This window comes from Buteo buteo, chromosome 25, assembly GCF_964188355.1.
Source record: "Buteo buteo chromosome 25, bButBut1.hap1.1, whole genome shotgun sequence".
In the NCBI taxonomy this organism is placed as follows: domain Eukaryota; kingdom Metazoa; phylum Chordata; class Aves; order Accipitriformes; family Accipitridae; genus Buteo; species Buteo buteo.
Genome location: NC_134195.1, coordinates 13,098,635 through 13,168,534, shown reverse-complemented (window position 1 = coordinate 13,168,534; position 69,900 = coordinate 13,098,635). Strand labels below are relative to the sequence as shown.

The 69,900-nt window shown below is 42.1% G+C and overlaps 1 protein-coding gene across 1 annotated transcript; it reads left to right on the top strand.

The window, feature by feature from the left end:
* The first annotated feature begins 33,455 nt into the window (after positions 1–33,455).
* P2RY8 (P2Y receptor family member 8) lies at positions 33,456–69,691 on the top strand. The gene is made up of 3 exons (XM_075057424.1): positions 33,456–33,499; positions 37,015–37,101; positions 65,183–69,691. Exon 3 carries the CDS (start codon positions 65,251–65,253, stop codon positions 66,322–66,324), a length of 1,074 nt encoding a protein of 357 aa, XP_074913525.1. The 5' UTR covers positions 33,456–33,499; positions 37,015–37,101; positions 65,183–65,250; the 3' UTR covers positions 66,325–69,691.
* Positions 69,692–69,900: the final 209 nt, after the last annotated feature.

Below are 69,900 nucleotides of genomic sequence, written 5' to 3'. Positions count from 1 at the left end.
GGGCAATTTCAATTAACTGGAATTAATCATCACTTCTGTGGCTGGTTCTCCACGGGCCTAATTGTTGTATTGTTAAAAGCAATACCATATGACAATATACAGAGACAGTTTCAATCTCCCTAACTCATCCTTATAGCAGAGAACTGGTCTTGTTAGCACAGATTAGGAGCACACAGCGCAGAGCAGGCCCTTTCTCCTAATTTATCTCAGTGCACTGTGCCCACTGCCATCTATTTTACACTAAACATGTCACAAAATTTCTGCTTTTTGCTTTCAGCAAGGAGGATTTAGCACATCTGGTGGTACTGGTTTATGAACTGTCTGGTCAAACGATAGTGTGCTGTGACCTATAAAAAATAAAAATTAGATTTAAGTTGCAAACACACATTGTACCATGCTGGCTAGCAAGATGTATGTTTTAAATAGTTGTAGTAGCATGCTGTCAGATGCATTACTGATTATTTCAGTTTTTATAGAGGCATCCATGAGATGCTTTCACATACTGACAGATTTCAATAGCTATCACTTAAAATAAATCCAAATCTAAAAGATCAGGAGTTTTTCCTACTTTTTTCCCATTAACCATTTAGGGGGAAATATTTGAATGTGATTCAAATTAACACATGAAAATTAAATATTTCCTCCACAATATTACATGTTACAGATTGATACCAATCATAAAAGCATCTGATGTTTTTATGTACACTTTTTAAATCCAAAATTACTCTTAGCAATTTATGAAGTGAAATGCAAGAGCTGTTCGCCTATCTCTTCATCTATTTCTGAAGCAGAGAAGAGCAACAGGTTAATGCTGGTAACCTTCCTCAGTAATATATTTCTCTTTTGACAAAGGGAAGAATTCCACAAGATTAAGTACTAGTGCAAGTGTTGACACCCCAAAGACTTTTTTTAAAATAAGTGAAACTGCATTATTACAATTGTAGAACTATGAATTTCTGAAGAGCTTTCAAACAGACAAGATCCCCTCTGTAGGTTCAGCCTGCCTCCCCCACCTATGTTTCACCTAATCCAGAAAGACCAGAGATATTTTGGTAAATCTGGCATAAGTATAAGTGTCAATGGCATCAATTCCGTGTTTCAACAGCAATGCCTGTAGCCCAGCCTTGCTTCTCAACATACATATCGTGGACGTCAGGGGAATCAGTGGCAGAATGCCATGCTGAGTTTTCATTATTGCTTTTTGCTCCTGGCAATCCTTCTTCCTCATTTTCCAGGGTCTGACTTTGAAATTGGAAGAGCTAAACAAAGGGAGGATGACCAAGCCAGAACATATTTGATTTGCTCATAACACTGCTCTTTTCATGCTGACAGATACTGACAATATGTCTCAGAATGTGCTTCCAGGGCTCATTCATTTTGAGCTTTACATCTTAAAAAATGTCTTATAGTCATTTCTCTTGACCAGGTAGTGGGTTTATACTAAGATGCAGAATAAGACAGCTGAAATAGTCATCAAGTGGCCCAAACAAAGTTTGTTTCTGGCCCATAATATGTATACACTTCTGTATCTATCTCTATATAGCTATCTCTATACACACACACATATGTATATGAACTATACTATGCAAACTGATTGCCCCCTAAGCTCCCTCTGCAGCCAGCAGAGACACAGAATTTTGTGTAGGGAAAGGCCTCAGGTGTTCTGGTGATTCTGTGCTAGGGGATGACAAGCCACCCTAGGATTAATTTGTAAATACTCTCCTCCCTTCTCTCTCCAGATATGTCAGTATGTAGAGACACCACTTCTGAAGTGTTTAGGTATTAAAAAAGCCTTCGTAGTCAGAACAAAACTCTTAAGTTATGTAGGTACCACATATGGCTAATATTGGACAGCAGTCAACTTCCAGTCAGACACTGAAATCTCCCCAAAAGATTAGGCTGTTGAACTTGCCACAAACGAGCAGATATTCAGGTACAGTTGCTTGAACACATCTCAGTAGATATCAGGCAGCCTAGATTGCCTACACCTGAAAAGCCTCCATCACACTCCTGGATTGACTTAAGACCACGTGTTTCAGCAGCAGTGTTCTAATTGTGGGTTAATTCAGGACATTTATACTGTGATAGCTATTTGATACAGTTTTCTATCTCCACTTCCTTTGATTTAGCAACTGCCAGAGCAGGCTGCTAAATGTGATGCTGGAAGTGTGGATCTACGCTGGACCATGCTCAAAGTCACATGAAAGTTCAGTCTGCCACCAGGATATGAGAACTTGCAAAGATCCTCGTGCACCTTCCTGTTACAGGTCTTCCCATTAAATAAGTGATAACTGAGGCTACATGCACTGAGACTGTGCAGACTTTTGGGGAAGGCAGCTACAACATTCTCACCTACTCTGCAGGAGGAGAATCAGGACTTGTGACTGACAATACGTACAAGTGGCAGTCTCTGTGCAAGTTGTCTCTTTGTAAGGAATTTACAGGGGTTAGGATAAACTCAGTCAAGGGTTATAGGAGAACTGGGAGATTCAATTTAGGGCAAAGCTTCTTGCACATTTTTTGGTCTGTGTAATAGTTGTATTTTCTCATGAGAAGCCATCAGCAATGCCATCTATACAAAAGGCTGCAGTGAAGACTCTAAAGAAATGTGATGCAGCTTTGGCCATCAAGCAAAAAGCCTTACACAGGAATTTACAAAATTCAGATGGTCTTTTTCAAGGGCCTGGAGTGTGCCAGCAGGCCTTAACTGCCCTGACCAACATCACCAGGGTCCCCCACTGGTGGACCCTCTGCCCAAGGGTGCCCTCTGAGTCATGGTGTAGGTAGTCCTGACTTGCTGACTGGATTTCTGGATTGACGTTGGACTGGACTTGGCACCTTGCCCTGTATGATGATCACCAGGCAGTCAGAGGAGCCTGTCCCTGTCACGAGCCTGGCCCTGCTTGGGCACCGTGTGACAGTCCCCTGACTGGTGAAGATGCTGCCCCATCAGCGCTGCAGATACCTGTGGTTCCTCTTGCTTCATGGAGGAACCCTAATCTTGCTGTTCCTTGACAGCTGGCTCAAGCCTTGTGTTTGAGATAAATAAAGATTCTGGTAAGTGTCTGCAAAATAAGCTGTGACAGAAAAGGTGGGCATTGGGTAAATTTCACAACTGCTGATAATCTTCTATTCAAGCTCTGCAGAGAACTGGATGAAAATTGTGAGCTGAAGATGTCTTCTAAGCCTTCAATTTATTGAGAAGAGCATGAAGCAATCACTTCTGCTAAATGCTCATTTGTGATAACAAATTCATAGACTACTGTGTCTTCAGCTCTCATTAGGATCTTTGATATATTTCCCACATATAGGTGATTCCACATAAGAGGTAAGTTAAAACAGGATTCAGCAGTTTTCTGAAGTGCCAGTGTAACTATCTGGTGGTCAAAGCTGCTGATGAGGAGTGGTAGCGTCTTCTCAAAGAAGGAGAAGGATCCACAGTGGTGCTGACCATCTACCAGAACCTGAGATGCTGGGAAGGGGGGAAGTGCCTCTCCCTGCCTCCACCTTGCCTGCTGGGACTTCTCTTTTTCACACTTCACTTTCATATACAGAAAGGCAAGCTAAATGCCTTGTCATGAAGGACAACTTGGATTCAGAGGCACACCTCCTATGTGCAACACTTCTCTCTTTTCTGGGATGCTTGACTGCATTCAAGAGCAGAGGATGAGCTGACTGTAGAAGTTCACCAAGCTGTTGAGTAACCTGCTGCATCTGGCACAGCATTGTGCTGGCACAGCCTCCATCAGCCTGGAAGAACATCCCCATGGGACTACTGCAAGCATTGATACTGTGACCAACCTGCAGCTGGACATGGATGCTGCTGGAAGATGCAGCACCTAATTAGCCAGACCTGCTGGTGGCCCATAGTATGGACAGATGTGGCCAAGTTCATCTGGGCATGTGACTCCAGTGCTTGTACCAAACAGCCTCCTCAAATGCCGCAGTGTTTCTTGCAGCCCCTCCCCAGTCCCAACTGTCCTTGGTAGCTTGCGTGTTGACGGATCCCACAGCAGATCTGTACCTCTTGCAGGAAGTCATCCTGTCTCACCAAGGTGGGTCACTTCACCCTCCCACCCCACCCAAGAAGTCGCTGTGAACTGTCTGATTCTTCGTACAACACTTTTATCTGATGCTGTGGCCACTCAGGATCTTACAGAGCATTTCCCAGCCACATTTTAGAAGGATGTCATGGGCCTCCTTCGAGTGCAAAACCACTTTGAAACACCCAGAGATGAATAGACGGATGGAGAGAGGAATTGCTGGATTTATCTCAGATTTGGTTTGTCACTGTGTCTTGTCTGATGATCGCTCAACAGTTGAAGGAACCTGTCCCCAGCCTGGCCCTGCTCAAGTGCTACAGGACAGCGAGGGCTCTGCCTGTCTGTGAGCTCTGAGTTAACATTGGCCACCTCAACTTCAGAAAGAAAGAACTGCAGGCTCTTCATTCTGGGTCAGTTTGTGGCATTTTTGAAAGATTTCAAAGTAAGACACTGGCACCATGCATCATGTAAGTACATTTACAGAAAATGGCAAATGATTCTGAAAATTTTAGGTACTAATCTACCAAACGTCTGTACGTGAAATAGTTCTTATACATGCCACTAAATCCAATGACTAAAATATAGTTATCATCTGGGTTTGGGGTTGGTTTTTGTTATTTTTTATTTGATTTTTAACAGTAGTAGTATTCCTTCTGCAACATCAGGCAACGTAATTTTCTGCCAGAAGAAAAGATTATCTTCCTTTTCCTTTCCATGTTTTCAAATTTCACTCCTTTCTGTAGCCAATGTTCAATGAAGACTGTGGAAAAAAATAGCTCGTATTCCAGATCTAGTGTAAAAGCTATCGCTGATGTGCTTAAAAAGCATATTTGCGCTGGTTTTGGCTGGGATAGAGTTTGTTTTCTTCATAGTAGCTAGTATGGGGCCATGATTCGGATTTGTGCTGGAAACTGTGTTGATAACCCAGGGATGTTTTCGTTACTGCTGAGCAGTGCTTACACACAGTCAAGGTCTTCTGCTTCTCCCCCCACCCCACCAGCGAGCAGGCTGGGGGGGCACAAGGAGTTGGGAGGGGACACAGCCGGGACAGCTGACCCCAACTGACCCGAGGGATATCCCAGACCATAGGACGTCATGATCAGCAGGTAAAGCTGAAGGGGGAAGACAGAGGAAGGGGGGACGTTCGGAGTGATGGCGTTTGTCTTCCCAAGTCACCATTCCGCGTGCTGGAGCCCTGCTGTCCTGGAGATGGCTGAACACCTGCCTGCCCGTGGGAAGTGGGGAATGAATTCCTTGGTTTGCTTTGTTTGCGTGCGTGGCTTTTACTTTCCCTATTAAACTGTCTTTATCTCAGCCCAGGAGTTTTCTCACTTTTACCCTTCTGATTCTCTCCCCCACCCCACTGTGGGGGAATGAGCGAGTGGCTACGTGGGGCTGAGCTGCCAGTTGGGGTTAAACCACAGTATTATGGGATATATTGCATGTAAGTACAGTGGTCCTTGGTACCCTTTGTATGAGCTGTTTCTTTGTTGAGATCTTTTAAAGGCTCTCCCTTTCAATTTCTTCTGTACTACGGTTGCTGATTCAAATCTCTTCAGTTTCACTTACAGCTTTCTGTAACAAGTCCAAAGAACACAGAAACTGTAGCTGAGGTTTTTCTAAATTGCTTATTTCTATGGTTAAAGCAGCAGCTTTGATTTTGTTCCTTGTTTTGCAACTGATTCTCACATGACTTTGGGCAAAATACTTGCCCATCTGAGCACTGTTTCTTACTGACTTTATCAACCAGAGTAGACCTGAAAGATGCTAGGTAGAGGCATGTATTTTCATTTTGCAGCTTGCTTTGAAGTGTATAATCAATGTGAAAAATAAAATGGATATCTAACATTTTTTAAAAATGCTGGTCCCTGTGACAAATAAATGAAGGCATTTCTGCAGGATTTGTATGATAGAGCATGAGAAATCAGCCGTTGCAGGTCCTGCAGCAATTCCTGCAGCAGTCAGTAATATATTGAAGCCTATCAGTCACTAATTGCTAGCCATCTTTATCATGGGACACAACTATGAAGAAAGATATGAGTGCTGTAAAAACTAACCTGAGTAAGAAATGATGTATTATCAGGAAGTGGCAGAAAATGTAACAGTAAGGAGAAATAAGGCTAATAACTCCATTCTAGTGACATCAGCTTCAGGTTTATTGTAGTTTGTCTTGACTTGCACCACAGGAAAATCTGACACATCATCTCTGTGCCAGTAAATAAGGATTTACTTATTCTGCCAACGTCTAGATACTCACCTAAATCCTTGGAGTTTCCAGTATTCTGGCTGCAAGACTCACAACATCACTGCAGGTGAGCTATTTTTCTGAACTGGTGATTCGGCAACAACTGAATGGAATAAAACTTTTTTCGTTAGTTTTCTATTTAACCTGCACTTCCCTATTCTGTTTGCAGTAATATTATAGGCATGATGGGAAGAGGAGCCAGAAGAAGGAAGTTATTATATGTTGCCTTATATTTCATATCTTTGGGCAGTAATAATCTCTGATATAACGATAGCCCCATTTGAAGGATAAAGTGACAGTTTTCTGCAAGTGGGGAGAGAATAAAAGGATTCTTATGAAGTAATTTTAATTATAAAAGAAGTAATGAATTCTAACTTAACAGTGTATTTTCATCTACATATGCTACAGTCTAATCGTTGTCTCTCTTCTAATTTGGTATGAAATAACCACATGAAGCAAGCCTTGCACCAAAGAAAGAGAAAAGTTATTTAGGTTAGTGCAAGGGGACCTAATTATGAGTCATGGGACATGATTTTGAAAGGGAAAATGTCACGATTGTAAGATCCTTTGACCTTTAAAAAGGGGAAGTCATGATAACAGCCAGATTGTTTTGTTTAAAACATTTTGTAGGAAATAAATCTGCCTGGGCAAAGCTGCAAAGCCTAAGAACTTTTTGTCTGTAGCTTCAATTGCCCACTTTACTGTTTGCTGGTAAACATAGGTGGTATAATAAATTGTTATCCCCACTAGATTTCAGTGATATTTCTCTGGCTTCACAAACTTGCTAGCATTCCAGAGCACTTGTTACCTCTTAGAAAGCATTTGCTTATTGAACTAAGGGCTGGATTTTTTCATGTTTCTTTCCTTCTGAATATGTGTTTAAATATTTTACATGTATATGTCTCATTGTATATTGTGGATTATGGAATTGTAAGAGGACTTGAAGAATTTAAATTCTACATCAGTGATTATCTACAGCTTTATCATCCTTTCCTACAGAGCTGGGCTACCCCCATTTTCTTTATAAAGATGGATGTTATTCCTGTAATCTCAACTATTTTATCAGGGACCATGACTCTTTTTAAGCAAATTCTGCTGATCACAAGCTTGCAGAAAAGTATAAACTTTTAGGCAAACGTTTACAGTTGCCCTGTCTCTCAGCTCAGCACCCCCTTTTTGTGCTCTGCGTGTCTTTCACTGACATTCTCGCATGTTCTTACTAAAACAGTGAGTTTAGAGATATGGCACATCAGCTTGAGAGTAAAGCAGCATCCTTGTAAGAATAAACTCAAGGCCTGCCAAGTCCAAGTGCATGACAGCTGATAGTAACTCTCTGCAGTATGCAGAAGAAAGCAATTAGATAGTTGAAATGCTTGTCCAAGAGACTGAAACTGAATTTCCCTCCCTGTCAAAACTTCTGTATAAAGCCTTTCCAGCTAAAGGAATTAAGCACAGTGATGCTTAAAATTTAAGTCTGAAGCCATTGCTCCATATGGGCACGCTTGCATACAGTGCAAGTCAAACACCTTAGGTGAGGTTCTAAAAAGCCGGTTGGAAGAAGCATAAATTAAAAACTGAAGTCAGGTATGGATTTTGGGTCTTCAGCTCAGCTCTCTGCAGGAGGCAAGTGCTGAAGCTCTCTTTCCCAAGGATCAAGCAGTTGCTTTTTTCCTTAGGATCCTTCTGGTTGGAAAGATCACAGGACCTTCACAATTCATAGGCTCCCCCAGGTGAGGTGGGAAGCCTAAGCTCATTTCCCATCTCATCCCAGAGGGAAACAAGCCCACAACCAAAATTGTCAGGGTGCATTTTTACAACATAGTTAAAACACAATATTCTTAACACAGAAGAAACTGTTTACTGTTATGAACCTCAGGTGTTTGGTTTCTAGCAAGCTCTATCTTTCAGTCCAGGCTGTGGGCACCAGAAATGTGACAGTGTTTACTGCTGTTCAAACTGATGAGTTTAAAAGATAAAGGAAATTGGTTTTAGCACCTAAATTGCCCAGTATGCAAAATTTCTTGTGAATGCCTCTCTCAAAGGTCTGTTGTTCAGCCAGTGGTTACTGACCTCAAGGCACGAATCAGTGGGTGATATTCTACAGCCTGTGTGATGCTGAGGTCAAAGTCCATGTGACACTACTTGTAAGAAGTACATGGGGAAATTTTCATTGGCATACACAGTGGTTTTCAATTATTTTCACATTGGCTTAATCTTTTTCAGGTATTTGATTTTAGACTGGGTCCAGGCATCCTCTGCTGAATTCAGTGATGCTGGTCCAAGACCACCATGTTCGCTGATCTGTCAGCAAAGCAGTTCCTGTGAGCGCTCTCCTGCGCAGAAGGCAAGTGCCAGTCCGCCAGCTCCTGCGTACCTGACCCAACTGATTTTATCTGTGGTAATGGGGAGTCTTGCCCCATGCCTTCTCCTTCCCCAGCTGCTGGCTGGCAGTGGCAGATGGTAACTAATTCCCCAGCCAGAGTCGGGCAGAAGTCGCTACCTCAGTTTAAGATGTTATCAGCTGCACCTATCTGTTTGGCTTCTCTGCTGGGCATTAAATACCACAAGCAGAGGCAGGAAAAAATCAACATTCGTTTACACCTCTGCTGCCCTCATGCACAGCCCAATTTATTTAACTATGCAGGAGCTGGGAGCAAATGCCACATTTTAGTCTGCTGCAGCCAATGCTAAAAGAGGTCTTGACACAAAAAGTGCACTAAACTATGGAGCAATTGAGGTCAATGCTTCTGTACGTGACTTTGCATTCTGCACTGCTGCCAGATTCAGAATCACTTTAATTAAATTGCACACTAGTTTAAAGTAGATCTGAGAAACAGCAGAAAGACAAAACTTACCTGGTTCTCCATCTCCCTCTCACCACTTCTCTGTGAAGGAAACTGGCTGCAAATTTTGATGTTGCACCAAAGCAAAGAAAATTGCTTGTTTAGAGCAGTGTCTTTTAGAAAGGCTTCTGTACACAGAGTGTGTTGCTCTCTTTCTTGTCCTCCATTTATAATCTAAAACCCACAAGAGTTCAAGCAGTGTGCCCTAGAGTAACTATGCTCTCACAGCAACAGATGAAAAAAGCTGTATCTGACTTATGATAAAACAAGAAAGTGAAGAGTAATGAAATACAGGCAATACACAAAGAATTCATAGATAACAATAGTATAAAATTTAGCTTATATCGATAATGACCAAGCAATAAAACAAATATTAATATTCAAAACTGAAGTTTCACCTTGAAGGTCACTAACAGGAGAACAGCCTAATAGAGGAAAAATCAAATGTAGCTTAAACTGCAAGTCTAAACTTGAAAGTGTGTCTTGAGGAGTGCTAGGCATGAGCACTGTAGCATAGACACTAGCCCAATGAAAGGGAGAGGGGCATATCTCCATGCAAAGCACCTCTTTTACTAAATCAGAATTGTATTAATTAGGGCAAAGTATTATTATTACCACTATTTTTACCAAGTATTCCTAATTGTTATCAGGAGTAATATACCTAAAAATAACATGGAGTTTTCTATTCTAAATAAAGAACCCTGAATATCTACTGGTTTTAATCATCACAGTTTCTGACTTCTACTTCTTGGAAAGTCCCAGCTTACTTCTCACTTCTGAATCTTCTCACCTCTGATGCTTTCAGGTTTATTTCCCATTAGCATGATCAAAGCCAAGCTGGATGTATGTAATTTTTTTCATTTTTACTGATGCTGTGAAAGCTATGTATATTACTACCCCAATCTATTTTGCTGCTATCTTCTACTGCTTAATATATTAAGTTCTCTTAGAGGAACTCATGTTAAACAATCGATCTGCTAAGGAACAAATGAATAGCTGAGGTAATAATTTCTTTCAGCATCCCAGCTAGACCTTGAAGAGGACATCCTGTTCCCAATCTCAGACTTACCTGATGTGATTAGCATGGGGCACTACTGCTAATGCAGACAAGTTCTCTGGTTTAACGAAAAAAAAAGCAAAAGCTATCTGTTAGGAAAAAGCCTTAGCATAGGAATGGACTTCACAGGGACAACAGAGGTCTGCTAAGGATTCTGTAGCCACTGTTGTCATTACCTAATGTGATGTCTATGTCAGTTGTCTCCAAAGCAGGGTGCACACACCCCAAGGAGTGTGCAAGACAATGCACTGGGGTGCAGGAAGAAAATATTTTTGTACCGTTAATAAATAAAATAAAAATATATCATTTTAAAATAGTGTTTATTTAATCTTTACCTCATTGTTTTTAATTTCTATTTTTTGTAGGTTTTATAATGTGCATAGTATACTAATACAGTAGTACATGTATATAACTTATTTATAAATAAACACACATATATTGAGGGAGGAGGTGCTCAAAAATTTTTCAGTGTTAGGGGTGCATGATCAAAGAAGTTTGGAGACCACTGCTCTGTGTCATATTGGAGCCACCTTGCACTGGACATCTGTGTGACCAGCTGCAGAGTATGAGTCTCAGTACAGTTTAGGACATCTTCATGTGGCTAATCTCAAATAAGTAGCACTATTGAAACAGGTTACCTATTTTTCCCACTATGGAAAATTAATCTTATGGGTGAATGACAGAGACAGATCAGGCTGGTAATATGGAGACAAACATATTGCTTCCCTCATACTTGTGTTCATCTTCTACTTGGATCACACTTAATATTTTAAGAAATTCTTTGCAGCTTTCCTTGCTTTAAAGAGAAGGTGGATATACATTGGAATGTCAGCGTTGCAAAACCATGCGTCCATTCTGGAAAAATACCTCTGGTGGTGACTCCAGCATTTGTGATGCAAGGTGAGTGAAACAGCCATACAGTGCTCCATGAGTAATGGGTGCATCTTCCAAAAATAGATTTTTGAATTAGGGAAAAAATATGTATCCTTTTAGCAAATATTCTAAAATAGCTTTGTCAGTGATTAAAAGAATTTAAAAGAGGAAGTAGGTGTTACAGTATAACACGTGTTTTTATGGCATCCCACAGCTGAAATGCATTCAGTGAGAAAAGACTGAAGAAATTAAATGTGTGTTAAAAAATCAGGTAAGAAAATAATTTATGTATTAAGAATTTATAAGACATTAGGAGCAGAGGTAACTCTTTTCACAGTTTGTTTGACTGACAGGCGTGTTTGATTTGTGGTAGTATTTGTTCAGTCTGTAGTTTGAAGAGATTCAGTTTGTCTAGCCTGGAGAAGGAGAGTGTTCAGAGGGCTTATGTAGGAAGGAGCTCATTCTCTGTGTTCGGGGTGGGTACGACAGGAGTCCCAGGCTCCAGACTGAGTAAAGAAGAGTCACATCTGGAAGATTTTTTCTTTTTTCTAATTTAAAGGTGGCACTTGAACAAATTGCCTGAGGAAATTATACTCCTCATCATTCTTTCTGAGAATGTTAGATAAACATTTTATGTCAGAAATTGAAGTGATTCTGCCATAGGGAAATGATATGAACAAATAAGACCCCAAACAGCCCTATTTATTTGTTTTGTGAAACTGTGATTGCTATTTCTTATATCGTCTTTTGAGTTATACAAGGCTAAATCCAGGTTTTGGTCTACCTTTACTTTGTCTGTCAGTGACACAAATTCCAGAAGACTAAAAACCCCCAGACAATTATTTGATTTATAAATTCCCCAAAGTCCCATGGATTATAAGTGATGTGCTTTTATTTTGCTATATTAATTTTATAATTATGTTAAACTGTGTTGAGCTGAGTACTACAACAAGCTACATTTTATTGAAAATGTCTGTATGGAGTTCAGGCCTGACCAAGGTTAAATAAAGGTGGGAAAAACTTCCCTGTTTAAGGCAACAGCTCTTTTCTGAAAAGAGGGGTTCAGTGTTATAGCTACTGATCTAGTTAATTTATTTAGCTAACTATGTATTTAGCTCTTGCTCAGTTGTATATTTCCACTCGTGTTTTATGATGCCACATACTTTACAAACATATATCCATCTCAGGAAAAGGCTGAAGTTTTCAGAACTGCTTATGTAATTTAAGAGCCCAAGTCAGATTTTGCCTTCTGAAGTCATTTAGGCTTCATAAAGAAACATATTACTCAGCATCCCTTTCCAAAGACCTGCTGGTATGAAATGTGGGCAAGGTGCCCACGACAGCAGAAGTGAGTAGGACGGGGACTGTGTAACAGCGAAAATCAAAAGTCAGATAGCTGCTCAGTTTATTTTACTTGTGCTTCACGGGTTTACTGCAGGGAGAGGGACTGTTCTTGTCTATCTGCATGCACGTGCATTCAAGGAGCTGCCTAAGAGGGGAAGTGAAAATGGTGTGGTGAGAGTGAGGGAAGGTGGGTGAGCTGTGGACACTGGAGGGCCAGTGGAGTGGAGCAAGGTGACCTGGTGTCGACGCACCGCAGCCAGCTGGTAAATGTGGGGAGAAAATGGACTTTTCTGCAGAAAGCTTTCACTGTCCTGGACAGACATCTGTGACCTTAGACACTGTGAAGAGGCATCTGCACATTTGTGCAAAGCTGGTGAAGGTGTTATTGATGTTAGTGCATTCAGAGCTTATGAATACTCAGGTTGACAATATACAGAGCTTTTCAAGTACTTCAGGTAAAGCCAATCAATTATCATTAGGCAAAAGGTTCTTTCCACAGAGAAAAGCTATTACAGAAGTGGGTTCTTTGGTGGTTGTTTTTTTCCTGTGGAACAGTTACTGTGAAAAAGTCTGGTTTCTGTCTTCCCTCCACTGTTTTCCTCACAGGGCAATTACTTGACAGCTTAGGATAAACCTCAGGGAGCCACTGGAAAATTACAATGGTTTTCACCAGTTTCTATATGACTTTTTTTGAGAAGGATGACGTGTTATGTAAGGGAATTGGTATCTTCTGTAGAAAGTCCCATTAAAGGATTAAAGCAGAGCCTGAAGTCTTACGGCTTTTCCTCTCTACTTCTGTTTGATATGACGCCATAGCCAGGGAGTTCAACATCATAGCCTGATAGCTGTACTTCTCTACTGAAAGGATAACTCCTAATGAGAAATGTCTAAAATACTTCCTTTTCCATTCGGTTGTGCTCTTTTGATCTAGTGCTTGCATCTTCACACACACACAGTAGCTGTTTTCTGATTTTTTTCTCAGTTTTGTGCCCTGACTTTTATTTAGGAAATTACTGGAGCCTGTAAAACCAAGTACGTATGCCAGTTCGAGTTGCTGAGAAGTGAGCAGAAGAGCACCCTTTTTGCTTTCACTCTCCTGTAAGGATGTCACAGGAGCTATGAGGGCGGACTGCCCCGCGGAAGGCAGCCGGGAGCCAAGCGTGGCCGTGAGGCCAGCAGGGCCGTGCCCTCCCTGACCAGCGTCCATCCAGCAGCACCCAGCGAGGGAGCAGGGATGGGATGGGGACGGTGACCAGGGCCAGCTCCGAGCCCTGCAACTGCCCAGCCTGGCCCCAGCGATTTGTCTGTGCAGCAGGCGATGAGCATACTCAGTAAGTCAGTAAAATCCTTGAGGGTTTGCTGCGCCAAATAAACATGAAACTTTCAGAAGCATCAACCTCCTGGAACAGGGGCAGCACCCAAGGTGTGTTTCATCTGAGGAAACACCATAATTTCTTGGAATCTTTTGTTTGTGAGAAATTTGGAAAAAGAAAAAAAAAGTCTGTGTGTGTATAGTTTTGTTCTGACTCAGACCAAACCCAAATCTCGAAAGTGCCTGAACTTCCCAGAAACCTCAGAACTCTTTCTGATCATCTCTGGAAGGAAGCTCATTCTGCCACTCACCATTTTGTTCCTTAGAACAAAAAATGTTGATTTCTGCACAAGTCTTTTTCAGGAAGAACATTGTTCTCTTGTGGCTATGGCTGAACTTTTCAGAACAGAACATTAAAAAAAGACTTTCAAAGTAGATGAGAGAGAGTAGTCTGCAGCTGTAATGAGGTAGGATAGATTGGAGCAGGTAGAAGCCTTGAATGTTGATAACATCAGCCTTATTTGCATTTACTTCATACAGCCACAAAGATAATGACTTTTTGTAGTGTGGTATGGACTTACTGCTCTCAGGAGAGGACAAAGGCAGGTAATTTTGAAATCTTTCTCTCTACAGGCAGTGGTTAGACCATAACAGAAATGTTAGTTGATAACAATGGGGCTTATTTGTATTTCAATAGGAAGTTTCAATGCACTACTTGATACTTCTGCACACTAAAAATATTGCTAAGGATATTACTGACATGAGCATGCAAATGAGCTTCATATCACTTGTTTTAGATATTAAAGTGTCTTTCCAGGCAGTGATGTAGCTCAAGTTACACACAGGTAAAAGGTCTAATCTGAACAATGTAGAACTTTTCCACTTCTCACCAGAGGAGATTTTTTTTCTTCTTTATTTATTTATTTATCACTACCTCACCATTCACAGACAAATGTAGGGATGTGATCTGGACTAAATCTTCTGTGCAGTAACAGCTGCTTTGCCAAAACCATCTCAATATAAGTCTTAATGGAGCCAAGGAACTGGTCTGTATAGTCTCCCTGAGTCCCTTTAAATGGCTTTTACTTTTGGCAGCTCTGCATAGGGAAATGGGTTTAGATTCAGCTGGGCACAACAAAGTAGAAATTAACAGTGTCTGGTTTCTGGTGAGATCCTATGGGGAGAAAACAGAGCTTTGCTGACAGCGTAAGTGCTGTTTCATTTATGGATTGAGAATGTGACCCAGCCATGCCATAAAATGAAAGCAAATAGACTTGGCTTTCTATTGCCTTGTGTATGTACGTGTGGTGGAAACTACCTTTTCTATGTACGTGGTAGGAAATAAGTCCTTCCTTAAATTGATTGAACATTCAGCTTGTCAAATTGTTATGTGTCCTTGCTTGAAACAGCTTGAAACTTGTTCTGTGCCAGTGAAGCTGCTCAGAGATAAGGATGGCTTGAAGTTTTTGACTATTGGATGTTGAACTGACTTGGTAGTAAATCAAGGTCTGGGTTGTAATTTACAGACAAGTTTTGAGCTAGCTGTAGAAGTCAAGGACCCCATTGCTGAAACACTGGGAAGGGAAAAGGAAAGCGATGAATAATTTGCAATTCAATGCTTCTTTTTTTTCCTGCCTTCTCATGCAGGTGATGCAAAGTAAATTTTTCAAAATCTCTTTGTGAAACAGCTGAAAAACTGCTCATGGTCCTTACTAGTGAGGAACAGCTAGCAAAAGGAAATACAAAAGCTATTTTTTGCCTTATGTCGTATTTATGAGGTTAAAGTTCAACATAAAATCAGCATGAAGCTATGGCATTAAGATGAAAAGACTTATGGCACCTGGTCTGAGTCAGAGCAAAAAAAGTCCCTTTCTTCAGAGGTGTTTCAGGTGCTTTATTACTGTCACAAGAACAGTAATATGGGAATGAGCTTTCAGTTACAACCCTCCATTTGGGGGTCAGAAACTTATCATTTCAGTCATACATCAAAGCCATGGCATTAAACATGTTCTTCCTGCCCTGTTTCGGCAGCAATTCCCTGGAAATGAACAATGGGGGTTTTCAGCGGGTGCCGCTGCCCCGGCCTCGGGAATCCAAAACTGACTCAACAGCGTCTCTCTTGCTATAACCCCGCTCAACCCGAGGCAGCTCTCCATCTAGCTGAGAGGAGGGCACTTGCCCCTCTGTCCTTAAGTCTCGGGCACCTTCATCCAAGGATCTCCTCTGACGTGAAGCCAAGCCGTCTGCGCTGAGCCCCAGGTCTGGGAGCGAGTCCCAGGAGCTCTGAGGCAGGTGCAGGTGTTTTGCTTCCAACATCTTGAAACCCTGTCACCCCTAAGCTGGGCATTTTAGGATCCTACTTTGAAATGGCTATATTCATGTTATCCCAATGCCTTGCATGAGGACTGACTCCTTGTAGCATTTGCAGACAGGACTGGCCCACTTTGAAGTTGTTCATTGGACGGTACTGAACTTGGATAACTGTATTGTGGGCCATTGCTTCTTGGGCTTTAAGATTTTTCATATAATTTTTAAAAGCTTTTTGAGTTATACTTCAGGGCTATTTGGGCAATGCTATCAGGACTCAGCAATTTTTTTCCAACTCTTCCTCTCACTTGCATCAAAGCACCAAACAGCCCAAAGAGCCTCCCAAAAGTGGGATGTATGGAGAATCCCTTCTCACTTTCTGCCTATACCGCATTATTCATCTCCTGCCTCCAAAAGTGCCAGATTTTCCTGCTACTTGCAGCTGCTCAGCCCTGCGGATGAGCTCTATCCAGAAGGGGAAGTCGGACACAGCAGATTCCTTGGCAAGAATGAGTCAAATGGAAAAGGGACAAAAGGAAGTCAAATGCTCAATATAGATGAGTAAACTGTCCTTAGGGAGTTCAGGAAGGAGATGGAAGGCCAAGGGAATAAGATAACCTTCTTTTCAGTTTCTTACTGTCTAAAAAATTTTGTTAAGATATGTGTGTGGGAAAGGGCATGCTAGTAAAAGTAACTGAGGACAACTGGAAGAAAGAGAGAGTATTACTGGATGTCAGAGCTCACCTCCCACCCTAGGACAGCACATATACGTATTTCTATCCCAAGCTGTGTGCTGTCAGTCTTGATATCTGCTGACCAAAATCCAAAACTTTTTAATTGTTATAACACTGGTTTTCCTGCTCATTGCTGATAAGCACAATCTTTTCAGCACTGAAACATCAACTGAAACTTTTATCTCAGGACTGAATACATGCTCTTCAACACTGAGGGACAGAAAAGTCAATGGAGATAGTGTCAAAAAATGTATGAATCGTATCAATAATTTCTTTCTTGTTCTTTCCTTCATGTTTCATTGTTTCTTGAAAAATAGAATACAACTCCAAAGAACAGGGTAGCAACACGGTTGCAAGAATTACCTCCTAGGGTTGATTGCTACTACAACAAAACCAGAGTGCTCATATGTGGAATAACTTAGATTTCTACAGAGTTTGGAGGAGTGCAAGGTCGTTGCTGGAAGTACCACTATAAACCAGTGACGGTAACTCTTATGCTTGCAATGGCACCACCTGGTGGGTAGCTACACTTCACTACAGCTTCCAAATCCTACATGGGTGATGGCAATTTCTGGACAAGTTTTTCCATTTTGTCTACGGTTGGACTTGCGTTTGAGCCCAGATGCACCCACACCCCACCCAGCCCATGGTCAGGCACAGCCACAGCCAAGTCCCCAAACCTTTATCTCAGTGTCCGTCCCTTCTCTGGGTTTCAGAAGGGTGGGGCACAGGCGAGGTCAAGTGTACTCCAGGCTCACCCCCTTGCAAATGTTTAAGTCTGGTTATCCATAAATACTGAGCCAGAACTGTGGCTAGGCTAACACACAGATACAAAAGAAACAGGGTTGTGGGACTGGGAGTGCATAAACTCAGCTCCTGCTTCGATGAGCAGTAGCAACAAAACCTGGTTTTATAGCATGCATGGTTGACATTAGTAGTCCTTTACATTCATACAGGCAAGTAAAGCTGAGGTAGCCTAGCAATAGCCACCCTCCGACTGAGACAGATGCACAAGGGAAAAGGGGGAATTTGGTTATGTAGTTAAAGACCAAACTTTCTCACAACGTTTGTGCAGAGGGAGAGTGATTTTCATGCTATTATCTCCTAGTTTCCACAAGTATGACATTGTAAACTACTTTTTAAAACGTCATTTTACGTTTAATAAATGCCCACCTTCCTTTTGGCTTTTCTTGTCAATCTGGAAACATTTAGCTATCAGCCTGTATCTCCATGCTGCAGCTACAACAATATCTTTCAGAGAAGGATTCACCTCCATCTTGCACCAGCAGCGGCATGACTCCTTCTGTGTCAGTGCAGCTGCCTGGGATTCTTCCACCTGGTCATATTTGAAATAGCTGATGATGCTGGATTTCTCTCTTTTCCCTGGAGGGATTTTTTTTGTGGATAAGTGGAACTGGTTTAGGTCCAACTCCAGATCACCTCAGATCCTTTTTAAATTGCATTAATTGGTTCCTTTTAATTATAGTTTGAACTTTCTTCTTCCCCTTTTTTTGCTCTCAAGAGAAAATTTTTCATCCCCATAGTTGCAGAAAAAGGTTTGAAGATATGAATCTCAGTGAGTGACAACCCATAAAGCAAGTATTTAAGAAATAATCTGATTTTTAAAACAATGTCTCAGTATTTCTCACATTTACGATTTCTAGATGCATGAGGCCGGCAGTAGGACCTCCAGGTAAAAGTGTTAAGGAGTAAAAATTCAGTGTTACTTTCTGGTCCCATGCTCTAATTCTGCCACATTTAATTTGAAAGATCTGTAGGCATAGCTAGCAATACCCTAGACTTAATCTACTAGAGCATCAGTTGTACCAACTGCTACTAACTCGGACTCATGTTTTCAATTGTTCTAACCTGTACACCCACAGAAACGAAATAGTTCTATCTCTTTATGAGAAATGGGGTGGAGGGGGGGGGAATCACTTTTATACTTATCTGTTATCAAGTTTCATCTAAGCTTCATTCTAAAATAATTTAGTTTCATATACTGAGTATACCAAGGCCAGTTTTTGGAAGCTACATGCTGAATATATGCTCAGCAATGACAGTAATGAGTTTAACTCATTAAAATATCCATGAGTTAAGACTTGCCTTTCTGGAGTAAGCCGCAAAGGATGGGATTCAGCTCATGTAAATTAAAAAGTCTAAAATGTAACTGTCTGGGTTAATCTTGTCAACTGGGGAGAGATGGGCACTTCTAGAAAGAGATTTCATTTTATTCCAGGACATGTGTTTCAGAGAGATGGGACAGACCGCCCTCCGGGCAATGCCTCTCTCTTCAAGGACAGAAATCTAGCCAACAAGGGTTGGCAGCTTTTACACAGCTAATGTGATTCTTATCCACGAAACTGTTGCAGTATCAGTTGACTAACACTTGAGCTTTAAGTTCACACTTATCTGGCGTGACAGGGTAGAGGAAGATGAAAAGGAAATGGTAGCTAACAAGACAAGAGTGAAGGTAGCTACAAGCTATAGCTGAGCCTAAGAGAAATTGTTCATCACTCATCTGACCATTTTGTACAACTGGCCAAGTCCGAGTCAAGTAAAGTAACGGTGGCAGTGAAGAGGGGGCTGAGGGAAGCGTTTGGGTTGCCATTGCTTCTGCGCATCCGCAGCTCAGTGCCAGCCTGTGGCCGGGCTTTGGCCAAGAGGTGGCAGGTCCCTGCTGGTGGTCAAACTCCCTAGTTTCTGTTGCATCGGACAGTCAAAGCAGAGGCCGGACAGGTCCTTGAAGACCTCTCAGGTTCCCTGGATCACAGTCTTGGCTGCCCTGGGAGCGGCACGCTTCAGTTTTGCACTGGGGCAGTGGGGTAGTGCGCGCCCTGCAGCAGTTCGAAAATGTATTTTGGGAGACAGAGCCCCGCATTGCATGCAGCCAGAGCCTGCTGAAGGGAAGGAGGCTGCGGAGAGGGGACAAGGAGCAAAGACTTTGAAATCAGCAAATTTGATTTTCCTGAAGCTGACCTGGCCTAAGTTACAACAGAGGAGCGTTGCAGGCACTTGGAATAGGGGCCGGGTTGGCCGTCCCTCCTGCTGCTTCTCTTCCCTTCCCTGGGACAGCAATTGTTTGCTCCTGCCTTGTTCTGGCAGGAGCAGGAGGATGTTTGTGGTGCCAGCTGTTGCTGTTAGGGAAGGGACAGCACAGCGTGTCTCAAAAGGGGGAAGCTGGGGGCTTCTGCAGTGAAGGAGGATCTTGCTGCATGTGGGAGCAAGGTTTCGGGGTTCCGTGCTCATGAAGGTGCACACCTTCATGTGGGGAAGGAAGGTGGTGTCAGTCGAGGCTTCTACATGTGTGATGAAGACAATTGGCTTACCAAGCAATTAAATTTAAATGCATTCAAAGTAGCTCAATGAGCTGCAATTACTGACGTAGTAGCCTTAATTTTTATCCTGTTTGCTCAGATTCTTTCTCCTTTATAAGTTTTGGTGTTCCCTAGTGCTTCCTCATTAGCAAATGCAAACTGACTGTGTCATAAAATTGCTGATTTAGAAAACACATTTCATTTTTCCCCATTGTTACAAAAAACAATAGATGGAGTTGAAACCTGCAGGAAGTATCCCTTATCATCCCCAGCCACGGGCTCGTTAAACACTCAGCCTCTCACATTTGCAGCTATGTTCTCTAGAATCAGAAATTAGAAACAAGTCACTACCGATCAATAAAAGCTGAGGCTGCCTCTCATCTCTGTGTGTGGGAGTCAACAAGGAAGGTGAATAATATCCCCCGTGTCTGAGGTGGAGCAGGAGGAATCTGCGGGATAGGAAATTCAGTACAAATTAGTTCATGCTGTGGGAACCAGGGAAACACAAAATATTTTGATCTTCTGGAGGCTTACATGTGCTCAGAGACTTGAAAATCTACCTGCTGCCTAGCTGCCACTGTAAGTTTAAAATCAAAATCCTTAAATTTCCCACCAAGGCCTTAAAGTTCGGGTTAAAGATACTTCAACATGAGATGGGGAAAAAGAAATCAAACCCAGAGAAGAGTTTGCTTCAGGACCTAGCAGGGGCCTTTTCCTTCCACAAAGCCATAGTGCCAGACTACATAGGAAACAAAGAATTCCTGGAAATTAACTACTTTTTTTTTTTTTTTAATTTTCCCTTTTCTCATTTGGCTTCTAGCTTCTTCTTAGGAGTTTGTTCAGTGTTGAATTGGTCAGTGAGGACCAAGGAAAATGCTGCTGCAGATGCATTTGGACTGAATTTTTACTCTCAGTCAGCCAAACAGGCTTGTTTCTCTGCCACTGGATCCAGCTTTCCCAAAGGAGTCCAGGTCACGTTGGAGAAGAAGTGGCTCATCGCGGTCCAGCAGGTTGCCACCTCAACTGGGACAGCTGTTGCTGCTTTCAGTGCCTCCATCAGAGCTACAAAAATATGCTGGGGCCTTCCTCCAAACATCTTCAGATTCATTTGCTCGCTCATGGGTGTATTTTACTGCAGCTAGAGTAAATGCTCCCACGCTTGCTGCCGGCCAAGGAGCTGCGGCACCTGCTCGGTGGCATGCTCCCTTGCCTTCAGTGAAGGGGAAAGGGGGTTCAAGCTGCCATTTGGCTGCTGCCGTCAGGCCTGTAATATTTGCGTCTTACAGCATACAGCCTGCGGGAGGATTTCAGTGCCCGTCAAATAATTGAGGACACCCGTGTTCCTTGCTTCAGCACCTTGGCATCATGGCAGAAGTCACCAGCAGGCACTGTTACCTGTCTCTTCTCATGCTGGCCTAAGACTCGCTTCACACCTCGCTAACTTTGGAACAGTAGGAGCCGTGGCAGGTGCAAAATTAGATTTTCTGAGGTGGCACGTGGGAGGAGGGACAAAAAAGTGAAGCCCCACATAACGCACAGGGAGGAAACTCAGGGAGGGAGGGCAGGACCTTCCCTGCATTGTGTTTCAGCCTCCAAATTCCTCCCACCCCTCTCCTCCGGTTGGTGTCGTGGCAGGCTGTGGGGTGGGGAGCAGCAAGCAGTGACCCCCCCACCTTCACGGGGGTGACGGGAATCAGTGAGGCTGAGCCACTCGCTGAAAACAAGCGGCTGGGTGGGCTAAAAGCGGAGGTTGTCTTTAGGCTGGTTGCCTACCTCTAGCATAAAGCAAGGTAGGTGCTGCAAAGGTATTCCTAGCAGCGGTGTTAGCAAGTGCTTCCCCACCAGCACATTAACTGGCAAGACCCCAGAATAGGCTGGTGTTGGGGCTGCATGTTTTCCCCTACCACCACTCCATTTTGCGAGCTGCAAAGCCGCAAATGCTCTGGGCACAGGTGGGAGAGAGGGGAAAAGGCACCTTGCAGTGCTGCCTGCAGCACTGGTGTCCGGTAATGCAAACCAGGACCCATGAAGCGCATCCCTTCCTGTGTAAACAACCAGGGGTTTACCCCCATTTGGGACAATATGCCTTATCCAAATAAAAAAAGGATGGGTTTAAATCCCGCTAAATTTAAGAAATCTGAACAGGTAGAGCACCTTCGAACCAGAATCCTGTTAGCAAGAACTGGACTGAATCTGGGGTGACAAGAGAAGATGGGACTGGGAGAACAGCGAGGAACAATAATTGAGTGGGCATAAAAACATATGTTAATGGAAACATTTACTTGGAGGAACAGCTATTCAGAGTACCTAAGAGAACATCCTTCCTGATGCATTATGTTCAAATGCCTAAATTGCTATTAAAACTGCAAGACATACTGAACACTGCAGAAAATAACTTTAAAAAATTATGGATGAAAATGCATAGTATTTACTGAGATGAAAATAAAGAAGTTAAAAGGTTTCTGACATGTAAGGTAACTTGCTGCTTATATATAATATATAAACAAAAAAATAAATAAAATGGGTTTATTCTTTACCCATTTGGCCTTCTTTCATAAAAAAAAAAAAAAGTCTATTCTTATCTAGAAGAGATAATTTCAGAAGAGATCACCAAATCCATCCTACCGCTGTGGCAGCATTAGCTAACAAAACAGGGGAGATGCCCGAGAGCGAATGCCGCACGCTGCCCTGCCAGCCCTCTGCTTGCTCGCTTCCCTGTCAGCCCGGGCTCCCGGCAGGTCCCCTGGAGCTGCCGGATGCCTCGGGCTCCTTCTGTCGCATTCCCCCTTCACCTGACCAGCAGCACTTCTCTGTAGACCACGAGAGCCTACGTTGGCTGCCATCTCCAGGAAACAGCCGTCCCTTTGGCCCCGCTCGCTGTCACCCTGTGGCTGTTGCCTTCTGCAGAAAGAGGCGATGCTCCGCGTCAGGCCGCACGCAGTGGCCTCGGGCGCTGCCCAGGAACCGGTCGCTCCATCTTGCAAATGTTTGAGATGTTCAGGACTGCTTCTCTGGAGTGTGTCTCCTTCAAATCTTTACTTCCACTTAGGAAGATACGCCGCACTCTTCAGCACAGGAATGGCAGGCAGCAGCTCACTTTGATGTGTTTGTTGCCCTGAACGATCTTTTCCTTGAGAAACACTGTTTACGTTAGAGATGCTGCTTTGGCTCACAGGTCTTTTTGTGCTTTCTTTCCCCTCACTAGCGATGGCATCGCAATTATTCAAAAACTTCTTACTGAAAACTTCTTACTTCCCCTTGTACCCCATTTGGGGAAACCAAAAAGCACACTAGTGCTTTCAAGTTTGTTTTGTGTAAGATTTTTATGATGTGCTGTATGCTTGATACAGTGATAACAGTAATCCAGTTAGCCTATTTTGCCAAATTGAAGAGTTTGTTCGGGGTTATATAAGCTTTTGCTGGCATTAAACAGTCTCCACTTTGATCCCGTTGTTTATTATTGTGCTGCAAAGAGTTTCAACAAAAGGCACAAAAGAAGATCTGCAGATGCATTCCTGAGACATGCAATGGAAATGAAGATATGTCAAGAACTTCCTGAGAGAACAACTGCAGAACTGAAAATATATTTAATCTGGAATAGATACACATCGCAGTTTTATTTGGGACCTGAAAAGACTGCTATTTTAGAGCTCAGATTGCAAAAATCACAGAAGAGTGTACACTGCTTTTTGCCAGAACATGATTGCAACTTCTTTGGGAGACAAGTATTGGCACTAAATACAGCCCAGTGTGAACAGCAAGAAAGGAACTGATCTTCCTTGGCATCAAAATACTCCAGCATATGAATATCTCTGAATTAGAAATGTAAGGTATATGTTAGTGCAGGGGCCCTGCACCCTGCTGGACTACATTTCTTGGGCTTAAAAAAATTCTTCTAAACCTTCTTTCCCGCTCGCATAGTTGAAGGAAATGACCGAAGACAATACAATAAACATTCAGTCATGCAGCAAAGAAATAACTGGACTGAGAGCAAAATTCATTGTTGCCTAGGTCAAGGGTAAGTAGAGATGAGTTGACGGAGCCTGCAGTTAAAAACTGAATGGCAAAAAGACGCACAGATCAGCTTTAATCTCTCTACGTAAATACGGTTTCCTCTTTGCAGTCGGTATTTGCATTGTTGATACATTCAGTCTTATCACATTGTATGTATGTCTTCTAACGGTGTCGGTGATTTTATCAGCCGTTTATGGGCATGGCCCATCATGTTATGTAGCCGCTAGTATCTGAAGTATATGGCAAAGCACAGCGCAGCAGCAGATCAGCCTGGTGCTTTGCATCTCTCCTCCCTCCGGGTACTGGCCTTACAGCTTCACCGGCTGCCCGAAGTTTGGCCCCGGGTCCGTGTCCACTACCACGGAGCATCAGCCGCGAAAGCAGCTCCGTGGGCCGCGGGAGCCCGAGTCACGCCGCGGCTGGAGCGCGGCAGGTCTGCATGGGAGGCTGCTGCTCCTCCGGGAAGCTGCAGCTGAGGAGACGGCTCTGCTCCTCAGCTGCCCGGGCACTCCTGGAAAGGCTTCCCGAACCGTCCCGCTTCCTTCCTTGCTTCCTTCCCCTCCCCGCTGCCCTCGGTGCTCGCTGCACGGCCAGAGGTGCTGCACCCCTTGCACTCCCTCGGAGCTGGCTCCCTGCGCCCCGTGAGCATCCCAGGAGCCGTGCGTGAGTGGGGTTCTTCCCTGAGTCACCCCGAAGTCCCGTCCCTGCCCCGAGTGGGAGTGTTTTGCAGGCACAGCTTTGCGAGCGAAAGCGACGAGGACGTAAGGAGCAGTGGCAGGATGCGTGGGATCTTTCCAGGAGCTGCAGTGGTTTTACTCCCACCTCAGCAGACTGGGGAACACAATTTGACCGTCACTTTTTTTTATCCGATGGTCTGCAGGAGTAATTACAAGATTGAAAGTACTGACTGATGCTTGTATCATAGGAGTAGGATCCAGGTTTCTGACTTGAGCTGTAATGCAGAGCCCTTTGGAAATATGCATCACCTAACTTCTCTCTCTCAACCCATTTGCTTTCTGCAAGAAATAACACTAAATCTTTTTGTATCTTGCTGAAAGGATTTCTTAGCAAATGTGTGGCTGCAAAAATGCAAAAGCTTTTCTGGGTGTAACTGCTGTACAATTAATAATTAATGAGCAGTAAGATCATCTGCTTTTTTCCCCCCTTTTCTTTTTCTTAAAAAGAAGGGGAAAAAACAAGATTTCTGTTGAGACATGGGTGACACCTTTCAGCAACGGTGCATGATAAATTAAGAAACTGGGTGGAGTGCTTCCTTCCTGTAATCCGTTTGTAATCAGTGAGAAGTTGAGACAAATACGATGTCTTACATAATGTCTGAAAAACAACATTTTTAGGGTAAAAAAAAAAAAGAAAGAGGGTCTCCCACCTTGCAGGTGGGCCTAATCCTGAGTCCTCTTAAAGGCCTGGATGACAGTCCTCCTGCCTCAGCAGGTGGAATTGCTGGTGCTGGCCAGCTGATAACTCTTTCACCTTTTGTTTTCCCTCCTTGTTCAGTAGGCAGGCTTGTTTCTTGCACACCTAGTGTTACAGGTAGAAGTAAACGTGTCTTCAAGGGGGTTTTGGTGGCAGTCAAGACTTGACAGTATCTGCTTACCCAAATATGGGTGAATATACTTTCCCAACAGCTGTGTGATGCAAGAAGGGGACAGAGGGAAAAAAAAAAAAAAAACAACAAAAAACTACAGGGATCCCACCGTCCTGTATGAGACAGCCACAGCCTCGTTTTTCAGTACCTGCTGCTTTAGAGCTAATGGCTGCTCCGAAACATCTACTTGGCATATTCCAATTTGTCACATCCTACATGTGGGCAACAAAACCAAAAAAACCCACTTTCCAAATAGTGCAAAAGAAAACTGAAACACTTTAATTATTAAAAACAAAAAGCAAAAACAGACCTAAAGCATTAAAAAGCTATTATTTTTAACCACAGAAAAATACTTTGCTTCTGTAAGACAGGTGTATTGACTTTTGCAGGAGCTGGCCATTTTCCTGCCTGCTTTGTCCAAGAGTTAGACAGCACAGTTACAAGGAGCTAGGAAGCTGGGCAGCCTGAAGAAAGACTTTCCCACTTGCACATCCTTCGTTTGGGGTTGGACTAGATGACCTTTAAAGGTCCCTTCCAACCCAAACCATTCTGTGATATGTCCATGAGCTTGATTAATCAGGGAAGAGGCAGACAGGAAGCATTGGTTTCCTGCCAGTCTGCCCACCAGTCACTCAAGTGTCTGGGTTGGCCGAGATCTGGCAGGAAACAAGCCTTGCTTGTGGTTAAGGTAACAAAACAACCTTGATGACCACAAGCAAAAGTTTTGCTGGAACCTATATGACCTTAGTAACACAGTTTTTGACCAAAGCCCTTACTGACTTCAGTTAGTCAGTCCCCAGGTGTTTCAAGGCATGCTCCCTGAAATTGAGACCCAAGAATATGTCCACTTTGGGAAAACTTTGGTTGAAGTGGTCTTACTAGCATCTCCTAGGAACTATGGGGCAGAGGACCAAGATGGTTCAGTTCTACGGCAACACTCAATTGCTTCAACCATAAGAGTGTAGAGGGACAACCAGACCACCACCTTCTGCAAAACCATAGAGATTTGTCTCTTAAGCTGACCCATTCTTTAGGAGGGCTTCAGAGAAACGGGTATGGGGGCATGTCAGCAGAGAGCACTGTGCCTAATCTTGGGGACCCAGCTCAAGCAGGTACCTGGAGAATGGCAACAAGTGAGTGCCTGTCCCTCCAACCCGAGTTACGTGAGCTTCTGACCACTCTGCTTGTCTCTGTCTGGGACAAAGTTCCCTCTGCAAAGTGCAGTAACCCAATGGACTGAGGTCTGGATTCTGCCTCCTCCCAAGCCTTCTCCCACAGAAATCACACTTGAGGTGCTCAGTCCTAAGTCCAGTCCTTAGGCTGAAATTTAAATATATCTTTAACAAAGACAAATGACAAACAGAATTGGACTTTATATGACTAGTGGAAAAATACCTCCAATAACTAAATACAAAGCAAGAAATTGGACTTTATATGACTAGTGGAAAAATACCTCCAATAACTAAATACAAAGGAAGAAGTTCTAATCCCTGCTTTATTTCTTTTTTTGCCTATTTAATTGCCCCTTTACACTGTCTGGGAAAATTAAGGGAGACCCACTTGTGTGGGCATCATACCCTGAAACAGAAATAATAGCAAGGGGAAGCAACTTTTAAAGTCTGAGTGTTGGGATTATCAAACTGAAATCTGCCTAGCAGGGTTTAGTCAGACCAGCAATCAGTCAGCAAACACACAGTTTTCTAAATGATTTCAAAAGCAGTTACTAGTTTTCTTGAAGCTGAGTCAATTCAAACTAAGGCTCTAGCCACTTTGTGCTGTGCAGTTGGTTTTTTTCAGAGTGAGCTTGTGTACTGCTGCACTTCACTGCAGTCTGCAATGGAGGCAGGGATCGAAACTGCAATGACAGGGTGGTCAAACCTTAAAACTCCTGGCACACTGAGGATAGGGAATAAAAATGTCAAGAATTTTCAGTGAATCATGCAATGTGTATTTTATTTTGTGCTGATGAAAATTTTATTTTCAGCCTAAATAGATCTTTTTGTTTGGGATTTTTTTTTTCTAAAAATGTCAGTGCTAGTGTGGTGACAGCCACAAACCTGGAAGCAGAGCTCTGGTGCTTCACAAAGTGGGCTTTAGTTTCAGCTGCAGGAAACTGAGGCACCTCTTGGTTCTCAATCCAAGCATCACCTCCCTCCCAGGAACAGTCACCAGTCATCAGACTGCAGATTCGTTCTGCACAGAGTAGTTCAATATTTTATACAACATAGAGCAGGAAAGACAAATTCTGCATCCGAACTTGCACTTCAATGCATGCCACAGTGCATCTGATGAGCCTGGTTATTCCTGACTTGCAGGCTGTATTCACTCCCCTCTGCCATCTGTCATCACTCTCCCGCTTTTTTTTCCCAAACTTTTTCACATCCCTTGCTTGCAATAAGGTCTCACTCACCTGTTCCCACTTTGCCTCCACACAGCACAGGAACACTTGCTCAGACTGTAAGAATAACACATGCCAGTGGTCTCATTTGGAGAATGCCTCCAGTTTTGCCTAGAAACCAAAGGGCATGTGTAAGTGTGTTTGGAGAGGGAGGAGATGTTAAGAGTCTCAAAGACTTGAGACAGTTCATTTCTGGGGTGTAATCAGGACACTCATCTCAATGTAAAAAGTAGGAAGTTTCCCTGGATGTGATAGAACAGATCTAGCTGGAGAGATCCTGACCCAAAACTGCGCTGCAGTCCAGTGACTGAAATGCTCCCCCAGGAAATGGAAGGCCCGTCTCAAGCAAAGCAAAGACCCATATCATGTACTACTACCGTTGCCACCGATTTAGGCAGCACTCATTTCCTATGACAAAAATTTCCTATCATGAAATGAAAATATATCAGTTTGAAAACACTGAAATGAATCTTTTTGGCTTTGAGGTTTTTTTCCCTTCATTTTCTCTTGGGAAAAACTACCTGAACCTGCAAAAACTACATGAACCTGCAGTTTTGGGGATGAATAACTATCATTTGAAATGTTTTGACCCTAAGAAGGTCATGCCATTGGACAAGGAAGAAGGTCAAATGTCCTAGTGCAAGGAAAAACTGTTAGGTAGGTTTTCTTTCTCACCATGGGCCTAGGACATCTGGATACTGAATCTAACTTTAGAAGTAATTAGCCAAGATTGTCCACTTATCCCCTGGAGAGTTAAGAGGATTGTATTCTTTCTGGAGGACTCCACAGGTGGTTGCATGTTAGCACTGAAATGGACAATCAGTCATAACCAAGGTCTGGAGTTTCATCAGATGTATAACAGCATCATAGCACAGCCAGCTCAACGGCATGGGCAAAAATGAGTTTTGCCACCTGGACGACGAGTGCCCAAGTAATATGTTCTGTCTGTCCTTGTCACTGGTGGCATCTCAACTCAGCTCTGAGCTCTGGAGGTGGGTGGGTGTTAGGGAGCTTGAAGGTATCAGGTTGACTGTGAGGCGGGGGGGTCTTCTCTTTCTTTTCACTGGTTTCCTGCCTTTCCTCCGTCCTTCCGCAAAGCTCACCTTGCTGTGGGACGCTTCATGCCACAGTGATCTTGCCTGCCTAGAATGGACCAAGTGCCTGAGCCCTGGAGACCTGCCCAAGACCTCCTGGTGCTGAATGACAGAGAAGCAGAAGTCTCCCAGAATACTCCTCTCCTTTCTTTCTCCTCTGCTGTGGTACAGGATAGATGTCTCCAGACCCTCTTTCTTCCCCTCCATTCTGCTCGCTCTCCTTCCACAGTTCTGGGACTCGTTCTCTCAGCTTCCTTCGCTTCTACCACCTTCCCTCACTTCTCCAACCCTCCCAGCTCCTTCTTCTCTCCATACAGATTTACCTCCTCACTCCCAAACCACAGGACTTCTTTCTTGAGGTTACCCACCCTCCACCACCCTGTTCACACTCCCATATCACTGTGCTTACAGACCCCTCCACCGCCCCCACCACCTGTGCAAGCTCTCTTTGCCTCCCAATGCCCCTCAAGCTGAGATGAAGAACTGTTTAGGAAGAGCGCAACGAGAGCTTGCCTCTCTTGCTCGTTTGCATGTCACAGCTAACGTCGTGCCATGCCCTCCAGTGGTTAGACCTTCTTCTGTTCGTTGACTGCCAGGCTGGGTCCACCATAGGGACCCAAAGCAGGTCCTGCAGTTGTGCATTACCCCAGACCCTCCTCAGCTGTAGAAGAGAAGCTAGTGTTTGCTTCCCTGGGAATAACATTGCTGTTAATAAATAACCACGTGTAGCCTTAGTGCAGCTCCCCAAGACCATTTATTTTTTCTCTATTTTTATGCAAGGGGTTGGTATGTTCTGAGGCTGAGGAGCCCTCAGGGCCTTGTGCAAATCAGATCCCTGTCTGCATCTGCTTCTTCCAGGCACCAGGAGCCAGAGCCACATTCGGGTCGCCCGCAAGGTTGGCGCAGATTCACCCCAGAGGAAGATCTCTGCACTGAAGATATACTGAGGAGCTTTCTAACATCACCTAAAAAAAAAAAAAAAAAAGTCTAAAATATTACCAGAGTAGTCTAAAATGTTTTACACAAAAGTCATGTCCCTGTCTCCCAGGAGAACATAGTCAAAATGCAGATTCTTACCATCAAAGGGGGGAACCCAAATACTGATAGACTGCTTGAGACGACTCCAGGGAGGCCTCGCAAGATGAACTCCTGACCCTACTGAGCTCAGTAAGAATCTGACTATGGACTTACAGAGGGCTAGAACTTCACCCAAAGGAAACTGGTCTATAAAAATTCACAGACTTGCTGATAATCATTCTGAAAGACATGATTAGTCTTCAGAGTGATGCTTTCTTAGCACCTAATTGTTTTCTAAGGAAATTTTAACATGGGCAAATGAGTCCCATCAAACTGATTACATTGTAATAATAATAATAATTATTATTATTATTTATTTTCATTATATTATGTTACGATATACCATAGTATATTGCACAGCAGCATTAATTACTGCTTATACTCATTATATCATATAATACTTCAGGACTGTCAAATTTCATATTTTTTTACCAAAAGTAAATGCCAGGGTTTTGTTCTGAAAGTTCCTTTCCCCAGTTTTAGAGGGGAAAGGTTCTTTAAAAATGGTAGTGAATAAAAGTTGTAATATTTTAAATACTTGTAGCCTTAAGGATCAAAAAGTGGAAAAAAAGCTCTATTTCTAACCTGCTATATTTGAACTGAAAGAAGATTGTTGTTAAAAAAATAACGACCTAGGAAGCAAACCAGATCTCATTAGTTTTTAGGAGGTGGGATTCAATATATTTTGCATGCTTTGAGGTTGTGAGACTGAAACTCCTTCCTGTTTACCTGTACGCTGATGATGAGAAGCAAATCTGGCAGCTGAGAAAGACTGACAGTTGATTCAGTTCTTGTACGTGAAAGTGAGAGAAGCCAAGGCAAGAAGAACTTGAGTCTCTGTCCTGCAACCACATTTAAAGTAAAACCACCCAATGCTTCTGCATATGAAGCTATATAATAAATAGCCCTAGCTTGAGGAATCACCAGAATGTTTTGGCCTCTATTGAAACAAAGCAACTAAGCACCTGCTTACACCGAGGATTCTGAGTATCCCCATTGTTTTTGTGGTAGACTGTGGGAGGATGAACATCAAGTGCAGATCACACTCCTCAGTGTCTCGCAGGAGCATGCTCGGGAGTCATTATTACTGGAAATAATCCCTAGGAAGTCAACGGAAGAACTTAACTTCAGGAGAATAAGGATTTTATTTGTTGTTTTTAAAAATCTTGATTGCATTAAAAATTATACAAGCGTATATATGTGTAGCAAAAGGAACCTTACTTGGCTGTTAAAACTCCCAGATAAAAAACCTTGCACAGGTCTGTTTCTCTCCATTGCCTGTATCCAAGACTGCCTTGAGTGACTAGCGTCTGCAGTGCAAACGCCCAGAGCTGGGTGAGACACCCCCTCCCCTGCGTCAGATCCCCCAAACCCACGGTCTCTCGGCAGGCTCAGAAGCTCTGCCAGCTGCGGCACCAGCTCTGCCGTCGTCCGGGGGAAGGAGGAAGCACCCCGTGGGATCTGCCCGCTCGGAGGAGCCCGCACCCCATCCAGCATGGGCGCAGCAGTGCTCCCCGCACGAGGCAGGGTGCTGGGGAAGGCGGTCCTGGCCACCCTTGGTGCAGTAATCCGGAATACTGACCCAGGCAGTGGGAGACCCTTCAGTATGGACAGGTTCAGGCTCCCTGTTCCCACTTTCTGGGATAATCCCCGCTAAGGACACGGCTGGGGTGTGTACCCTTCCAGCCCTCTCGGTGAAGCTGGTCCACTCTGCTGAGAGGAATCCGAGATCTGAGTGACCAGGTCTTGTAAGTAGTAATAATCTAAGAATAAACCTCTTTCTGAAACCCACCGTCCACCGATCGCTGGACGATGCTGAGCTCTGGTCCTTGTTACTAAAGTAATTTATGTAGTTCGTACAAAGCCTCTCCCAAGGAAAAGTCTGCAGAGCACTGGCTCACTGACACATCAAGTCCTGCTTTGTCAGCTCAGCTTTCCTGAGAAGAATGGACTAGATCTCTACCTCTTCTAGCTTCTGTGGACTTTTGACATGCTTTATGCCCAAAACACAGATTTAGCTCTTCTCGGAAGACTAAAGCCAAACCATCATAGCTGGGTGCTTGAGCTATGAAACTGTTGTATAAAAGTGCATGTTGGCACATTTCTATTCTCTCTTCCTCTACCAACATCCCAAATGCAGGGAGTGATGCTTCCCTCCCCCATAAGGTTTTTAAAATAAAACACACACATGCCTAGGCAAAGAGACTTCAAGGCTGTGGAAAGGACACGTATGCACATATGTCCAGGGCTTGTTTTCTAAACCGTAAAAAAGGAGAAGGGTGCAAAACACAGGTCTGTCTTTTGTGTTACAGTCTGCATTGTTGGAAGTGTTTTCTTTCTCAGCCTGGTGTTTTGGTGGGGGGAATCCACTTTGGGGTGCCGATCCCCCCTGCAACTGCGTGCAGAGAGCCCAGGTGCCACCTTGGGTTCAGCATGGAGGTGCCCGCTCCCCAAAGGCAACCTGTGCTCCTGCCCATCCTCGTGTGTAGAACTGGCCTATATTAGCTAATGGTTTGCTAGGCTCCTGGTTTTATATAGCGCTCAGGATCAGAAATGCCCTTCAGTCGAACAGGTATGTTCAGCCAAGCGAAACAAGCTTTCATGGGCAGGAGCGTTTTTATGTGCAGAGGACCTAACTCCTGATGTTTCAGCATGCCTGACTTTCACCTAGGGACCTCCCGTGGGTAAAAGTATCATACACCATGTGTACATCAAATGCCTGCCCAGACTGCAATGGATGCTGCTCCTTTAAATAACTTTTTTTTTTTTTTCCTCTGTTGGGTACCACAACACTGAAGTCATGTTGAGAATGTTGCTCTAAGCCTCTTGTAAAAATGAGAGTTAGGTGCTCAAGCCGTTATTTAGTCATTTCTACACTTCATCACATAAGCTTCACTAAACAGTAAAATGTACTTGGTCACAGTTATGCAGAAGACACTGCAAATTCTCTCTTCCGTGGAGGTGATCAAAGTCATCTCCTCTGGCCACCTGCATAATCGCAGTGTGAAACAAAAATCATATGTAGGGCATGGCATTAGTTACCAAACTGCAGTGGAAGGGTAAGATGGATTTTTATACTGTACTTGAACAAGCAAAGACATTAGAAGTGAGGAAGGAGTTAATCGTTGCAAAATACACGGTCATTTCCTGTGGTTGGATGAATACGAACTTTCAACTATTTCTAATTCTCTGTCATTTAAGAGGCTTTCAAGGTGCACTGTACATCCCAGACCAGGTAAGGAGTACAGCTTTTCACTTCTTGATTGTTTATTCAAAATTGTTTTTCAGTGGAGTCAGACTCAGTCAAGACTGATTTGTTCTCCCTCTTATTATTTACATCTGAAGGGAGAACAAAGTTCATTACAGTCCAAGAAGTACATGTGTGTCTTTGTGCCAGATGACTGTGAGCTGTAGAAATAAAGAACTGTATGGGTTAATAATAGAGCAATGATAATGAAGAAGTTATGTTACACATAGTCAGAAGACAGAATTATTACAGCAAATACTGCAGTAAAAGAGAAAGAAAACTCTTACCACCAGTTTGAAGGAGTTCACGCTGCACAAACCACTATCAAAATAAGGGGTTCTCAGGTGTACAGTTTGCTGTAGTAAGGAGAGTAGTAAAAATCATAGCATGTCTTCAATGGTATTTTTAAAAGGAGGAAGAATGAGCTTCTACATATTGGGGGAAGAAAAAAACCAATCAGATAATTTTGGACCAGTGTTATTTGTAAATCTGGACCTGATATCTATCTTTAACTATTGCAGAGTCACGTATTGTAGTCATCCTGAGACTGTTCCTGAGGTTTGCAGCAACTGAACATACACGCAGAAGTGACTGTGGAACCATATCATAAAATGATATAATTTCACTCGGGTCTTTTGATGCATAAAAACTGAACTCAGACAGACAGGCACCAGAAGGAAGTCTCGTAACACAGTGCACTCTTGCATACTGCATTTGTTGTCTCTTAACAGACAGGGAGAGAGACTATTTGTGTTTAAGGGTTTTTTTAATAGTTCAGAAACAAGCACAAAATAGCCATCTGTAGGGCAGTTATTGTGATAATGTCCTGTCACCAGGTCGCCCTACAAAAAGTGAAATTGTACATGTTGTGAGGATCCCTGGGTGAAGTCATACACTGGAGATTCAGGTTTTTGGCATTTGGGTTTTTTTAAGTCTTTGCTTGTAATCAGTTTTAATATTTGGACATTGGCTCCTTGACTGTGCTCAGTGTTTGGTATAAACACTTTCTAGATTTTATACATAGTGGTCAGGAGAATCTAGCTAGGGTTTTCAAAAGCATTTGTTTGATTCAGATACATAAGTCCCATCAATGTTTGGACTTCCTAAATCACCTCCACCTTACTTGTGAGATTGCTACTACGGTAGCACTTGAACCTCTGTAATGAATTTCACCCTTAAAAGACTCCATGAGCCACACAAGTTTTGTCACTGTCATCTACAGATGGAGAATTCGGATGAATCCCAGTTGACGCCAGACTTGCGCCCTGGTTTTTGCAGCTCCCCAGGGAAGGTGGTCTGATCAAGAATCCAAGGACTTCCCTTGCAAACAGCTGTACGTCAGTTTAGACACAGCCAGGGAGCATGTCAGTGTTCTGCTAGGGAAAAGCCTATGGCATGGGTAGAAGCATTTGCATCAGCCTCAGTCTTCTCAGTTTGAGTATTGATGCTAAGCAATTTGTTGTTCCTTACAGCTCTGTGTGGCCTTAGCTGCTAAATACTTGCAGCCTATGCTACAGCTTGCTAGATGAAAGCTGGCTGAGGTGTGCCTACCCATCCTGCAGTCACATTTCCCAGTTACTGCATAGGCACAGCTCAAGGAAAAGTACTCAGCACCTTTGTGCGGGAAGAGCAACCTGAACCCAGGCCTCCCCTGTCACCAACCAGCAGCTTACCCACTGCTCTTGCCTTCGGTTTTTAGTGTCCCTTCAGGTACATTTATTGACAATGTGTATTCACCTTCTGTCTTTCAGGGTGGGTTTGGGTTCCACTCAGATGAACCTGCTTGTGCAGAAAATTTTGCTCTCACTGATGACTGTAAGCGCAGAAAAGGCCAGCTTAGGTGATTTAAAATGTTTGCTCTCAGTGCTCTCTTTCAGCATGAGTATCTTCGTTTGGTGTGTACTCCTCAGCTCGCAGTCAGAGGGAGGTGTACATTATATGTAGTGGTATAACAGCATAGAAAATAAACAAACCCTAGAAAGGCCATTCCTTGTATGGTAAATGTGGTCTCCCCCAACAACTGCTGTGTTCTGGTGGAGTGGCTAGAGGGCAGAAACCCAGAAGCCCAAACCCAACCTCGAGAAGTTATCCTGTGGTGGCGTCCCTCCGTCCTGCTCAAAAATGAAGAGACACCAAGACTATTTCTCAATGTGTTTAAAAGATGGAGTGGTGTTTTGCACACGTATTGCCACCTAACAACTTTACTTCATATTTGCATAGTTTTCAGAAAAAAGTTGTTTTGAAGCAGAAGTCCAGGGGGCTTCACCACTGGCAACTGATGTTTGCGAAGCCTCCAAACGGACAGAAGGATGTTTTTCGTATCAAGCGTATTTATTGACACTGTTCTCATGTTTTTCACAGTATGCAAAATAAGCTTGAAAATGGAGCTTTCCTCTGAAAAATTACTTTATAGAAATGGGAGCATTTGGGCCTTGACTACTGCCTCAAAAATTCCTGGATGAAGGGAGCTCATTTTATAAGTAAATGTCTTTGGGACTCTGGGCTTGTTTACTCTTACTGCCAGCTCTTGGATGGAAAAGTCTTGGTGTTTATCCTGGGCTTCCTATTTATACTCAGGAAACTTGAAATGGAGTCAGCCTGAGAGTTAGGGTTGTTATTTTAAAATAGGTTTAAAATGGGTGACATAATCCAATTATTGTCTAAATTTAGGTGCTAATCAATGAGAAACATCCCACAGGGTTCATTTTCTACAGCCTTTGAATCTGGTAATGTCAATTTGCTCTGGTCTCTTTTCACGTATTTTTGATCAGAAGCCTTCTGTCCTTACTGAAATTTTCCATTGGTAGTCTCATTTTTCAGTGTTGTTGGGTGTTTAACTAAAGCTAAATACTCAGACAGAGAAAGAGAGAGATGTGTACACACTCAATGCAACAGCTCAGTTTTTAAAATGCTGGATTTTAGCTCTCATTGATGTCGTAACAGAGAGATTCTGCCTTTTTGCGCACAGACTGATGAGGGCCCAAGGGTCGTTCAGGCTGGGTAAGGCATCTATAAGCTTGTTCATCAAGAGCTGCACATTTTTGTCACATTTTTGTACTACTGCATGAGGAATTCAGGCTCAGCAGCTGGTGAATTGAAAATAATTTTACCCTCACATCCTCACTCTCCCAACTGCTCGTTAAGTCTTGAAATAACAACAGAAATTATGCACCAGTATGGTCATGATGAAGCAGCTGGGGTTACTTACTACCAGATACACTGCACCTGATTGAGATCTGCAAAAATAAGAAGGGAAAATATCATGTCACAAAAAAGCATGTTCTCTTTTATCTTCTCTTCATCTTCAGATCTGGATATTATGCATCTTTAGTAATACTGCACAGGTACGCTTTACAGCTAGTGAACTGTGTTTTAATGCTATGAAAGGCAGTGTTATCAGTGCTTGTCACTGTTTGGTATTATCTTTAGATGTGCCTCTTGTAAAAAAATTTTTTTTGAAACAACTGATTCTTAAAAGATTTTTTCTTCGGTCTTTTCTGCAGCTCTTACTCATAGAGGAAATCTGATCTGCTGCAGCACGGAAACATCAGCGGTGACCACGGCGAGACAAATTCCTTAGGGAGCTGCCTGTAAGTCTGATCAACATTTAAGATGAAAAGTTTTGCATTTTCTTTGGCAGGATGTTACACGCAGAGTTTAGCTGTATGAGGCAATTGCTGAGGCAATAAGGGAATATTCAGGAACACAAGCCTCTGCTTTGAGTAGGTGGTTAATCACAAAGAGAGGAATCATCTTCGTAAATACTTTTCCTTTCTTTTTTTCCCCCCCATAACTTCTTAAAAATAGGATTTGTCTTTGAGACTCTCTAAATCATGCCCAATTGAAATCCTGTTCTCCCAGGATCCTGGGTACACTGAGTAGACGCCACTTCTGGGCTACAATGGTTCAGCAGCTGAAGGCTGGGAAAATAAGGCTTTTGTACTTTTGTTACTTCACCTTGTGACAGTCAAGCAGTGCAGGGATCAAACGGAAATCCTCCTGGAGCACAGGGGGTGGTGAGAGGTAGGGTAGGAAACTGTGGATAAGCAGGAACAGAAATGGTGGGGGAAAGAAAAGAGAAGCAGAAAACTGGTAGTATGAAATCGAGGTAGACGCGGACAGAGGGTGGTGTCTGGACAGCAGTTAACAGGACAGAGACAGACTTTGGGTTACGTGCTACAGATGACATAAGTGGCTTTGTACAGGACAGCAAGGCATGATCCTTTCAGCTTTTTTCCTCAAATACTCTGGAGGAAAACCTGAAATATCCAGGTCTCAGTAACCTAAAAACAAATCTTCAAGGCAAAGTAAGTTTGTCTGCACCCTCTAGTGGTCTACGCAGAAAACAGGTTTTTAACCCACCAGCAATTTTTCTCTGCATCCATTTGCTGGGACAAGTCATACCCTGGTCTTCAGCTTACTTGACACATCTGTAATAACTGTTCTCAGCCTCTGAAACATGATGGCTGCATCCAAACTCCTTTTTGGGAATGGTCTTTGGTCTATGATAATTCCTAAACTACACAAGATGGTTTTGTGGGGCCCAGAGCTGTTTGAGGGAGCATTAGTTGGTGTGAAGCAAAACTGTGTCAGAACAGTACAGCCCAAGGAATTGAATTTCATGGCCTGAGCCCAGGTTCTGACAGCCTTTAATTTACAAATGTTGACATACCCTTCATGTAGTAACATCTCCCTCGTGCATGTGGTATAGTCCTCAGTCACATAAGTGTAAATGTTACTGAAGAATACTTCAGCACAAAAAATCAATGAATCAAAAGCCCATTCGGATGGACACCGTTGCCTACCTCCTTGATCAGCTCTCATCTACTTGCTACTGGAAGACACATGCAGACTGAGAGGTAGGACTACAGGAAAAGGCAAAGCAGCCTTCTGATTTTAGTGACTGAGTCATGTCCTGGGAAATGAGATTCTGCTACTGATTCTGCCTGAAAGTCTTGTGTGATGCTGAGAAAAGGGCACCTCCATAATAAAAGGATACATGAGAAATGCCTGAAATGGAGCTGAGGTGGAACTTCAGAGCTTCAGCTCCAAGTGGGGACAATTCTCATAACAGCCTCTGACTTCTGGGGAATTATACCCTCGTAGGTGCTTCTCATAACATAAGATAGCAGTACTTAAGATAGCACTTAAGATACTTAAGGACAAGTATAAAGCAGATATCTGTAGGCAATTATAGAACAACTGGATTTTGACAGGACTGAGAGAGCTGGCCAGGTGCCAGTAAGGAGCATGCTTAAAGCTCATCAGTAAGACTATGTTTCTTTAGAAATACAAGTACTTTCTTTTCAAATAAAGTCAAGGAGTAGGAAATAGTGGAGCTCCTCCTCTAGGGCACTCTCCTAGGAGAAAGAGCATGCACCTTCAACACTCTCTTTTGACCACCTTTCTTCTTTTTCCACCTCCTTCCTTTCTAGCTAGATAGTACACTAGCTGCCACAGTCTGGGCTGGTTTGCACCCAGCCAGTTGAAGCTGGAAGGGCAAGCAGTGGTCATTGGGCAAAAGAGGAGCAGATGCCTGAAATATCGTTCATCTAGAAGGCAAAAGACCTCATCTCTAGTCTCGTCTTCAAAGACACTATTTCACGTTAAGTAGTCTCTGGATAACCCCAAAGGCCAACCTAAAGAGCAGATACCAGGCCATGACCGCTCCCTTACAGTTGATGACTGCCCCTGTCACTAGGCTAGAGAATCTCTTGCCCTCCTGCATGGCATTTTCATTTTTCCCTGAGTTGTTGTATCGATTTTTTTATTGCACATCTTTGATGTCAAATATGGGCAGTACCCAGCAGATCTGTGGTTAAAACAATCTCCTGCTCAGATAATTAGTCCTATGATCAGACTTAGGAGGCAACTTGAAGCATCTATTTCCTGACCTTAATCGCTACTCTATCATTTAGACAGGGAAGGGAAGTGTTTCTCTTCTATCAACCATCTTAAAAGATTGTAGCAAATCATATTCAGTCCCTAGAAAGAAAAGGCAATGGAATTTTCATAAAAGGAACCTTCACAAAGAGGTTCAAGGCTCAGGTCTCCCAGTAGTTTTCCTGTGAGAGAGAAGATGTTCTGTGAGACTCACTAAGATTTTTTTTTCCCAAGTTTTCATGTTTCCAAGGCTCATCCATAGTCTCCTCCAGATGACCTATGTGTGTGGCTTGTGAAGAGTGCTGACTTCCCAGTGTTCCTCATCATTTTGCTGACTATTTCAGATCCCATTCTGAGACACCGAAGTCTTCATTGGTGCCTTAATCCTTCCACCCATGTGATGCTCATTTACAGAGCCTGAAACCCTGTTTCAGATCTGGCTTCAAGAGGTTAAGCTTTCAGAAACTGGCACCAACTCTGAGCTCCTCATTTTCAAATGCTTATTAAAAGACACCTGTGTCTGACTTGCAGAAGTATTGAGTACTCACAGATTCAGATGTAGTCAATAGAAATGTGGCTTTGAAACAGTAATATTTTATGTAATGCCAAATGCTCTTAGAAATCAGGTCCTAGGCAACTCAGGACCTCCATTCCTCACCTTCCTGTTTGTAGTAGGGGGTTAAATAATCTTCATACTAGAGGAAGGCTGCAAAGAAGAAATTTGCAGGTCTTTTGAAGCACTTTGATGCTACAACACTGGATGCCACAAAAATGCCCACAATTAAATTATTTATTTGGTATTGAGGACAAGAGTTTGAACAGTGCACTGTACATAGGGCATAGTGCCACTCACTGAACAATGAGAAAAAAAAAGTCCAAATCTTTCTGATGTGGTATTTTGCCTTAGGAAAATTGCTGGGAGGGCATTGGTTCCAACAAAGATCTGGGCAGGCTTAAACTCTTCCACTTTCCAGCCAGCTGACTTGTAAAGTTTCTTGGCATCTGGGTTGATTGGGTCCCTTCAGCTTGTTGACTACCAGCTTTTCACTAGTAGGATCATTAAACTGTAAAGCAACCAGGGGAACCTGATGATGAAATTCTGGCTCCCAGGCTTTTTAGCTGTTGTTTTTGTTCAGGCTGCTAGAGTAGTAACCTTCCTGAGGTATATAACCATTGCGAGTACTGTGACAAAGAAGGAAAAGACAAGACATTTTCATAAGGGACACCCTCCCCTCCTCTCAATCCCAGGACTCTGCAAAGCTGATGATCTCAGTTACACAGTGCTTAAGAAGTAATCAGTGCATTGATCAGAACTGTTGTGGTCATCAGAAATACATAGTTAGTCAAAAAGTTTGCAGCTTATCCGTGATTGCAGCTAACAGAAGTTGGCTGCTAGTACAAGAATGTAAGATGGAGTTAAGCAGGAGCAAGATCAAGCCCTTAAGTCGAACTAAATACTGCTTTGCACATTGCGTACAACTTCTCTTTATCAGCCCAATTCGTGACTTAAATCTGTACATGCTTGTCAGAGAAAGTACCTGGAACCCACTCTTTGACATGAAGACGTGCCTTCTCAGTCACACATTTCTCCTGTGGGGCATGAAGATATTGTTAAAACCTCTAAGAGGATGAAAAATTAAGTTGCCTGCTAGGTGTCTGGCTTTCATGAACTCAGCAGTTCTCTGCTGTGTAGATATATAACCTTAAAATCTGGTCTTAGTGGATAAAATAGCCTCACAAACTCATCACTGAGATGTTTCAGGTTCAGCACATGTTAAACGTTTGTGATTTTAAATCATATATACTTGTGAAAGCTTTTTTTCAGCTTTTTAAATGAAAAGTTTTCCATCAACAACACTGTTCAGAGAAACTAACAGGACATGGCGCAGTTTTACATGTTATAGTAGGCTGATAGGTTTGCTTGACTCACATGTCTATTCCTGCTGATGTCTGTGGGCTGTCTTACATGAGAACATGATTACTGCCACATGAGAGAGGCAGAGATCATAACCAATCTGGATATCAATGACATAGATGGTTGGTCTACGCTCAGCTTGAAAATGTTTACGCTGGGTGGGGTGGATTCTCGGCACCTCCCAGTTTTTGCTGTTGCAGTACTGCAAAAATGAACTTTGAAGGCTCTCACAGCAGTGCCTGGGAATCACTTTGTTACACAGGGAACACCAGCAGGTGGAATGATTATTCCTATGCCAGGTAGCAGTAGGAGAGCAGAGAGACACAAATATCAGCTCCTGTGGTTGTGCCTACTCTTCTGGCTGCTCTAACTCGTCTCTGGGACTAGCGTAGTCATGAGTGTAGAAGGAAAAATAAGTGGTCAGAAACATCTTTGCCTACTTCTAAAGAGCACCGGGGCACCTGGCGATTTGTTCAAAACAAAAAAGGTAGTGTTGCAGCTTGCCATTGCCAACAATTTCACCATTCAGACCAACATGTTACAGGAGCTGTAAATGCTCCTTTACCTGCACCTGCCTCAGCAAAGAAAAAAGTTTTCACCTTCCATATATCATCAGCTTAAACTTTTCTAGTAAAACTGAAAAAAAGAAATGAATAAGTAGGGGTTTGTTCACAAAGGACTGCCCAAAAATTCAAAGTGTGCCAGGTGCTAGAAATAAAGTAATGCTTCCATATCAAAGATATTTTTGTGTCCAGCTGTGGGCCCAAGACAGCTGAATGCTAAATGCTCTTGCTTCCCATTGCTTTCAATGGAACTTAAATATATTCACTGGGTCTTGGCCCATTCATAAATTGGGTCTGTCATGTGTTGAGTCAAGCAGGATTTGGTGTAGGATTTGCAGACTGGTTTTTGTAACCACATGAAATACTCTGCCATTTATTCTGAGCTGCAATTTTATTGCTTTGATCCCAGGCTGAAAAAGGGATGGGTGAGAGGCATTTTGAGCAGTTAGCAGGAGACTCACAGTGACACTCTCCCAAAAGGGGAGGTAACACCAACAAGCTCTCCAGTGGCTCTGTGGGCAGTAGAAAACATTAGCTTACTTTCTTCCTACAATTCTGTAATTTATGGTGGATTACTATATAGTTTAGATTGTCATTATTGCCATTGCACATGTCTACAACCTTCTCCTGAGTTATTATGGTCATGACACACAGAAAACCATATGCAGTTGCAGAAATCAGGGAAAGGAACTAAAAACCACTGTGTGGAACTTTAAATGTCTGAATCCCAGGCTTTCATCCAATTGGCCAAATGTTTTTATGCAATGCAATGAAACTTAGTTAATCTTGGAACCTACACCTTTTATCAAATTTGGCTAGAATTAACCAACACATTCATTTATTGAGGGAGAGAGGGGAAATATGTGAATATAGACCAAAGATCCTTTTCAAACAAAGCTGAACAGCAGCTGGGCTCAGTAGTTGTTTGTGTTTTGTTTATATTTTTGCTTCTAAATTAATGATAAAGTGAACAAGTGGAAGTGTTTGATGCGTGCTCTGGCTGACAGTCACTCAGGACTCCCACATCCCCTTCTGGATTCTCCCATATCACGTCCTTCCCCTACAGATGAGGCCACATGCCCACCCGCAAACCTCATTCGTCAGGTCAGAAGGTGTACTGAAAACCCAGAGTCTTTCACTTTTAAGTCCAAGCAACCCACGCTGTTTCTGTGAACAGTATTTATTGATTGGCTCATAGAAAGCATTGCCTGGCCCAGCGTCTTGGTGCACGTTATCCCCACGGTGGTCCACAGAGCCCTGGCCCTCGCCTTCCATTTCTGCAGCCCAGTGCCATTGGGCCCTTTTACTTTCTCCTGGGAAGAAGACAAACATTCAAGCCTCCCCTGAAATAGATTCAGTCTGCGCTTTCTGGGTCAATATTGATGCCTCAATGCTCTCCAGAGGAGGAGGAGAAATATGCTGTAGAGACTAACCTGTGGGTGCTTATTTCCTTTTTCGAGATCTGAGCCGAAGCTTAATTCTCTTCATGTGTAGCCATCAAAGGCAGTGAAGATAGACGACTCACAGTGATGGTGGTAAATAAAAATCTTACGGACTCTTACATGCTGTCTTATGGCTTCATGCACAAGTGTTAAATGGAATTATATAGAAGCAGAAAGTTAAGCTTGCAGCAATTAAACTACTAAATAGCTCTGAAGATCAAGATGAAGTATTTTCAATTTTATCTATTTATTAATTTTGTATTAATTTTATTCACATTTATTTCACTTATGAAATAAATTAATCCTAAACCATCCCTAATCTAAGTCCTTTCCCACAACCACTCACACTGGTGAAACACAGTGCCGTAGATTATGGCAATGCCCTATGTACAGACAGCTGCAAATGACAGCAGTTTTTTGAACACGCATCTGCAAGTGACTTTAGCGTTAGAACTTTTTTCTATGTTAGGGCTACAAAGATTTTACTGCTGCTGAATCACTACTGTCAATGATGACAAATGACAAGAGTATTTCCCCAGTGGAGAGACAGCCAAATACAGTATAACTTTTAAAGAGCCAGCATAGCATTCTTAGATCAGAATTCTAGAGCATGTAAATGTTCTTTGCAAATCAGTTTGTATTTGTCTTTTTGACACTGACAGTCCAGCTGTCCCTAGTGGGAAACCCCAAGGTAAAGTATTTTACTGCACTTGCTCTGTTTTATATACTTTTCATCTAATAGATCTCAAATTAAATAACTGGGCAGAAAAAAATGGTGCTACCCTATGCTGGAAGGATTTGGAAACCAACCTCTCTTCTCATTAGAAATAGTCCCTTCACTTCATGTTTCAGTCTGGGTGGGTGAGAAACCTGTGCTTGTTCTTTGGCTAAAAGTGCAGAGTTTCCATTTCTGAAGTTCCCGTTATACTTTCCACTAGTTCTGAACACCCCCACCCCCCAGAAAAAAAAACACCTAGTTTGGGGCTCTTCTGTGTTGTTTATACACTCTGTTTAAAATGTTATCAAGTCTTTTTTAACTTTTTGTATGCTTAAAAGCAGATTGTTCAACCACTACTTCCTTATTTCTCCTCCCTTCCTCTTAACTCTTTAACATACAAGCTCTTAGATACTTGTGCTTTTCTTTTTCGTTTACAGTCTATAAATAAGTTGATCTATGCATCTTCCCAACCAACTGAAAGTATGAAAGCCAAGCAAATTTTCAGGTAGCTTCTCATCAGAAAAGCAAGACAGGGTTGAAGAGGTGACAACAGTTTGTTAGGAGTGGGGTTTTGTCAGGCTTTTATCACTAGGAATCTTATGGTCTTCTCATTCATCCTTCTAATAGTGTTTTATTTTGACAAGCCTACATCACACAATGCATCGGAAGTATCAGGATTACTTGCTATCTGCCACCACACAACACTAAAAAGTAGGAAAAGCAAGTATTTTTACTTGACTGCCACTGAGGCTTACAATAGGCAGTGCAGGCAATCCATCTAGGGTGGGACTATGCTCACCAAGGGATGATTTGGCCGCACAAAACGAGATTCTTCTGCAAAAGCTGCACAATCCCAGAAGGCAGAGCAAGGCAAATGTGCATTTGCAAGTCACATTATATGCCCAACATCAGGCCTCTGCGTGCTCTTATGCCTGACCTACTTGTTGGCATTCACCCCAACCTCACACTAAAGAAGAAAAGATTTCTCCACAGGTAGAATTTCCAGTATCTGACCTTAATGCTAGCATTGAAAAAATGCTTTAGGAGCCTGAATACTCTTTTGTCGTCACTGTAAGTGCTAAAACTGAAGACTGGGGTCTTCAACTGCTCAGCTTTTGCTAAGGGTGCCCAACAGCAAAATTATAAAGCCCAGTCACTAAGTGCTCGGAAGCACATATATCCTGATACCCAAATCAGACTGAAGGCCTGAAATGCTCCATAGTTGTGGAGTGGGGAAAGACTGGTCCTTGCACTGTATCGTTTTGAGGACCCAGTATACCATAAATAGTCAAAACACTTACTGGAGACTTACTGGAGTAGATCCTGCATGGAATACAGCCAGAAGAAAGGTGGCAATGCCATGCGCCCTTTAATCCTGTGGATGCTCAGAGCACTTTCTTACAGACTAGGGATGTTTACCTAATCTGACTGGAACCAACCATTCTTGCAGAAATGCATTAAGCACCATGTTAAAGTTATTTATCTACCACTTATCTTTGCTCTTGCACCTGAATTTGTTCCAGATTGCATGGTGCAGCTGGGACATAAAATCCATGGGTGAGAAAAACAGACTGTAGTGTTTTGTTCAGTACCTGAGAGAAGAACACATCCAAACTGCACTTCCTATTTCAATGTAATTTATATGTTTTATATGAAGTGACTAATTGACAGTCATTGCTTGGTGGGAGGTGTAGATTCAAATGTCATCACACTGAAGAGATAAATTAATTCATATCTGCCACATCCCCGTTTAGTGATATTTGGGAAATATGAACAGTACTGTTGTTGCTGGTTTGGATCCTTCCATTTTTTGTGAGATAAGACTGATGCAAGCATCTCGCTCCAGGAGAAATTTCAGTTGTAATACATGGTTGTAGCTAGCGGTCTCCTTGAAACACTCAGCAAAGTGCCAAAAGCTGCAGCTTTCTCGGGGACCAAGGCGTTTCCTGTTGTCTAGGTTGCTGGCTGCTCGGTGTCCTGGTTTTCTGGATCTTATTCTAAAATGTCTAATTGTGAGCTGATGAGGTATGGGACATCTCAGCTGGGGCCAGGGAGACTTCTGGGCAGACAGGTGCCTCGGTCTACTTATGTTTCTACAGCCTGGGGTAGAGGAGGTGTGGATGGTGGGTGCCCTGGGCTTGCTCTGTGGATTTGCGTTCTGTATTAACTGCTTCTAGGTACTTGTTGCTTTTCTGTGTCTCTGTTTGTCTTTCTGATTGAGCAAAACTAACCGCAACATCTTTTTACACCCAGTTTCTAAAGAAACTCTTTTAACTGGTTTTCAGCTGAACTGTGGCTTGCTTAAGCTTGACTAGTGACAAGAACAAGACATCAGAAATCCAGTGTACAAAGTCATACCCTGTCTTTTGTAATATGAGGTATTCAGTCATCTGAGAACCAGAAAATCCTGTTGTACCTTGCAGTTTGTGGAGATTTTTCCCCTTAGGATATTATTGCATTATTATAATTTAGGCAGAAAAACCCCACTACCCTGTCGTGGTTTAACCCCAGCCAGCAGCTAAGCACCACGCAGTCACTCACTCACTTCCCCCCACCCAGTGGGATGGGGGAGAGAATCGGAAGGAAAGAAGTGAAACTCGTGGGTTGAGATAAGAACAGTTTAAGACAACACAAAAGAAGAAACTAATAATGATAATGAGAACACTAATAAAATGACAATAGCAAGAATAAAAGGGTTGGAATATACAAGTGATGCACAATGCAATTGCTCACCACTCGCTGAGTGACGTCCTGTTAGTCCCTGAGCAGCGATTCCCCCACCCCCACTCCTCCCAATTTATATACTAGATGGGATGTCACAAGGTGTGGAATACCCCTTTGGCCAGTTGTGGTCAGCTGTCCTGGCTGTGTCCCCTCCCAACTTCTTGTGCCCCTCCAGCCTTCTTGCTGGCTGGGCAGGAGAAGCTGAAAAATCCTTGACTTTAGACTAAATATTACTTAGCAACAGCTGAAAACATCAGTGTATTATCAACATTCTTCTCTTACTGAACTCAAAAACATAGCACTATGCCAGCTACTAGGAAGACAATTAACTCTATCCCAGCTGAAACCAGGACATACCTGTAAAGAAAGAATCTTTTATTTTGATAATTGATTTGGGAAGTCTCATTATTTGGGTATCACAATTTAAGATACAAAGAAGTGCTCAATTTAAAAAGAAAAATATCTGAACAAAGTTTTGACAAATGCAGTCCCTTGAATATGGCTTGAACTGGACATTCAAAAAGATGGCACAAAACCCCACTCATTCAAGAGCTTTCTGTCATAACTTTTAAATTATTTCATCAAGCTTACTGCATTACAAGTCACTGAAAAGTTTGCAAAGATTATAGCATAAGAGATCTTGATGCCTTGTCTGGGAAAAATGTAGTTATAAACCATGAGAACAAGTCCACTGATTCCAGTAAATTAATGTTAATTAATTGGATAAATACTTTCATAAAACTGGATACATCTGACTTCTAGAGGCATTCTAGAAAAGAATGGAAAATCTTCTAAGTACATGGGTAGCGTATTACAGCAACAATTTTCATCTTGGAGCAAGCATGCAAATATGTTTTTTACAGATTGCTTCTTCAGTTCAATAAAAGCAGGTGTTATGCCATCAATTTCAAAAGCCGCTTCTTCTCCTTATAACTCTTGGAACATTTACAAAGCAAGACACTAATATTTCATAAACCACCATCAGCGGCGTAACTGAGCAGTGCAAATAAATTAGTATTATAAAAAAAATCCAAATTAAATCAGAGTAGGAAAGTGACTTTTTAAAAGACATCGAGCAAGTGAAAGAGAGCGCACTGGAATTGAAGGCAATCTGATTATCATACTCAAGGACACACCTATAGCCTTGTCAACTCTCAGAAGGGTTCTGCTTCTTAATCATCTACCTTTGGTTATTGCAAGGAGGCTTTTTCACAAAAAGGTACAGAGAAGTCAATAACAGTTTCATCTCCTTACTGACATGGCTTTCTGCAGGAGTGATAATGAGGAAGCTTGTTGTGGATGTTGTCCTCAGCCCACTTCACCCCAGCACTTCGGAAGTGCTCTTGGAGTGCCAGAGCCATCCTTTTACACAGGCATGTTCAATAAGGTGGATCCTTACACTAATCTAGAAAGTCATAGTGTTTTGGTTATCGTGCCATTGAAGAGAGGTCACTGACATACTGGTCTCCTGGTCAAAGTATCATTGCTACTCCATTGACTGTTTTGGCAGCAGGAGACAAGCTTGGTTTTGCTTTTGCTTTTGCAGGAAGGAGCATGGAAACCAGTCAGGAATGCTACTGCTAAGGACTGATTCCTCAAAAATATTTGGATACCTAATTCCTTTTGAGGACTTAGGCCAAAATTAGCATCTTTCCCAAATATTGTTTTGCTGCAGATGCTTAAAGAAACAACAAAAAAAGGGCAATAACTATGAGGCAAACAAAAGCCAGACATTTAATTAAATGTAAACTAGCTAGTTCTCCCTCTTTGCTTCTGTCAGATTACGAATTTGAGTACTGCAGGTAAGAACAAAGCAAGAATGAAGTATGATCCTATTATTATTGAAGACTGCAAAAGTTATTATGTCATCTGTAATTAAAATACAAACGTCAATGACATGGAGTTGACATGTGATGTGACCTAAAAATAGGAAAGTAGTATAAAAAAATGCTCAGACTAAAAAGTAGTTTGTCTTGTGATTAGTGTGACCATTTCAAAATATTTCCTGTTGTGATTGTATAACCTTTAAAAAGAAAGGATAAGTTTTAGCTGATGAATTGCTAGGTGTCTTTTCTTTCTACTAGTCTTGGTAAAAAAAGGACAAATTTCTTTTATACTAAAGAAACAGGTAAACAAAACTAAATAATAAGCCTCATTTTTTTGTGTAGGGTAGTTTATAACATGATTTAACAGAATGTTCTAAAAACTATCAGTCTATGCAGTGCAAACAGAAGTGACTTTTATGTGTAGTTTACAGTTCGTCTTAGAGGTAACAACTATAGAAATGGTGTGGGAGTGGTGGGAGGTCTGAACTGAGGAAACCGTGTTTGAAATTTGTTTTTGTGTGTGTGTGTGTAATTTTTTTTAAAAAGTCTCAACGAATTGAAAGAGGAACCTGCACTGAGCAGCTAGCCCTAGCTTCTACAAAACTTTCCACACATAGTGTGATGAAATGTCTTTTTATCACTGCACTCTTATCTTTGGTATCTGAGATGTTAGAGCACTATGGCTTTGCTCACCTGCGTGGCTGGCTGGCGGGTGCTAGAAGGCGTTGTGAGAATTTATTTTGCTTTTCCAGGCTCTTTTATGAAAACGTAATGCACAACCTTTACTAGACCCCAATCCTCAAGAAAACAGAGTCATTTTAAAGCTTAAAACTCTTCTTTCCCTTTCTTCCTCTCTCCCCCTCTGTATATGTGTATGACAATGCAGCAGAGCAAGAGACAGAGAAACACACACAGAAAAAGAGAGGATACTAAAGCTGTTCTCCTGGAATTTACATTGCCTTTATGTTTTTACAAAAGACTTGCTGAGATGGACTTGGACCTGTTTCCTTCAGTTCCCCGAATGAGTTTCAAATCATGAGCTTTTTCCGTCATTTGCTTGACGAACCACTTCAACCCCGCCGTGGGCTGTAACGCGAAGTGACTATCACAGGCGTCGGTGGGTGACTCCCATCTCGCACATCCCGCTGGCCCTCTCCACCGCCCGGCTGCTGCCCCACGGCAGGGCAGGCTGGCCACCACGCGTAGGTGCAGAAACCGTGCCCCGGCCCCGGGTGATTTCAGCAGGGCTGGGGAGAGCATAGGCTTGGCAGGTCTGTGGGAAAACCCTGAGACGGTCCCGAGCCCCTGAACTTGCCATGGGCAAGCATGAGCCATGAGTCCCGAAACAGATCTGGCAACTAAGTAGAAGCAAAAATTAAATGACCTCTACTATTCTGAGAAAGAGAAGCGAGAAAGTAGTTGGTGCTGATCTTCCTTCACAGCGGGCAGGAGGGTGGGTTGTGTTTTTAAAAGAACCCATCTCTGTTTTTAAAAGATCCCATCTCTACTCCCAGGAAACTGAGGGCATCCTTGGGGTTTCAGAAGAGAAGGTGGCTGTTGCGGGGGCTGTGATCACATTTCAGCCACTGCCAAAACATCAGGTGCCTGCAATTCTCCTTCAAGATCTATGGCACTACAAGAGAGTGAAAAAGGGAACCAAAACCTTTCGATAGGGAAGCCCTCACGAGAGCCCAGGTTTCAAGCTTGCCGTTTTCTACCAAGTCTCATTTCTCGTCAGATATTTCCATGTATTATGCATTTCTTTGGGGCCAACAGGTTGTATTTTTATGTTATATTGATGCTAATAGAGTAGTCAGCTCCACAGAAAGTTTCTGGTCACTGGAACGTGCTTCTCTGCACCATTAGCTCACAAGAAGGCTCCCTGGTGCAGATTTGCTTTTTGCTAGCTGACTTCCCACCGGTTCCCAAGCACGGTTCAGCAGCCAGGACTGTTGTGAGTAGGTAGGCTGCATGCCATCGACCTGCTGGAGAAGCCTGATAGCGTGGGCAGAGGCTGTCCCTGGCCAGCCGACCTCCACTGCAGAGAACGGCCCAAGGGCATGTGGTTTATTGGAGCCCTCTCTACCTTCAGTCAGAGCAGCTGCTCTTCTGGGGACAAGAGAAGGTGTTTTTAAGAAGAAAAGGGATTCTTCAATGATATTAGGATTTCCTTTGGTATTTCTCCAATTCTGTACCTGTGTAGCAAAGGGCCAGGCTTACCTGTAGGCTCCCCTGTCTGCTGGGCTTTGCCATTATCCAGCGCTGCTTGTGTCAATGGCCCAAAGCAATGGCTGGGACAACTTGGTGTGTATCTTCCAGCCGAGCACTCTAAGGATCCAGAAAAAAAAGCAGAGAAACTCTGCCTCCTTAGGTGTATCTGCTAAACACAGTAGGGTCAAACCTCACACACAGACAAAGAATTTTATTTTTTTAATTAAGCAGCTGCAGTTGTAGAAATTCATTTGCAATAGGCTACAGGCCAAAGCTCTTGGATGTCCTGATGGGGGAGCAGGAGACCCCAGGTTGGTGCTGCTGCTGCTGCAGAGGCTCAGGATGACAGAGGCCTGAGTCAAGAGCTGCTTCTACTCGCCTTGCAAGGAGTTCCCCTCTGCATCTTGAACAGGTGGTTTCCATGAGGAGTCACACTTCTGGTGCCTGAACACACACATCACACCTCAGTGCATTTGGTCAGTTTGTTTAGGGGTACTTGAAGGGTTTTGTTATTTCCATATTGATTGCTCTCACAGATGTGCCTCACCACCCTCACAGTGAAGAATTTCTTCCTAATATCTAATCTAAATCTACCATCTCTCAGTTGAAAACCGTTACCCCTTGTCCTATCACTAGGCTCGTGATACAGACCCCCTCCCCATCTTTCCTGCAGGCCCCCTTTAAGTACTGCAAGGCCACTCTAAGGTCTCCCTGGAGCCTTCTCTTCTCCAGGCTAAACAACCTCAACTCTCTCAGACTATCCCCACAAGAGAGGTGCTCCAGCCCCCTGACCATCTTTGTGACCCTCCGCTAGACCTGCTCGAGCAGGTCCATGTCTTTCTTGTGCTGAGGACCCCAGAGCTGAACGCAGTACTGCAGGTGGGGTCTCACCAGAGTGGAGTAGAGGTGGAGAATCACCTCCCATGATCTGCTGCCCACACTTCTTTTGATGCAGCCCAGGATGCCATTGGCTTTCTGTGCTGCTAATGCACATTGCCGGGTCATGTTGAGCTTCTCGTCAACCAACACCCCCAAGTCCTTCTCCTCAGAGCTGCTCTCAATCCATTCTCTGCCCAGCCTGTATTTGTGCTTGGGGTTGCCTGACCCACATCGCTGCCACATTTACCATCCTTGTTATATGATTGACAATGCAGTCCCGCAGTTACAGCCTTCAGCCCATGGAAATTCTGTATCACTTGTTGATGCAGCTGAATTGTTTACTGGATGTGACACAAAGCTTCCTGTAATACAATAGTACCGATCCTTCAGTGACATGGCCTATTTTGGCAGGGCTGTGTCAGCGTGTGCCCTGGCCATACAATTTCCAACAGTTATTTTCTTTCATCAGACTTCTCAGATGCCTAAATTAGGTCAGATTCCCAGCTGAACACCAGGGCAATTATCCTCAGCATTTTTATGCTTTTTACATATCTGTAGAGACAGAAGTATCTGCGATTTTTCTGGCTGACGTTTTACGTGATCTGCTTCATATGCTTCACACATAGAAACTGTTTGTCCAGTTCCTTCCTGGACTTCATTAATAGCTTTTCCTGTCCTTTTTTCTAAGAATACAGAGGATTTAATAACATTCCCACCCCTAAGTGTGTGTCATCCTGAACTATACGCTTTTCTGTGCCAGTTGGCTTTCTCTAGTCTTTAGTTTAAAAACTATGACCTTAACTTTTAGTAACAGAAGCCTTGCCCTGTTTTGGTTTACGTCAAACCATATTTTCCTGAATAGGTGCCGTCTGCACCAAACATTTCCTTTATTCTTAGTACATTTATATCATTTTCCTATGCATCTATTTTCAAGTTACATGCTGAAGCTGCAGGAAAGCAGTAATATTTCAGAGCACATCACTTAGAGCTCTCTAGGGCTCCTAACAACCCAAATTTTGCCTCCAAAGAACTGTCTCCTACTGCTCTATTGTTATTAGTACCTTATTGGAGCATAATTGTACCAGTCTTCAAAACTACCTTAGAGTTTGTCTTTATGTATCTCATGAGTTTCAGAGTCTTCATCTTCAATGGGCAGTTTTCATACAAACTAAAATATCTATAAAGCCCATAATCAGCTCCCCAAGGTCTACAATTTCTATCAGGTGATATTTTAATCTGTGCCACTGAAGGTCCTCCCATCCATAGGAGCTTCTTCTCTGACTTGCCGTTCCTCTGTCAGTCAATGTCTGTTCTCCTCAGAAAGGCAGGGGCTGCTCGTCCGTGGTGGGGCTGCTCCTTTATGGTGTGCTTGCAATTTTCTTCAGCATATTTCTTTTCTGCTGGATTGTTGCATTCAGTTTATTGTGTTAGTAGGTTTTAGCTGAACAGGAGGAGTTTAATTTCCTTTTCCTTTTAAAATATTCAGGTGATGGGAAGAGTGTTTGTTTTGTCATTTTCAAGTGCTAGAGGGTAAGAATATTGTGTTTCCTTTTCCCACACCTGAATTCTCACCACAGTCAAGTTCTTCTCTGCCCTGTAGACTCACTTTGAGAGCTCATGCCACCCCAGGACCCCCCTTCTTGCTCTGACAAAGCCAGATATTTTGCTTGAAGTTAGATCCCAGCCTCAGCTAGACCTCAGCTAAACCCCAACAGTTTGATCCACCTCCAGGAGATGATTAATTAAGGGCAATTAATTAGCTGCCACAGTGTGTGCCACCTCACTGAAGATGGAGTCACACAAGACCTTATGTATATAGCTATGTTTGGAATCACCTAAATCTTGCATTTAAAATACATGGAATTGTTTTTTGATGAAACTTTGAAAGTTCTATGTTCTCCAGTCTAGGGGTTAACCTAAGCAGATTTTTAAAAAAACTAATACAGTTTTGTGTATTTGTCCATGTCACTGCATTTCACAAACTTGGTGTACTTTTCCAGGTGGCTGAATTTTAGGTGTTACCTTAAAAGGAAATTCTCTTTAAGACTGGCTGAGCTCTGGACCCCACATTTTTCTCTACAGTGTTTTGGACCTAGTGAAACTCAAACTTTAAATTTAGTCTGAGCAGTTTTTACATTAGAAATTGGAGGTCCTCTACTGCAGGATTGCTTTCCTTTCATTTAAAGGTTTTTCCTACTAACACTTAATATCCAAACAGATGAAATTCCACTTGTAGTCATGAAAAAAAAGTTTAAAAACAGAAGAATGTTATCAATTGTAGCTATACTATGAAACAAGAAAATAATATCATATATTATATATTATTATGTATGTTCATACACTATAATATCGTAAGATATATGATATCATGTACATATATATGTACACACACACATATAGATGATGAATCAGTAACACAGGCTAAAACATCATCCAATAAAAAGAGATAAATTCTAGCACTTGGGGTGTTGATTGTGGGGTTTATAGGTATTTCAGTTTGTGGTACCAGTGAAAAAAATATTTATAGCACACATATATCATACAAATGATGTTTAATATATAACATTTCATATTATATCAATACATTATCATAACAACATCTCAAGCATAATATTCATTTTATAAATTGGATAAATAAGAATGCTTACCTGTCCTCATGATGGCTTCCCACCTCTCCTTTACTTTGCTGGCGTACCCTGTCCTGAGGAGCTGCCTGTATCAGAATCACGCTAAGGCTGCTCTCACCTCATACCAGCCTGTGTTGCTTGCATGTGGTCACTATTTAAAATATCTTGGCTGTGTTTATTTACTTTAAGCATGTGGGCAAGCAGACAACTCCTGGCAGAGAGAAAAAGTAGGGCGTAAGGTGGTAGTATATTGTTTGTAGTGTGGTACGTCCTATGGTATAGTAATGAATACACTTTCTCACATGGTAACCTGGAGCTATTTTGCAAAACTTTATCCCAGAGGTGTAAGCAATCTCATTTGTCTGTATGAGCAAGATCAAATACATAGTGTGGCTTATCAGATAGGGATTCATGCCTTTGCTTACATCGCAAGAATGTGTTTTCTTGCTCTTAAAAATAACTGACCACAGATACATGTAGTAGAAGAGATTGTGAGATACAAACTGTTTACAAATGGAATACCCAGAATTAACTCTATTAAGTTGGAGCTAAATGCCAAGGTCATAAAAATTATAGTTAAGACACTAATTTTTAGTGCACAGGTCAATAAATAACACCCTTCAAAGCACAGCATCTTCACTTTCATTATTTTTTCTCAAGATGGCAAGACTCCAGTAATGATTTGCAGAGCAGCAATGATCCAGATACCTCAGGGCATTTTGCTAGCAATGGAGAGGAACTCAAGTAAAGCCAATAACAAGCTGTTGCAATATATTGTCTGTTAATAAAAGCAGAGACTAGCTCCCCCAACAAAACCAGCTGCAGAACACGTTTGACTTCTGCCTGTGATTATTTCATAGGTAACATTCATATAATGATATATCAGCATACATCTTGACTATAATTAGGGCACTTCTATACTTCTCAATGCAGAAAGAGTATGTTAGACAAGGACAGAATCCAATTTTTGTCCTATTTATGCATTTAAATTACCTAAGTGCAGTGAGGACTTGAGAGGAAGACCAAAGCCTAAATACGAGGGCACTTGCAGTTTGGTTCAGCTGAAGAGCTGAACTTTGACCTGCTGTCTCACCTGCACTCGAGGACTTTCAGAAGAATGAAACTATAGCAGATGTGGTTTCAGGTTGCTATTCCTGTTGTATCTCTTTGTATTAGTGTGATAGCTCAAGTAGTCACAAAAAACTGAACAAGACGTGAAGCTTTTGTTAGAAATATTTTTCTTTTTTTCCCATTTTATAATCTCCACTTCTTGTTTGTTAACAGTTACACCTCTAACTGGTATCAAATTGCCAAACTGAAGATTAGTCAGGAAAAAAGTGTTAAGTGGTAAGTCAGGGAAAAAAATAATAATTATGTTGGCTCTTTCTTTTTCCTTTGTGTGCATACGTAACATCGCTTTTAAAACTAGGTCACAGAGTGTATCTGCTCCTGTAGTTAGCTATTTCTGAGGTTCCTGTTACCTGTGCACTGTGCCTTTGGGTACATCTGCTCAGCACTGTTCAGGCACGTGTGATTTATACTGTGCCCTGTGCCAGCCACAGGCAGCGCAGCTGCAGTTATCGATGCTCAACATAAGCCATGAGCTTTTGCAGCGAAGCCAACTTTCAGTTCTTTCAGCGTGTGAATGAAGTGAGTTTTGCATGAGCTCGGATAGGGTGAGCTGGCTTCTCCTGCCGAGCAAATTGCTCTGAGGTGCTGTGCACACAGAGCTGCCTCAGACCTCACTGGGAGTTGCACGAAAACCAGACCTACCTCAGGACTGGTCCTGATGTATGTGAATCCTGGTCATGCCATCCGGGCTCCACAGAGGCACTGCATGTGCCCTAAGTCGCTCCTCTCAAGATAGATGCAGGTGATACACGGCTGTCCTAGTGACACATGCCTTGATCATGATATGACCATAATTAAAAGGCAGAATCGGCCAGGGTACCCCATGATTGTAGGTTGAATGCTATTGACTGTTGATGGCAACGTTGAAAAAATGAAGAGACTTTCTCTAGCAGAGAATCACAGCCACTTGTAGGACAATATACAAGGGCAACTGAACATCACTCAGGAAAAATACAGCGATACATAGCTCAGTAGCACAGATATGATTCAGTGTTCGCACTCCGAGCCGTGACAATAAGCAGTAAGAGAAACTGTGCAAAGGAAAGAATTGTGACGGTGCAAGATTTCCGACAGAGATCACCCAAGGTGAGCCCCAACCGCTCCTCCCTTCAAGCAAGGCTGGGAAGCATCGTCCAACGTGCTAGGGAGCGAGGAGACAACCGCAGAGCTCCCACGTTTGCCGCTGCCTTGGCTGGCACACATCACAGCCTGCTGGCCCTTCCTCAGCCCGGGCACACCGCTCCTGCTGAAATACACCTGGTCAGTGGGTATTGACGGGGGTCCAGGGGAATGAGGGGACACAATATCAGTTCCAGCCATACAAAAGAGCTTCCAGCAGCCCATTTTTTGTATCAAAGCCTTCCAGTAAGAGGCACAGTTTGACAGGGAGCCAGGCTCATTCTTTTTGTACATCCAGCTCTTCTTGCCCTTTCAGGAGCAGGAAACCAAATATGCAAGAAAGCTGTCAAATGCATGTCAATTTAGCTCCTTCAGAGCCCCTGGTCTCATGTATTTTTCAGCCAAGACTGTTTTCACTAGTGCTGATGTGAAAATCACTTCTAACTGATGTGTGAGCAGGGAGAAAGCCCAGTTTGCCAGGAGTTCACTGCCAGTCCATTGCAGAAGGCATCTGGGGAGAGAGCAGAGCGCTTGGTCCTGTAGGTGGGCTGTCAATCCAGGCTAGAAGATACGTGCTGGGCAAGTACAGCAGAAGGACCAACAGAAGACAAAATAATCTTTATTCTGAGTTCCAGCTGCAGCATCTTTGCTACACCAACAGTTTTACAATCACGTAGGTTTTGACACACAGGTGGAAGAAGTTGGGTACAGGTGAAATCATGCATTTGGTCCTACTCCACGCCAATTCATTTTCACACAGAAGCTGGCCTTGTCATTTTAAAGTGGCAGCTGAGCGGTCCAAGTGTGAAAGGGGACAATTGTGTTTTAGTGGACTAGTTCAGATTTTGATGGAATCTAGGCAAGTACAGGCCTCCAGGAAACCAGGATCTGAATCGACGGGATGTTTAAAATCGGCTGGATTCAGCTTCAAACACCTGCATTTACAATGGAAGTGACCACATATGAGGCTGTTATGGTCACTGGAGATCTGCCCAGTACACTCAGTGGCATCCACACTTTCCAATTCACCCTGAAATAGACACTTAGATTTCTATGGATGCTAAATCCACGACTGTAGCAAAGACCAGGCAAGAAAGGTGCCAGCTATACCAAAATCCTGCTACTTAATGCCACTGCTCTGGAAAAAAAGTTGCATATTCATATAGATCTTACTTAACAAGAGGAACAATAATTCAGCTTGTATTTACGTCACATGTTGCTATGGATCCAGCATGGGATTTTTGGGACATGTCTATTTATCTAGGAGGTAGTAAGAGATTTTGTACATACTGGGACAAACTAGTGGAAGTATGGAAGAAGGCCTATCTGAAGACAGCCGACGTGCTCAGCCAAGTTCTTTGATTCACCCCTGACAATACTGTTTGCAATTTCTGGCCCCACTACGTTACATGAATGTTAGAATTACCCTACATTCTTTGCTCAAAATGTTTCCCAAATACCATGCCAAATTATCCTTTCAGCTACACCCGCAAAACTTGGTTGACTGTCCTGTTTATGGACTCCATCATATATTAAATTGATCAGCAGCTACAGACTGTCATATCCTTAGTGCAAGTTCAAGAAACAGCAATGTGTGAACTCTTTTTTTTTTTTTATCTCTAAAGATAATCTTCAAAAACACGCCTGCAGCCCTACCTCAATTCTTTTGTGGACTGAAGAAGATGGGAAACATTCAAAAAGAGTTTCACAGAAAAGAGAGATGAAAAGATAAAAAATTCAGATTTCAAATAGAATATATATACACACATATGTTTACATGTGTGTGTGTATATATATGTGTTTGCATTATTTCACCAAGAGGCATGTTACCTTGTGCTATTGGGAAATAAGAGCATGCACATGGGCAGTGACTGCAGAGGAGTGTAAGTCCTGTAGAATGAATTCCTGAGCTGTTATGGTGAATTCTTAAAAGCAGTTGCCTTAGCTTTGCTAATCCTTTTAAAAATAACAGGCTTGAAAAAATTAAGCTTACAAAGTCTGGGCATGTAGGAAAGACCAACATATATATAATATTCTAGCTATTAGCCCATAAACTGGAACCTCTTTAAATCTTTAGGATGCTTACTCTGACTGAAATTTAAACCAGCCTAGAAAATCTATCAGTGGAGTTACACAAGTTGGGTTTCAATTGACCCAAGGTTTTGCTCACAGAATTTTCAAAAGCTGACTATCTTGCACACCAATAAAGAAAACTGCAAACTGCTTCATTTTGTAGTGTAACTAGCACTTAAAGTCATAGAATCATGCTTCAGATGCTCAGAGGTTTTTGTCAATACTGGCCCACAACCTTACTATTTTCATAATCCTGACTATTGCAGGAATGAACTTTTTAAAGACCATATTGATTAGTTTCACTCTGAACAGGGTTGTTGACATGGATGACAGTGGCTGTGTTTATGCAAACCTTATCTAAATTAGGGTGGACATTGCTAACACCAGCACAGAATCTTGACTTTGCTAATTTATCGTTAGCAAAGGTGAAGGTTCAAGTGAACTAAAATTCAACTATCAGCAAAACTGCATAGTCCAGGACAGACACAGGAAATATAAAGGTAGCTATGTACAGTTAATTTTACTACTTAGCTAATTCTGAAGAATCAGTACAGTATTTGCTTGTGAAGTTTCTTTGCCTCTCACCTGTATATTTAGATTTCACACTTAATAAGACTGCTTTGGTTGAATCTTGGAAACTGCCTACTTTAATAGGCAGAAACGATAGGATTATTTTTCTTCACTTTTGAACAAAGCTGCTTTCTTCCAGATTGATAAAGCTAACAAGCTCAACAGGCATGTACCACTCCACTCCACTAAAGCTGGCAATGCTTCTACAGTTTCTTACTGAAAAAACTGAGGGTTTTTTTACCTCTCAATGTGAAATCCTTGTGGAGAGAAGACACTCTTGTTTTACCTTGCCCTAACTATTTGAGGTCAGAGCTATAAACACGATAGGGTTTTCTTTGACTAGGTGTACTAAGATAAAGACTGAAGTTTGTCTCCGCGAGAGTTTTTGATTAATACAGTGATTATAATGTAACTCTTTCACTGTAAAAAATATGCTGTCTTTTGCAGTGAAGGCATACCTATGGTTTTCTTATGTCCCTTATCTGAATAATCTATGGTGAAAAATAAGAAATACGGAACAGTTTTATTTTTCTAAAGCTAAATGACATAGAAGGTTGTGAATATTGCAGCTAGTTAGATATTTTCAGATTTGATTTATTTGCTCAGAAATACTTGTACACACAAGTGCACAGAGAGTAGAATTCTCATTTCCCAAATGTATTTATTCTTAAAAGAAGATAAGCTAAACCCTAGTGTGAAATAATGCCTTTGTGATAACATAACTACAGGCTCAGCAACAGTTTCTGATCTTTGCAATAATGCTGCTCAGAACAAAACAACACATAGACACACAAAAAAGACATTAGCAAAAAGAACAGGGAAGGCCCTGTAATACAAAGAAGTTTCTTAGAAGACTTAAGTTCAGATCTTGACTGAGTGAACCAAACCCTTGGCTTTTAGAGATGTAGAGATGTAACCCTACAAGCTAAAATTTGCATGCAAATCTATTGCAAGGGTGAGAAAGAACCATCCAGACAAAACCTGCAGCCTCTTTTGGTAAAGCCCGTATTCATTTTAAGGAACACACAATCTGAGATGTACTCATTTACATTCCTCAGTTTGGTGAACTTGAACATTTGCAGAAGTGTTTCTCTGAATCGCATCAATGATGCTTTAGCAACAATAACTGAGATGTGTTACAAAAGGGTACTTTTTTGTCTTGTTCCTCATATTAAAACCCCTCACTCTATTTAAATACCAAAGTGTTTGTCACTTTTCCCACAACTCAAGATGACTGGCTCCTGGCTCCTTGCGTTCCTGGCTCCTTCTTCTCCTCATACTCAGTCTACAATAGAAATTGTCAGTTTTCTGTGCTTGTCTAATATTCTTTCATATCACTAGCAATTCAGACAGTCCAGGAGGGCTTGAATCCCCAGCAGACATACTGCACACTAAGTTTTCACCAGTTTTAGCTACATTTAGGTAGACACAAACTATCCTAACCCTCTTGCTCTTGTTACTGCTTTGTAGTAGTATTAAACTGAGAAAGTAAAAAATAAAAATGAAAAACTATTTTCAAAAAATGCAGTCTTTTGAGAAAAAACAAAATACATTCTTCAGCCAAATTTGCGTTGATTAAAACCCATTAATATGTTTTCTCTAAGTGCTTACAATAAATTCATTTTGCTTCATTCTGAATCTGTTTGCAATTGAGTTGAAATTGCATTAGTTTGTTTTTCCTGTAATCTCAAATATGCCATCCTACATTCTTCAGCTGGAAGTGTGTCTTTCCAAAAGTGTAACAATACTAAAGAATTTATGAAGTAAGACCTTTTTATTCTACACAACAGTGCTTTGACAGGTAGTGAACAAAAAATTATGATATAGAATAGGTTTTGGAAGGCTTTGTGCCGCATGATATGTTTTGAGATTCATTTTTTCCATCTGAAATCACAAAACAAATCACAAAACTTTTTATGAAATGGTAATTCTGGTTTTGATTTGGCTTACAGGCTTTTCAGTCTTTTTCACAGGTGCACTTGACATCGACAACAGGAAGAGAATAGATGTAAGAGAGGAAACACATCAGCTTTATTTAGTAGACCCCTAAAAAGAAAGTAGACACATCTCAATTGTTACTTTTCCATGGCAAAGAAATAACATCGTCCTCTTCTGATTTTTTACTGTTTGATTTTCAGCATACCCTTTAATGTTTTATTTGTCATCTTTTGTCAGTTGAAGGGAAAGGCATCACCATTCCTGTCAAAAAGGCACTAAGCAGCTGTCACCTTTGCTTATGGTTACAGCTCGGATGAAAACCTGGCATTACTGAATTTCCAAGTGAGTTTTCTGTGCAGAGTGCCATGAGCCAGTGAGTACGAAGAGAAGCAAAAAAATCCTACCTGGAATTAGCGAGCGTTATTCCAGAGGCTGTAAGTGCTCTTAGTACCTAATACATTCATCCACTAAATGTTTCAGAAATGAGGCAAGCAGAAAAGCTTAACATTTCTCTTTCTGTGTCAGAAGCTTGAGGACTGATATAAATGGCAGTAAGACTGGATCTTCTTACTTGAAGAATCCTTACTGAGGTTTTGTTTCAGTCGACCCGTATGTTCATTTTTCTGTCGTAGTTTAAATATAGCTCTCCCCCAAAATAAAAACAAACCTATGCCTTTCTAACAGGGAAATTTATGTAACAGAACTATATTTTTACAGATTATGCATAAGATTATGCATATGAAAACTTAGCTGAGGGTCGATGTTTTAAAATTATCCTGCAGCAAAGTTTCTCTTGCAGAGAATCTGTGCAAGCTCCACTGATTTGAATTGTGTTGGAAACCTGAAATTGAAAAGAAGAAACTCATAAAATGTAAGGGGAATCTAATTCTAATCCTCATAAAGATTACTTTCTCACTTGATTTATGACATTTTCGAGTTAAACCACAAAAGACAGATAGAGACTGTGGTTGCAGTGGGGGAAAGACACAAAGTTACCCTGAACAAGATGGAAATATAAATACAGCGTTAACTAAACCCAAATAGACGCAATAATGGGAGAGGTAAAGTATGTTGAATAACTACATTGTGGTTCCAGCAGCTTAACCTGGGCATTTAAAAAAGCAAAGCATCACAAGTAAGGGTGACTCAGAGCAGGAATTTCTGCTAGCCCAGGCTTTCCTGAACAAGGAATTCAGGATTAGAGCCCCAGTAGGATTTGGCAAAAGGGAAGGCAAAGTTGGAAGGAGGATTTTCTGTACTTCACATTCCTCCAAGAGGCTGTTTGCCCTCGAGAATGACTTGCAGCAACATTCTTGTGTGCTTTGCATGTCCCCTCTTCCCCTGCATCGTTCTTTTGCTCCTTGTGATGGACACCTTCCTTACTGAAAACCATGCCAAGGGGACCTACCCTTTTTGGAGAGCTCTTGTAGGCACCTAACCACAAAGTCTGGTGCCTTTCAACCCCTATTCAAAAGGTGCCTAAATTTGGGAGACACCTGTGTTTTACTGACAGTGGTGTTCCACAAGTGCATAAAATTTGCCTGTAGTCAGGCCACAAATCCTGACACTGTTTTGCATATTGCAGCATCTCTGTGTGCATTTTTTATCTCCTTCCTATCAGGTTGTGCTTTCAGAAAAAGCAAGTTTAGAAGAAAATACGTTTGTGATTAGCGCTAACAAAAACACAAATGTAAGAGGTATTCAATAGCTTTATGACCAGTGTGACAGATATAATGGAAACTACTACCTTCCAAGTACATATAATTTCTATAGGAATAGTATCAAGGGGTGAGATCCCTTAGCCTGTGAGACCAAATACCTTTCACTTGCAAAGGCTTATAATTAGAGCTCTGTAGATACTTTGATATAGATAAAAAATTTCTGTTTGTTTTGGGAAGTTTAGTGTTGTTAGGCACACAGGGGTGCCACTTGGGAAGGATTTTTGAGGCAATAGAGTTCATGAATAGGTATTTACTATTGTAAATCATAGACAGAAGAGTTGAAATAGATAACATTAAGGTTTTTTTCCAAGAGCTTTGTGTCAGTAAGTGCTTTTTCCAGTTCCCTGAAAACTGAAGAATTAATTTCATTCTTGATATAGCTCTACTGGCAAGAACAGAGTTTAATCTGCAATGGATTTGGCTCAAAGAGGTTTTTGCAGTTGTGATCATGTGATGTGCTCATTACTTGGAACATGCTTGCTCTGTGACATGTGCATGATATATTAGGAACACATATCTGACTTCTTTGCAATTCCTATTTTCTTGTGCCTTTTTCTGGGCTTCCCACTGCTCAGCTAGAAGCTCCTGAAAGACTGGCAACATTAGGTAACATCACTTGTTTGATACTGACTCTCACTACTTCTGAATATTTTTAGCTGACATTTGAAGCACTATGTCAAATTGATCAGATCAAGAAACAACAGAAATAAGCCCCCTCTGAGCTTCTTGTTGCTGTAGCTGTGCTTTTTCTGGATCTGCACTCAGTTTATTTTTAAAGTTGAGTATCTCTCTATGGCACTACAGCCTTCAGAAGAGACTTCCCCTTTGCCAGGTCTCAGGAACCATCAACAGTTATTTTGTGAAAGATCCGGCAAGTTATTCAGTAAGACCCTCTGTCAGAAATCACAGTTTTTGTCAGAATGGTTATTTCCAGCTAGGGTTAGACAGCACCGAGGACTGGTCCCTCTCTGAGGGACTGACCTGTTACACTGCTCACGGGCTATGACGACACACTTAAAGGTCTTATTTAACTAGACCTGAGGTTAAGTGACACCAACTGACTGGCACCTACGTTTTTTAATCTCACCTCCTACAGCAGGTGTGGCTTGCAAAGAGATGTTTAGATTAAACAGTGCAGGTGATCAGAGTCCACAAGTAGGAGCATGTGCCTGAGCCCACCCTCTGCTCCTCTTCCATTAAACAGCACAGATGTGCCCACAGTCACCGGCTGGCTTGGCCTGGCACCCTTTTCAGGCCCCTATGGCCACTTGTCACAGAATTTACTGTTGCTCCATCCTCTGCCTTTCTGGTCATTCATTGCCATTTCTTCACTTTTTCGACCCTGTACTTTTGTGAAACTGCATCCCTGCACTTGCAGCTTCATGAAAGTAAGCACACATGCATGTAGCACATTGAGGCGTGATTTCTTGCTTGCAGCCGCTAAATGCTGCTACACTGTTTAAAATAAATAAGCTAAATCATAAGCTATTGTGTCTGCCAAGAAAGATCTATATAGGCCAGACAGTGAAAGCATGGTTTTGCTTTGCAGACTGCAAAACTGAAACCAATTTTGCAGAATTACAGGTGATGGCAATAAGACAGCTGCAAACAGAACATTTTTTAATAACTTACATCTTGCAGAAATTGAAACTCAATAGCTTCTCGTTAGAAGAGGGCTTGTTACTTTTGCCTGGTCCCTTCAGCCTCTTAGCCAGTCCAAGCAACTGCAATCTGTCCCTGGTTCTCAATTATACATGGTGCTTTCCTTATATTCTGTTTATCATGAATATACCAAGAATAATTGGTTGCATGTTCTCCTTTCCCCAATTAAAAAAAAAAAAAAAAAATCCAGCACTTACTTGGAATGGATCACTGTTTAGTTGGGGAAAAAAAAAAGTCGGAAAATCTTGTGTATTATAAGAAGCAAAGTTATGACATCTAGAGTAGATAGGATGGATTTAGCTCATGGAGATCCTATGGCATGGTGTCCTCATGCAGACATCAATTTAATTTTAATTTGTGATATGTGATTTTCTTTATGTTACAATAACATAAGAGGTGTGATAATGTATAGACTGCAAAAAGCATCAGAAAGCCATTCAGCAGGTAAAAAGTAGTTGTTCAAAGCTAGGAAGAAGTGAGACTGGTAAAACATTACCATGATTCAGAAGGCGAAGAGAATTTTCAGAAGATAATTTTAATGGATTCAGTTCATTCAGAGATGATCTGTCAAACTACATAGGGGTTTTTCTTAGTTTGATTAATAGAAGAAGTATGTTCTTAATTTCTGTTTTGACATATTGCTTTTCTCTCTTGACATTTGTCCTCTAGGTTTTTAAGCCAAGTGTTCATGATATGATCCAGCTGGCTTATAGGGATCAACAACCCCCTTGTGAATAATGGTTAAAAACGGATCCCACCTGGACGTTGAAACGCTGGCAATGCTCCAGAATAAAGCTATCTCCATCACCCTCCCAGTTGTGTATACACTCGTGGCTATGATCAGTATCCCTGGCAACTTGTTCTCCCTTTGGGTGCTCTGCTGGCACATCAAACCCAAAACACCTTCTGTTATCTTTATGATCAACCTAAGCATCACGGATCTCATGCTGGCCAGCTGCTTTCCCTTCCAGATTTCTTATCACATCCAAAACAATCACTGGAGCTTTGGCAAGACTCTTTGCAGCCTCGTGACCGTGATGTTCTACTCCAACATGTATTCTTCCATACTGACCATGACCTGCATCAGCATTGAGCGGTACATGGGTGTGGTATATCCCATGAAGTTGATCAAGTGGAGAAGAAAAAGATATGCCCTGGCTGCCTGCCTAGGTATGTGGTTTTTCTTGCTACTAGCCTTCTACCCACTAGAAAGCACAGATCTGACCTACGAAGTGAAAGAATTGGGGATTATAACCTGTTTTGATGTCCTCAAATGGGATATGCTGCCCAACTTTGCAGCCTGGGTAGCCTTTCTCCTCACGTTATTCGTCGTGCTTTTCCTGATCCCTTTTGTTGTAACAGTTGGATGCTACATAGGCACCATTCGGAAGCTTATTCAGACATCAAACAGATATGGTAACAAGCAGAAGACTAGATCCATATACCTGGCGATGATAGTCCTTCTGGTATTCATCACTTGCTTCGCCCCCAATAACTTTATCCTACTTGTGCATATGATCATCCGCCTGTTTTATGACAGGAGTTTGTACCCTGCCTACAAGCTCACCTTGTGCCTCAGTTGCCTCAACAACTGCATAGATCCCTTCATTTATTATTTTGCATCCAAAGAATTTTACCAGAAATTCATGCAAGTCTTTCGCCCTAAGGTAATTCTCAGCGACAGTTTGGAAAACAGAAGGGAAAGCTTATTCTCTGGCAGGACCATGTCAGCCAGGTCGATGTCAAGCGGACCTATGGATGGATTAGAGGGAGTAAAGGTCTATTTGCAAAGGCAGGAAAGTGTTTTTTAGCCTTAGCCATTCCCAGAAGAAAGGCACCTGTGAGATCCATGAGTAGACACAGAAAACATCTCTTTTTGAATGGCTATCCCTGAAATCCCTTGCTCCAGTGACAGAACTCAAGCCATACTTATATTGCATCTCCTATTTCAGTATTTTCTGGCCAGAAATGGAAGTGTTAAAGGAACTGAGTTTATTCAAGAAGGCACTGAAGCAAACCCAATATTGATAATTATGGGTTGGCCTGGAATTAGTCCTACTTTATGAAACCATGGGATAAGTTTAGAACAAAAATTTCTTTCAGCTTGTATGATCTCAGTGTTTAACCAAAGGCTTGTGATTGTCTGTGAATGTGAAATATTTCTGTATATGAATTAGAGCATACACTGAAGTTGGATTTGGGGTGGGGGGGGTATTTTTCTAAGCAATGTGCTGTGTTTTTTGTTTGTTGTCTTTTTTTTTTTTAATGTATTGCTTTCTCTCCTGTTGTATTTCTATAAAAGAATGAGTAAAAATAGCTTGTCATTTTACCATTAATGTATAATGCATAGCCACTGTGAATTCACCACAACACTCACCCAACTGTTTATCACAACCAAACCATACTAACCTTTGAAAAGGTTAGGTTGACTCACTATTTCAATTTTATATATCAAAATTATCTCATACAATGAAAGGAAAGCTAGAACTAACAATGTTTGAGACTATTTCAGCTGCTGAGTGGATTATTTTTTCATTTCTTGAAGTTATTAATTTCTCAGGACGGTGGGGAGTAGTTGGTTTAAGAAAACAGATTTTCTCTCATTGACCTACTACAGTAATAATGCTGCTGCTCATATATGATTGGTATCAGCAAGTCATTTTCACCAATTCACTATAGGCTATACGCAGAAGCACCATCCCCCTCAGCAGAGAATTTAGGTTTGTATAGTGCACAGACAATGAGTTTATCTTCCTTATGGTGATGGTGTGGATGTTTAACCAGATTTTCAGCTGGATATATGAGAATTCAACCACAGACTGCAGTGAGTCTGTGCCAGCAGAAACCAGCTGAAAACCTGTCCCTATGGCCAGATGTCAGATACGTACTTTCAAGAGGACAAACAGAAAGAAGAAAAACTGAAAGCAAGGCTTGAGAATGGGAGATGTACTAAATACCCTGGAAACAGGTTTCGGCAGGTTGATTATGCAGTCCTGTGTTTGGGACTCCTCTCTGAAATATCCTTCTCTAACTTCTTTGCATATACTCTGTCATGTTTTAATTCTTCCCACATCTCAACAACTGCCTCTGTGCTTGGAAAGACAACTGCTACAGAATATGCACCAGGGACAGACAAATGCAAAGCTCTTCCTGTAGTATTTACAGCTTTTTATCTACCTTTCACCCTCATTGACAGTGAAGAGACAAAAAACACCTGACAGAGCCAGACAAGTTTCCCCTCACAAGTGAGACAAAGCTATATGGTCCCCTTCTGCTGCGCTGCGACGCCATCCACTGCTGAGCAGGAGGCTGTCTTCAACATCGTGGATAGCTGGTTCAGACACCACATGCTCAAAGCAGACCGAAACTGATTTCTGACCTCCTCTGCCTAAGACAACACACAAGGCCCTTAAAATCTGCCTTTTTTCTTTGTGTATGACATGATTAAAACACAATTTTCCACCACTAATCACCACAAATTTCTTCACGATAGAGGCTAGATAACCACAAAATCAGCTGTGAGATATTTGTATATCCTATCTTCTGCGAAAGTATCAACAGTTATTGGAGCAGGATAAATGTGAGTGGACCTAGTATTACCATCTCAAGTGTTTTGTGGCATTTCACAGTGTTAGTTTTAACTGATCTGCATATTTTCTGCCCACAAGGGCAACCTTAGTGATATGTAACCTGTCCAAACCTTCCCATCAATTTGCCTGGAAGCTACCTTGCGCTACCAGCCCGTGTGCTGGGTGCATATGCGCAGTGAGATGGGCTGGCTACTTTAAATCACCTTACATGTGCTGAAAGACGGGAACCCACTGAGTATGTTCTTGTGTGAGTCTGGGGCTCTGAGCTCCTGTGTTAGCTCTAGCGCATGCTCCAAAACACCTGCTTGCACCAGGACTTCCAAAGAACAAATGATGGCTCTTCCTAAGCTGTTCCACATACATCAGACAGAAACTTAGTTAGTTTACTTATGTTTTGCAAACCTGCGTATTAATTTAGCAGTGCATAGTTTCACCTTGCTGTTCAAGTCCCATCACCATCCACTTTCACAGAATTCCATCTTTCTCACTACCAAAACTGTTTTCAGCATTTTGCTGTGGCAGAAACTTTTCTGGAAGTTATGCTGAAATCTCTCTCTTTTTTTTTTTTAACATGTAAGTATTTTTACAATGAAAACCATCACTTCTCCTAGGTCTAATGCAGATTTTAAACTCTGTTTTATCTTGAACCTGATCCTCAAGTGCTTAGTGCCTCCTGAAATGTGCTGCAATGTGCCTGAACTGTAACTGACACCAAATAGAGTCAAAAGGGCAGAAACTTTGCACTTTGGACATCAACTGCTAAACTTTGAAAAATACTGAATTGTTCCTTTTGCAAGAGAAAAAAGATGCTCACAACTGACTGAAAATGTTCTTCTCTCCAGCCTCACACAGCTCTTCATAGCCCTTCATCCCTCTTCTGATATTGTCTAAAAAGGAACAGGAAGGATGCCTCATTCAGGTACCTCTTCATGCCATTTTACTAACTAGCCTCTAGGTAGCTCAGATTAGGCAGAATTCCCATTTGGGTCAGTGGGATTGTTCCTCGAGAAAGGAATATAAAAATGAACCCAATGACAGCAATCTTTTGAGTCTGATGGTGTATACTGTGAAGTATTGGAGGGTTTTTTTAGAGAGGAGGGGAAGGAATTCTTTTTAAAAGTGGCCTAACATACTGTTCTTTAACACTGGAAACATGTCCCTCTGGGCACCATAAGGTAGCAAGACTTCTACCCTCTTTGGTCAGTGGGTGTGAGTTGACATACATATATATATACATATAAATATATAAATGTAAATGTAGATTACCATTTGAGAGGTTATTGAGAAGTTCATGTCTATATTGCCTTTGGTTTGGGGAATATGGGTCCTGAGTAACATGCTTACTTCATTGCCTCTCTGGTTAATGTAATTTTACTGAGAAAATATGAATGTATAGGCTTCTGTTTGGTTTTGGGTTTTGTGTTTTTTGTGGTTTTATTTTTAATTATTGTTTAGCAATTTAATCTATGAATGTGCTTGGACTTTTTTGTATATATAATAAAAAAACCCTAAAACATGAAAAGGACATGATTTAAGATTCTTTCCTTTGTTTGCACCTGCCATGTGTGAGAAACTTCCAAGCTTAGAAGAGGACAGGGAAACCAAGTTATGAAATAAAATTAATCCGTTTCCCATTGCTGTTGTGCTTTTTTTAGATTTCTGTATCATTTTAAGTCTCTTATTTTTCCCATGCATTTTGCAGATTGATTTTTTTTTTCTGCACACCTGTTCATTTTTTTCCTTTGAGATATCTCTCTCTCTCTCTCTTAGCAGCTGGCATTGGCATACCTTCTTTAC

Coding starts and splice junctions, on each gene's coding strand:
- P2RY8 (XM_075057424.1), top strand. CDS start 65,251: ATGGTTAAAAACGGATCCCACCTGGACGTTGAAACGCTGGCAATGCTC.